The sequence below is a fragment of the Cryptomeria japonica genome, chromosome 4, assembly GCF_030272615.1.
Source record: "Cryptomeria japonica chromosome 4, Sugi_1.0, whole genome shotgun sequence".
Taxonomy (NCBI): Eukaryota; Viridiplantae; Streptophyta; class Pinopsida; order Cupressales; family Cupressaceae; genus Cryptomeria; species Cryptomeria japonica.
The window spans coordinates 185,531,041-185,603,129 of record NC_081408.1 but is presented as its reverse complement, the minus strand read 5'-3'; the positions used below and the strand labels follow the sequence as shown (position 1 = coordinate 185,603,129).

Genomic DNA, 72,089 nt, shown 5'->3' with positions numbered 1-72,089 from the left:
TTCACAATCCAAGATGCCCAAAGAGCATCAATGAGATCTATGGGCAAATTGGTCAAGGTAGATCAAATTTACACACCCGGGTACAAACACAACATGGGTTCACTCTCACACATGACAAGTCATTAAATATGGAACTCCACCACTTTGTCAGGGGTGTCCAAGAGGCCTACCAAGCATTTCCAAACCACAAAAACTTTTCAAATCAACCGACCAAGTATACTTCCTTTGTTAGGCCTCCATTTTCCTTGTAGCCCTATTTTTGAGGTTTTTGAGATACAAATCCAAAAGTTGACACAAGACCTAGGAAATAAATTGTAGTTTCAAAAACCCATTTGGAAGTACTATCTAAATGCCAAAGGAAGATGTCTAATACTGAAACAAAGAGGTCTTTCCTTTACAAGGTCAAATAGGCCTAATTGGGCAATTAGGTCAGATTTGTGAAGGAAGTACTCTAAGGGTTAGTGGTGGGATGATGCCACTACTTGGGATGGTGTTGGCATGATCCAAATACACCATGTACATATTTTTAGGTCTTGATTCATCCCTTATGTCTGATTGTCACGAAGAATTTCAACATGAAACAGGGTTGCCACATGGAGATGTCAACCCTCAATCATTGGGAAGAGGATAGGACACCTGTTCCTCTATAAAATGACTTCAAAAACACTAAATATACATGATAGAATCTCATTCCACCAATATTTAGATTTTGGCCTTAGTGGACATGAGAGGAAAGCAAAATTGAATTCAAACCCCTAGAGAGAAGAGGGTTTCAGGACAATTTTCACAAAATGGACTCTAACTTGCAAACTATTGTACTTCAACACTCCAAACCAAAATAAAAATGAGTTTGATTCACTCCTCAATTCAGATTCATCAATTATACCACTCACCCAATCCGTACAGGGCCATACATGAATAGGAAAGCGGACTATTTGCAGGAAAACGATGTTCTTTATTGATTGAAAAGCCAAACTTAAATCTCACCCTTCATCAGTGACCTAATAGGGATTATGAAGGCCTTCCCAATCAGTTAAAACTGAATTTTAAACTATTTAGCCATTGGCGAAGTTGTTTGGGTTACAAGGCAAAATGTTGTCAAGACAACTTCTTGACAACATTTGCAATTTTGACAATTTTTGTCCCTTTTGCATCATGAGTGCAATTTACTTTCAAAACACACACCTATGGTCCCAATGAGACAAAATTATTCTAAAATCATGAGAACCATCCTAAAATCTAAGATTTGGATCCCTTTGACCATGGTTGACCAAGTGGCTTATAAATGCCAAATCTTGGAACCAGGTCTCACAAATGGATCAATATGATAAACAGGACTCCTACAAAGATTTAGCCATTACAATACCCCTTAGGAGTCACAAAATGGTTAAAAATTCATGAATTTGCATTGGGTGCTCCTACACCAACAACCTTCCACATCAAGACATCAGGCAACACAACCCATCACCAAGTTTGATGGTAAATTTATCCAACTGGGCACATTGGCTGATGAATCAAAAGAGAAAGCTATCCTTAGCTAGCTATACAAAGATGAAGAAGAAGTCGGGGATGATACCATAGAAGTGGTCATACCAACAAAATAGTATGGAAATGGGTTCCAGATCATGCAATGAATGGGATACCTCGGAAAAGGACCTATTGGCAAGCCCCAAGAAGGCATTATAGAACCCTTGCAACTTCCTTCACAATTTGTGAAAGACAAAACAAGGCTTGGGTATGAACAACATGTTCCACCTAGGTAGAAGCAAAATCACCAGAAAAAACCTTAGTGGAGAGCAAAGAAAAAATATAATGAAGACTCATGGCTAGAAGCACTACACCAAGTAGCAGAAACAACAAAGAAGGAGCAAAAGCATCAAGAAAAAAAAATGCCAAGAAGAACTTGCCATTCAAAAGGAGGAAGCTTCTTATAAGAAAGTACATCATGTACAAGAACCTGATCAAACCAAGGTTGAGCCGCAACCTAAAGAAATTGTTACTCATAGAAAAGAAATGGTGTACAAACAAATGTAAAGAGTACAAACCAGCACCAATCCTAAATCAGAAAAAGTTGCTAAATTAGTGTCAATCATCAGTGGTCTTTTCTCACCATACAATATACCTATCAGATACAATGAGGTAACCTGGGACAATAATTCAGAAATTGATTCCAATGAATATGAGTGGGGTAGTTGTTCTGATGTGACTGAACATATTGAACTGGATACCATCCACGCATACACACCCATTTCTTAGGAGGGATGAAGCTCAAAATCTTGACCGCTGGAATTCGGACCATGACATATCTATGAGGCTAGTGAGAATGAGCAGCGACAATATGAACGAGGCAATATAGAAGATAATACAATCAGAGACCTCAAAAATATCATAGACCTCACTAATATCCCAAACGACTATAACGATGACTCTATCATGACACTTACAACAGCTAATCTTAACCCACCAAATGACTCCTTATCGCTCATATATCCTGATCTCATAGACTGGGAAGAACCCAAACATCATGATATATCATTATTCCCAAATGATGAATCAATTGCCCAAAACTTGTCCTCGGTCAACTCAAAATCATGCTCCACTAATGAACAAAGTAATGATATCTACAATCAGAGGAGTGCCAAGTCTCTCAGTCGCAAAAATGAAATAAACAAAGGATCTAATGGTGAAAACCAGTCAATGCCAGTATTAGATCACAAAAAAGTCAAAATAAAGGACGCATCTGAAGGTGAAAACCTTTTTGAGGCACCTAAAGATGGGAGACTTGACACTCTTCCTGAACATTATCAAGAAAGGTCACCAATATTGATTGAGCCAACTCAATCAATAAACATTGGCACTGAAGCGGCAGTCAAAACCATACATCTGGCAAAATCACTCACAAAAGAAGAACAACCAGATTTAATCAAATTCTTCAAGGAAACAAAAATCAATTTTGCTTGGTCTTGTGCCGACATGCTAGGGATAGATCCAAATCTAATCATGCATCACTTATCCATTGCTCTTGGAGCTAAACTGTTCAAGCAGAAACTAAGAAAGATGAATCCACATGTGGCATTGTTGGTCAAAGAAGAACTAAAGAAGTTATTAGATGTCAGATTCATCCAACCTATAGACTATGCTGAATGGATTTCAAACATTGTACCAATTTCCAAACTAGATAAAAGCATTAGAATATGCACAGACTCTTGGATGTCAACAAAGCATGTCTGAAGGATGACTTTCCTTTGCCAATCATTAACATTATTATGGATCTAACAACAAGCCACACAATGTTATCATTAATGGAGGGATTCTCTGGCTATAATCAAATTAGGATAGCCCCAAAGGATCAAGATAAAACTGTGTTCACCTGTCCATGGGTAACACATTGTTGCAACGTCATGCCTTTTGGCTTGAAAAATGTTGGGGCAACTTATCAAAGAGCCATGACAACAATCTTCCATGACATGATGCATACTTTCATGGAGGATTATGTGGATGATTTGCTAGCTAAATCATTCACCCAAGAATAACACTTGGGCATACTAGATAAAATCTTTCAATGATTGGAGCAATTCAAGGTCAGACTGAACTCTAAGAAGTGTGTCTTCGGGGTCACATCCGACAAACTATTAGGCTACATTGTATCATAAAAGGGTGTCGAAGTAGATCCAGCAAAGGTAAAGGCTATCATGAAAATGCCACCTCCTAAGAATATTAGACAACTCAAATATTTGCAAGGATGAGTGCAATCCATCAGACAATTCATCACTCAACTGGTACATAAATGTCTCCCATTCATTCATCTACTTCATAAAAATATACCTTTTAGGTGGGAAGGCAAGTGTGCAGAATCATTTCACCAGCTCAAACAAAATCTTGATGAATCTGCTAGTTTTGGTACCTCTGATAGCAACCAAGCCACTCATTTTCTATATATCGACAATAGAAGTATCATTGGGGGCACTGCTAGCACAAGAAGATCCAGCAGGCAAAGAAAGGGCAATCTATTACATCAGCAGGACTTTGAATGGATATGAACTAAATTACACATTCATTGAAAAGGCTTGCTTAGCAAAGGTGTTTGCTTCTCAAAAGTTCTGCCACTATATGCTAGCCCACACAATCAAGCTGGTAGCAAAAATTAATCCTCTCAAATATCTACTCAGCAAGGCAACTCTCATAGGATGATTATTTAAATGGGTCATGATCCTAAGTGAGTTTGATATCCAGTACACATAACGTTGGGCTCTCAAAGGATAGGTAATTGTAAATCAACTGGCAGAAGAACCACTACCAGACCAACAACCACTACAGGTGGAATTTATGAACATGGATGTACCCACTATCACACCCAAGCAATGGACCCTATACTTTGATGGATCCTATACACAACATAGATCGGGTGTTGGAATCTTTTTCATCACTCCAAAGGGGCACACAATTCCATGATCGTATAGAATAATGTTTCCATGCACCAACAACATTTCTGAATATGAAGCCCTGGTAACAGGAATCAAGGTAGTTGTGGAATGGAGAATTATAGAATTGAGAGTCTATGGGGATTCTCAATTAGTTATCAACCAGATCAACGATGACTATCAAACAAAGGATGATAAGCTAATGCCTTACAAGAGAATGGTGGATGATTTCAAAAAATTATTTGTGCACATCACCTTTGATCAAATCCCAAGATTGGACAACAGAGCTCTCGATGCAATGGCCACTATCACTTCATTGCTGCAAATTCCACATAAACAGAGTTGTTAGGAGTTCTTGGTAGAGCAATTGTTTTCCCTAGCCTATGATAATTCTACATCCCAAGTCATCTATACCCCAACTGGTTTCGATTCCCCTCTATACGGGACAATCTATGATTATCTCAAAAACAACACTCTCCCTTCCAACCTATCTCGCAACCAAAAACCCAGCTTCATCCGGCAAGCCGCCTGCTATACCTTAACCGTTGACACACTTTACCGCTAAGGTTTAGATTGTACTCTTCTTCAATGCCTTGATCATAATGAATCTGACTCTGCCTTACACGAGATTCATGAAGGTATATGTGGTATGCATTCAAGTGGTCCTACTCTCACCAAGAAACTTCTGAGAATGGGATATTACTGGCAGACAATGAAAAGTAAGTCCTATCAATTTGCTAAGAAATGTCCTAAATGTCAAATTCATGACAGCCTTATCCATGCACCAGCATAGGAGATGCAACCATTCACCACATCTTGGTCTTTCTGTCAATGGGGACTTGATTTGGTAGGGAAAATTCAACCTTCCTCTTCAAATGGTCATAAGTTCATTATCACCACCATGAAGTATTTCACCAAGTGGATTGAAGCAATCCCAATGACCACTGTAACTAGAAAATAGATCTCATCATTCATCCTCAACTATCTCATTTGCAGATATGGCATTCCCAGTTCCATCATCACAGATAACGAACATCCTTTCAAGAATCAAGATGAGCGAGAGCTATGTGAATGATTCAAAATCCAACATCGCTTCTCCACACCATACTACCCATAGGGGAATGGCCAAGAGAAAGCATCAAATAAAACAATCCTAGAAATCCTTAAGAAAATAGTAAATGATGTTGGCAAGGATTGGCATGTACAACTCAATTTGGCACTTTGGGCCTACAGAACAAGTATATGGACACCTAATGGGGCTATGCCATATTCATTAGTGTATGGTTCAAAATAAATTCTACCTCTTGAGGTTGAAATCCCATCTCTCTGAGTATCTTTGAAGGGCCTCATACCAGATGAGGATTATCGAGTAAACAGGTTGTAGGAACTAGAACTTCTTGATGAAAAATGATAACATGCCTATGACCATCTCAAGGTATATCAGCAATGAATGTGTAGAAGCTATAATCACAAGGTCATCCCAAGGGCTTTCAAAATTGGTGATCTTGTCCTAAAGGAAAATCCCAGAAATCAGCAAGATCGAGAAAAGAAGGGGAAATTTGAACCTAACTGGTTGGGACCCTTTGTCATCATATCAGCCTATAGATCAGGAGCATATCAGTTGTCAACTTCAAAAGGGGACATTCTCGACAAACCAACCAACAATATCCATCTGAATAATTTCTACACTTGAGTCGTCCAATGCACAGATCAAGAAAAAAAAGTTTTAAAAAGCAAGAAAAATACAAAAAAAAATCAAAAACAAATCAAAAAGTAGAATAAAAACAAGTGGTGAAAACCTGGAAATAGAAGCTATTTGTGAGAGAGAAGCTCCTCTATCTATCAGTACTCATATCTTTGATCCATCTAGTCTCAGCTAATAGCTATCGCTAAACACTTGTACATGCAACATTATCGTAGACATACTTCGTGTAGTCACTGTCCTTGATTATCTAAAACAGTTATTTGTATCATATCCCACCATGGCTTGGTAATAAACATATATATCCACATCAATGAATATCCATAACTAGGGGCAACATTCATCTCACTTTAACATTCAGACAACAAACAAGGATCAGAACATACTAGGGAACCAATGTCAAAACTGCTCATCAAGCTAGAAAACAAGATCATTATCCAAATGCAACTTCAACACACACACGATGGATGATTTTTCTGAATTATGATTTGATTACATTTAGCATGAAGTTTTGACTATTTGTATCTAGATTTATGAATCATTCGATCTCCTGAGCTACTCAAGGATGCACTGAGCTAGAGAAGCGACAAAGGAATCTAACATTTTCTTTGGTTTTATGTCTGTGAGGTGATCATTCATATGGTATGAATTTGTCTTGAGACATGATTGGAAACATATCATTGAAGACATTTTCCAGTTTGCACATAAAATGGTTAACTCTTATCTATTTTATGCAAGCAACACTCAGATCGTCTTGGTTCAATTATACCTTGACACTTGTGCTGCCTTGCAATATCAGAAATCCATGTAAGTTTTACTCAGGTCATTATGGTTCAATTATACCATGATTCTTGTATTAAACTTTCAACATATGAAAAGCTCAATGATGACAAAAAGAGCACAAACAAGTGACTAAACAAGAATGACAATGACAAGAGTACACTGATCATTTAGTTGCATATCATTTTACTATTCCATTTTAGTTGCATATCATTTTACTATGGCATTTTAGTTGCATATCATTCTTAACAATTGCATTTTAGTTGCATATCATTTTACTATTGCATTTTAGTTGCATATCATTTTAACTTGCATTAGTCTCTCGTATCATTATCATACATCTCAGTTTCAAAATACATCTCACATCATTATCATTATTATACATCTCATTTTCAAGATACATCTCGCATCATTAACATTATCATACATCTCATTTTCAAGATATATCTCACAAATCATAGCATTCAAATAACATTACATCTCATATCAAAGTAATCACAACAATACGTAATCACATTATTACCCATTCCATCATAAATCATGCATTCACATAATAATCAAAATTAAAAAATCACGAGCATTATTATCTAAACATCTAATCATCCTCATAGTATCATCATATCAAAACATAATGCACATCATAAATACATCATCATCAATAAGCACTTCACATGTGGATCAAAGAAATCTGTACCATATATATATATATATCTCAAAAATGGTTGAAATGTACAAGGGATATCATGTATGTCAAAATACAACAAAAGTGATCAAAAGCAACAGAGACAAGTCTCTCAGGTATGACTATCTCCTAAGGCAGACAGTCCAATAGTAGATGTCCCAGCTCCTGGATATCCACTAGATGGATCACGTCAGACAGGCCCCGTAACACCTCTTCTCTCTGTCCTTGTATGACTATGGCCAGATTGATTGGACACTATTGTAGCATAGCTAGGAGCTATTTGATCTCGACAGACCACCTCCTCATATAAACGCCTATAATACTCAGCCTCTTTGGTCAAGTATTTTATCTCTCTCAATGTGTCCCTAATTGGGGCACTAGTCGTGGCTCTCTCTAACCTGTCTAACGCTCTATCTTTGTATCTCGCTTTGTAATAACCTATGCAATTTGTCACTGATGCGCTAGCACCTGTACCTACAGCTCCTGCACTGAGACTTGTAGCACTCTAATATGAGAATCATGTTGATGGATTAGAACATTGGATCTCCTCCTATGGAAAGGTTGCCTATCATCCTCTATCCCTCCCACGACAGCTAGAACTGCACCTACCCTACCACCCCCACTAGCACCAAGAATGAGACTTCCTCTAGCTCCTCCACCCCCTCTACCTCTATCTCCACCTCTAGATCCTCCTCCACCTCGACCTCCTCCTCCTCCATGACATCTACCTCCTTCGCCCCCATCTCCTCCACCACCACCTCCACCTCCCTCTCCTACCTCCACTCCCTCATCCTCCTCTCTTCATCTGGCTCTCCCTCGCCTCTGTGGCTACTCCTCCTCATCATCATCAATGGCAAGTAACATCTCTGCTAGATCAAATATGTGTGCCACTACACGTGCCACGAAGTAGGTGGAGAACTCCTTCGTCATCCCAGCATCCACTACCCCAGCCCCATAATCCCAGATTTGTCCCACCAGGGACATGTACTCATCTATAGTTTCTCCGCTAGGTTCCCACTCTGGCACATTCTGTCATCGACAAGCATACAAATAGACTCCCTATGGCATCCCCTGTTGTCTACCATACTTTTGATGAGTGCGACTATGCAAGAATCTCTCAATAATAAAGGTCGTCCACCCAATCAGGTACCTCAACACATATACATAGGGCATCTCTAGCCCGTCATTTGCCCACACCTCACAATCCATATGACCATATCAATATCATCTAGTGCCCTTTGCTAATGGTCTAGTTTTCCCAGCTTACATTGGAGAACTACACCTGTGTACCCATAAACATAAGCCCAACCAACTGGCCTATCCCTGTCTGCAAGTGGTCTTGATATTGATATATGCTCCCAGGTTCACATCTGTAACAATGTCACCCTAGCTAATAAACTAGTATATCCCATATATACTACCTGGTGAAGCTCTTTGTATAGATGAGCCAATATACAAGACCCCCATGCAAACTTGCGTCCCTGCATCACCATTTCCTCTAGAACTAATCCCCATCCAACAACTAGTCCCTTCGACCTACGATCGGGACACAAAAACCACCAATGAAACCTACTAATACTAATAATAGCAGAGAGCCTCTATTCTACCCTCCTTGGTCTACTCATAAGGTAACAGAGCCCCAACCACAGGAATCCACAAAATTTGATAACAATCCTCTAGTGTGACTATCATATGACCATTTAGCGTCCTAAAATTGTGACACTTGCAATTTCGACTGCATTTGGGTCTTCACGATGGCGATGCAACACGGAACCTGAATGGAGACCTCGAAACCTATTTATGACACCAAAAACTGCATTTTTCAAGCACCCTGGCCTGATCCTCCTTGCACCCCGCTGTCCCTGGAGGTGGGACCATGGCGCCCAGCGCCCTGGTCCTTGGCCCTATTTTGGGTCTAGTCTCTTTTGGGGCTTCGGGTCTTTAAGTTTGCAAATTGGAAAATAATATTTCCTGGTCGGCCTAAGGTCGGGAAAATCAGTCTTTCAACCCTAATTGACAAGTATAAAAACTACATTTCCTCTCCCATTTTAAAAAGGACAGAAAAAAGGCGGAAACGATATTCAAACATTCAAGCATTCAAGCATTCAAGCATTCCTTCAACCAATTGATCATTCTAAGTCTCCATTCAAGGCTAAGTGTTACATTCAAGACAAGGATTCAACCATTGAAGAGGAGATCACCTATCACATACAACATACAACATACAACAACATCTACACCTTCGCATGTAAGAATACAAACATTCTTACAACAAGGTACTAGTACTTGTTTTACAATCATTTACATTTACAGCAATTTCTCATTTCTTGGTTAATTCCAAAACCGGGGTTTGACCTAAAGGCAAACCCCTCATCCCTAACCCCCCAATCATCCTCTCTTTTCTGTGTGTAGGTTGTAGGTATGCGGCTGTAATTGAAGATCTGGAATCCTTGTGCAGAGATGAACAGATCCCCCTTCGTTTCGCGGATTTTTCGGAGGACCGTGTGCACGCCGGGCGCCATCGTCCCATCAACTTTCGTTCAAATTTGCAGAACAGCACCGTCTCGACATTTTACTGCTAATTCCAGGTCCGTAGCTTCATCCCATATCCCTATCTCTGTTTATAAGCAAATCTTTCCTACTTTACATGCATTCCTAGTTCAATCTTTCTATCTACATTCTTTACAAAAGAGGGTATCCTTGATGTCTTGACCCTTGAAACTCATATAGAATCCAATCTTGCATTGTGTGGGATTGGATCTTGTGGGTTTCAACCCCTCTTTTGAATGTAAAGTCTCCCCTAAGTGAAAACCATCAACCCTAGTGACTCTCCCTTCTCTCTCCTCGGAGTTGGGGAGGGGAGAACGGCTAGGGTTCGATTTTTCCGCTTTACAGACCAGTCGCCAAGTGAAAGGTGTCCGTATCACTATGTCACCTCTCGGCCAAAGATGTCAAAAACCCCCAGTCAATGATATATCGAGGCATGTCTAACAAAGATGATAACCCACATCTCTCAATCATATCTCTGTCAGCCTATGAAAAACGTGGGATAAGTTTCCATAGCCTCAAAAATCACTCTCGAGACTGGAGCACGCCAAGCTCTGCCTGCAAATCAACAAGTATCCATCATCAGTTTTCAATTCCATCTAATCTATTAGCAATCAAAGCAACTCAACTTGAAAAAGTGAAGCATCTCAAGAACACATCAGAAATGTATTCACATCATGTCAGTGAATCAATTAGTGCATCAAATCAAGATCCATATCGAAAATCAAGGACCCATATCTAAAAAGAGGACTCATATCAAAAATCAGGACTCATATCGAAAATCAAGGACCCATATCGAAATCAGAATCAGACTCATATCAAAATCAGAATCAGGACCCATATCAAAAATCAAGAACCCATATCAAAAATTTAGATCCATATCAAAAATCAAGGACCCATATCGAAAAAGAGGAACCACATCGAAAAACAAGATCCATATTAAAAATCAAGATCCATATCAAAAATCAAGGACCCATATCAAAAAACAGGACTCATATTGAAATCGAAAACAAACTCATATCAAAATTAAAATCAGGACCCATATCAAAAATCAAAGACCCATATCGAAATCAGAATCAGACCCATATCGAAATCAAGACTCAAATCAACTCGGTAACTCATATCGAAAGTAATTCATATTGAAAGTAACAAGATCCATATCAAACACAAACTCATATCATAATACAACAGCATATCAGAATTAGATATCATCACAAAACATGACTCACATTGGATCATGAACCATATCAAAGAAATCAACAGACCCATATCAACATCTACACAACCTATCTAATCTGTTTGACTTATGACACATTCTTCACAACGCTTTTTTTTAACAACTTTGGACCCTACATGCTAAACCAGGGCCCTGAAGTGCTAAGCTGCCAGCTATGCGCTAACCTTTTCCATCAATGTGTTGTAAAACACACCCTACATGCTAAGACATCCTACGCGCTAACTAACACACCATTTGCATTACCCTATTTACCCAATGTGCTAAGCTATCCCATGTGCTAACTGACCTACCCATTGCGCTTTTATGTGTACCCTATGTGCTAAAACCATCCTACACGCTAAACTACCCCCGGACCGTGCTACAATTTAAACCTCAAACGCTAAACCTACCTAGGGTTTTCTACGCGCTAACCTTCCTATCGTATGCGCTAGACAACCTACCCAATGCGCTAAACTGGCAAAATCCAATCAAAAATTAAAAAACATGACCAAAATAAATAAAATTAATCAAAACGAAGATGGATTTTGGCCACTTACTGGTGGGCCATAGGCAGTGGGTCTTCGATGTCGCCTGACGTGCTCAAATTAGTGCGAGCAGTATGGAATCGACATCATCGTCAAAGCTCCAAATGTCACAATCATAAAGAGACAAGTGTGCAAATGATTTTTCAAAGTCACTTTTTACCTTTTAATAGGGTGAAATCAAAAAGGTTAACAGTGGGGCATGTATTGTACTCCTACTTTTCATTTTTAACCTTATCACCATCATTTTTGGGAGATGAATCAATAATGTGCATTCAATGCAGTCAATATTCTCATATTGCAATTAATTCAAAAAAAGCGCTCATCAACTTGACAAATTTTCACTAAATCCTTGATTCATCTCCCGAGGGGGCATCATCAATATCATTCATCAAATCTACATCTAGGACATCATATCAACACTTTAACACACAATATCATATCGGTCAAACTTTGGTAGCATATCCAGCAAATTTTCTTTGAATCAACATGTGCACACACGTCACTTCAAAGAGGGACAAAATGTAAACGTGTAAATTTGACCACTTTCCTAAATAAATATTTAATATTTATTTAGGCCCCATTCCCCCTATTAACTAAATTCTATTTAATTAATTTCTTCATTTTCATATATTTGATTAAATGAATTACTCAATTTATTTAATTAAATTCACTTTAAACCTTTTCTAGCCTTTAATTAAATGAATCACTTTATTTAATTAATTCCCTTTTCTCCCCTATTAATTAAATTTACATTTAATTAAACTGATCCTTGCAAACAAATAAATCTAATTTATTTATTAAATTCCCCACTTGTATTTATGCAAGTTGCATCTATTTTTGTTTAAATAAAGTAATTTTATTTTAATTAAAATCCTTTCCCCCCCACTTGCATTTTCCTACATCTCCCACTTTCCTCCTAAACCCCTTCTAGATTCTTCTAATCACTTCCAATTTAGCCTAATTCATCTCCTAATTATTGTCACATTCCTAAGCAAAGAGAATTCACTTCTCAAAGCCTCCAAAGTATTCAATAACCATTAAAGGTTTTGTATCTTCAAATGGTTAACCTCTAAAAGTCTTCCAAACCATTAAAGGCTCTTACATAACCATTTATGGTTAACTCAACCTTCTTGCATGGTTAGAGACTTTCTCTCTAACTTAACCCTTAGCTAACCCAAGGGTCTCATCAAGAATTCATGGCTTTAACCTTGGTTATGCTATTAACCCTTGCACAAGAGTTTACCCCTTGGGTAAAAGATTTATCCATTGGATAACCCTAACCTAACCTTAACCCTTACCTCCTAGGGTAACCTTCATGTCTTCTCAGGCATTTAATGCTTCTTGCATCTCCTCTCAAGCAACCCTTTGTTGACAATTGTCACCATTTAATTGGTGAGAATTGTAAACATGGATTGATTAACTTTCAATCCTATCCCTTGTTGAGATTATTCAATCTTAATCATCCATTGCCCTATTTTCCCTATAAATAGAGCTCTCATTCTTCATTTTTAATCATTCAATTTTCATGCATCTACATTATAGCCTAATTTACTAAGCATTTTGGCCTCTCTTTGTTAGAACATAATCATAGCATTTAGGAATATTTTAATATCTTAAGATATTCATGTTAGGATAGTATATCATGCTAGGATAATTTGCTAATCTTTTATGATATCATCATCTTCATACTAGCTTAATCATCATAGTTTTAACATCATATATATATTAGAATACATTCATGCATATAAATCAAATATCACTCGTTCTTGGAGTTGTCATTCCTAAGTCACTTGCTCGATGATCTGAGAGCAAAACATTGACTTTAGGGATTCTGTGAGATAGAGAACAATGGGACACCCCTTGGGAAGTTGAACTAATTGGATTAGTTCATATACTTGCACCAAGAGTCTCATTGGTGTGTGGGTCTTTTGGATTCAATTTATTCATTTTCGTCACCACATTTTCCTGCATACAATGGGTTTTGGGGTTTAGGTTTTATCCGACCTTATCATTAAGGTTGATGATTTGTATTTATAGGTGAATTATTCATTTAATTGAGTACGGTTTTTGGGATTGATGGTTATGTCTGCAAAGGTTTATGTATAAATTCATATCTTTCAGGAAGAGATCAAAAGGTTTTGGTGTTTCAAGGAAGACATTTGTGCTTAACCAGAGCTGTATCAAGCACTAGGAGATGCTACTTTCATAGTTCATTCTTTCCAGATTGTAGTCTGATGTTTTGTAAGCTAGTGAGACTTATTTTTGTGATGAGAAGTGAGCTCTAGACACTTGGCCTGATTACAAGTGCAATCCCCATTGTAATTATTTCACATACTACTATAGAAGTATTATCTGATTGTGGGTAGGGTTTCCCATCGTGATTTTTCCCTTTACCGGGTTTTCCACGTAAAAAATATTGGTTTTGTGTGTACCGTTCTTTCATCTTTTATCTTTCATTGTGTTGGTTTCTTTGTGCTCCGGTTTAAAGGTTTTACTATGCAATAGTTCTGATTTTTGTCAGTAAATTGATTCAACACCCCCCCCCCTCCCTCTTAGCTTACTCCTGGTATCAGATCTATCTAACAATACCCAACCACAAGTTTGATGCATTAACATCAAAGATTTTTCCACACCCAATAATATAATGTATCTCGACCCAAGAAGTAGTGGTCTTTTTCACCCCAAGAGTACTGGCCAACAATGTTGAATGGTTCAGTTAAGTCCTATGTACTTCAAGTACCTCTGCGACTATGCTTTAGTTCATCCTGTGAAATACTAACTAGCCCTTCTATGCTCATATCTATTAGCTTGAGGGTCCCGATACACTATCACGTGATATCTAAGCTCAGTGTTCAACATTGCAAACTTTGAAGAAACTGCACTTCCAACAAACACTTTGATTCTACCTAAGATTGTAGAGTTAACCAGATAGCTATGCCACTTAAGATTTCAAACATTCCCTCTTCCCACAACATTACCCATTCTGAAGCAACACTCAGAAGTGAAGGCAGCAATAGATAATACCTGACTAAACTCAATTCAACTCAGCCATTGTGCTTAACCAGTGTCATTCTTCAATCAATAACCCCCTAGAAGAACTGTGACTCCTCTATGGTATACCTTCAAACCACAAATTAATGAATCCCAATCTCTGCAATTAATTTTGAATAATCTCCCAGATTTGGTCTTTCACAAACGTGGGAAATGTTACTAATGAGGATAACGTTCCCAAAATCCAAATAGTTCCAGATTTCTCCAGGAACACAAATTTCAATAAAGACCATTCCCAATATGTCTTTTCCAGCCACTTAAGCTCTTATTTATTACTTCACTTAGGCATGATTCCCAATGCATGAGAAATGTGGGATAAATAACTCATTTTTAAAAAAATCACTTCCCACTTAAGTGAAATTAAATGTACCTTTAGTTATAAAGTGACTTTATGACTTAATATTGTACTTTATAATATTTAAGTCACTTTATTAAATTAAACCCCCTTTTTCCTCTAAAAAATGACCTTTCCAAAAATATAAAAATATTTTGACACTAAAGGTCACTGTTCCATGTGCCCAAGATTTAAAAAAATTCACCCCAGTTCCAACAAGCTACAACACTAATGTTGAAATTTCATAATAAATTAAAATATAACCAACCTTAGTAAAATAATTAAAATAAATAATTAATGCACCAAATTTGTGAAAAAATAGTTAAAACACATCGGAATCAAATTCTGATCGCATCGGAGTGATCCTGATGATGAATAATAACAAATGAGCTCGATCGGGCGACTTACTAAAAATGGATGGTGTGTGCGGGAAAATGAGGGCGACAAAAATTGTAGAAGTCTGATTCAAAAGGCCACACACACCAATGAGACTCTTGGTGCAAGTTATAGGAACTATATTGAATAGCTCAACTTCCCAAAAAATGTCCCATTGTTCTTTATCTCATAGGATCCCTAAATTCAATGCATTTTCTCTTAGATCATTGAGCAGAGTGACTTAGGAATGACAACTCCAAGAATGAGTGATGATTGATTATTATGCATGAATGCATTCCTAGATATGTATGCTATTGAATCTATGATGATTAAGCTAGCATAAAGATGATGATAAGATTAACTAATTATCCTAGCAATGATATACTAGTCTAACATGGATATTCTATTATATTAGAATGCTTCTAAATGCTATTATGATGATTTAACAAAGAGAGGCTAAAATGCTTAGTAATTAGACTATAAGTTAGATGCACAAAGACTTGGATTCTATTAGCAAAATTACTATAAGTTTGATACGAAAAGATTTCTATATGCAAATGAGAGAATGAGAGCTCTATTTATAGGAAAAATAAGGCAATGGATGGTCAAGATTGGATAATCTTAACAAGGGCCAGGATTGAAAGCTAATCAATCCATGTTCACAATTCTCACCAATGAAATGGTGACAATTGTAAACAAGAGGTTGATTGAGAGGAAATGAAGAAGTATTAAATCCTTGAGAAGGCATGAAGGTTATCTTAGGAGGTAAGGGTTAAGGTTAAGTTAGGGTTATCCATTGGATAAAGCTTTTACCCAAGAGGTAAACTCTTGTGCAAGGGTTAAAGAAATAACCAAGGTTAAAGCCATGAATTCTTGATGAGACCCTTGGGTTAGATGAGGGTTGAGTTAGAGAGAAAGTCTCTAATCATGCAAGAAGGTTGATTTAACCATTAATGGCTATGTAAGAGCCTTAAATGGTTTGGAAGACTTTGAGGGTTAACTTGTTGAGGACATAAAGCCTTTAATGGTTTTTCAAAGACTTTGGAGGCTTTGAGAAGTGACTTCTCTTTGCTTAGGATTGTGACAACATTTAGGAGATGGATTAGGCTAAATTGGAATTAATTAAAAGAATCTAGAAGGGGGTTAAGGAAGCAAGTGGGAGATGTAGGAAAATGCAAGTGGAGGAAAAAGGATTTTAATTAAAATAAAATTACTTTTTTTCAATCAAATACATGCAGCTTGCATAAATACAAGTGGGAGATTTAATAAATAAATTAGAATGATTTTTTTTTTTTTTTTTGATAGGTAATAGGCCAAGGGCCGGAAATTTTTATTGATTTAAAGAATTTTACATCTCGGTTTGGTGTGGGCATTGGTAGGAAAGAACCGAGGCAAGAAAACCTCCAGTCTAGCCCAAAGAAGATTGAGTTCCTAGAAAATACAGATTCTTTTGATGGTATTTCCACCTTACATTGCTTGGAAAATTTTCCATTAAAATATGAATGTAAAGATAATACAAATGCTACATAATTTATGAAAGTTCTAGAAGCTTAAAATTCACCTACTCATTTAGATCCTGGGGTGTGACTTAAAAGGTACTTTCAATCCATCCTGGTATCCTTCCCCTGCAAAACAAACCAACCATGCACACAGAAATCTGCAAAAACATCTTAAATAACCATGTCAGCTTGTTAGTCTGAGATTAAGCAACACAATGGTGAATAGAGGAAAATGGACCACCATAGCATGGCAGATGTCAACAAAAAAATCTCCAGTCAAGTCATATAATTCCAGAGATTTATCCCAGGGCTAGGAGAATTATACAATTTAGGTTGTGATTCATAGACCATTCGTACACAAATGGCAAATACATAACATATAACTTCATATATATATAATTCTTGTATTTCATCGATCATAGGACACCCCATTGTATACAATTTTTAGTCTTAATCCACCGGAATATTATTTCTACATAAAACATCAGTTTGATTAATTATAAAGGTTTGGATGCTATAGTTGCCTAAACAAAATTGAAAATGTAGCAAACACAACAAAAATAAGTACCAAACGAAGCATGTCATGCCCATATTAATTAGCAGACCCTACCATACCAAAATCCCATACTAAGTCTTGGTACTAGAGATTAATAGGTTAGAGAGACCCCTGTATCAACAATACTAAATCCTAGACCGCACCCAGGAAAGGAGTTGTCTATCAAAATAGCAGCAGGGTGGTGGAAATCGAACATCACCACATCTCACAAAATTATGGGTCTTCAAGGGTTGGTGTAGTGAGTTAATCCTCTTTTCCTTGGGAGTCTGAGCTAACAGGCTCCCCATCCAACTCAATACCCTACAGGTTTAGGTAATCCTCAAATCAGGAGTCTTTGCTTGGAGCGTGAAGGTGAAAAACGCAGAAGAGGAACTCAAGGCTCCTGCGGATTTCCTCAGTTCTGGCATTGAAGGTGGTTGGGTCTTCAATAACCAGAATATTCTTCTTGGGCACTGAATTGTTGTCGATGATCAAGATGTCATAATTCTTTGGCCTGGGGATGGTTAGTTCATCACTAATATTGACAAGAACACTCTCCAGCTCCCCCAGAATGGTTGCTTTGAAGACATCCCTGCATAGGGTAGTTGTGACCTCTCTATCCTTCTCAAAATACATTATCACAGCTAGGAACATGGTTGCTATATCCTGGTTGGCCCTAGTACGGTCTTCATTATTGAGATATTCCTGCCCTGGAACTCTTTCAACTGCGTAAATCACCACCTCATGAGGGAGACAGATGATCCTTCTCAACCTATCCTTCATGATCACTCTGCAGAAGGCCATCTGTCTTTTAACACTTATCAATCTCACTGGGGTATCCATGGCTGGAAATCACTTCTGATAAGCCTGAGAAAGATGGGAAGGCCAGTCTGAGAGCTCTTGTTAAATAAGGGGAGAATTGATGTCTTAGCAAACCTGAGGATAGGGAGTAATGATTACATGACACTTAGATCATTTTACTTAAGATTTTGGGTGATATGCCAGCACAAATTAAGATTTGAAATAATTGATATGACAGATCTACCTTGTTGTTCACATATTCATGTAATCATTAAAGATCAAGGTAGTTATTCTATACTAGTACTTATGCCTGCCCCTTAATCGTATGATTTGTGTGTTAGGCATTCTTGAATAAAGGAGAGGGGGACATCAAGTAAATCTCCTAGATATGGTCAAACCTTAGGATGAGGCTATCTATTAAGAGTTAATGAGGATGATGTTCCAAACCCCTTCATAGTTTAAGAAGAAAATTTGTTTAAAGGTTGTATTTCTTGCTAAAATTCGAGTATGATTGAAACCTCATGAGGTAGTCAGGGTGTCCTGGCATGATTTTGATGATGGAGAACCCATCCGCACCTTTATTTGCTAGTTGATCCGCTCTCGAGTTGCCTTCTCTATAAATATAGTTAAAGGTGATTTCATCCAAGGATTGAATATCACTCATGATATTTGAAAGGATAGCATTGAGTTTCCAATTAGGCATGTTTCCTTTTCTGAGGGCATTAATAATGATAGTTGAGTCCCCTTCTATGTTGATTTTTCCTATTTTCAGAATTTTGCATAATTTTATACCTTCATGAAGGGCTCTAAGCTCAGCTTCATTATTGGAGATTATACCCATTGGTGAGGCTAAGGCTGAAATTTCTTCCCCTTTTGAATTGTGTATACAACATCCAATTCCCAAAATACTAGGATTCCCTCTCGAAGCCCCATCAAAGTTGAGCTTAAACCAGCCATCTTTAGGGGGGACCACTTACACTCTCTTTGTTTTTGTAGGTTGATGGCTGGCCCATCTCCAACATATGGGGGAATTTTCAAACCAATCCATTTTAGTCTCATTTCCCCATCTCATTCAGTCATCACCAAATATTTCTGACCCTTTATAGATTGATAGTTGATTAATTCAATTATGGTTGCCTCAACCTTGTTTATAAGTTGAGGCCAGTCCATCTTGCAATCTTTAAAGATTCTCCTATTCCTTTCTTTAAAAATCTCCCAAATTAAAAATGAAGGAGTTGTAACCCATAAACCCTTATATAAGCATCTTTTGTTTTTGATCGGCCATGCTTGGAACATGGCTAGGACTGAGTTTGGGATGGGGGCGTACCAATTCATCTACATTTTAAGCCATCCCCAACAATTGTGGGAGTATTCACAGGTCAATAATATATGGTTGGTAGTTTCCTCCATCTTCTCACAGAGAGGGCATCTGCAAGGTCCCTCGAAACCCATTCTCCTGAATGTGGGAGCTATTAGGATTCTATCCTAAAGAGCCAGCCAGGCAAATAACCTGGCTTTGGGAAGACATATTTTATCCCAGCATAGTTTTAGTGGTATGTATGTATCTATGGATTGTTCTTTTTTGATGAGATCATTGTATCCTTCTCTTGTGCTATATTTACCCTTCTTAGATCCATCCCATGCTAAACCATCCTCCTTTTGATTAAACGATATTTTTCTTGAAGCCAATGAGCCTTCTAGTACTCTTAACTCATTAGGTAGGAGATCTAAGTTTCCTAAGGATTTCCACTTCCAGCTTTTAATGCCATCGACCAAGATTTCCTCTATATAGTCTAAAACCTTATCTCCCTATCGGCTCTCCAGGATTGATATGGCAGTATTGAATTTATGCTCTCTACTAAATGCGGGGTAGCCTCCCCAAGAATCCCTCCAAAATAATGTTTTCTCACCATTCCCTAGATTCCATGTAAGCTTATTAGATATGATTTCCTTTCAGTTCATCATGAAATTACAAATCCTTGATCCCTTAGGGGAGAAGAGATTCTAAAGATGTTGATTGGATCTGAATTTTGGAGGTATTTGTTATAAAGTAATTTCGCCCACTTTAAATGGGGGTTATTATACATTCTCCACACTAGCTTTGCCCCTAGAGCTTTGCTCAGAAGAATTATGTCTTTTAACCCCAACCCCCCTTTTTCTTTTGGTTTACAGAATTTATCCCATGCTACAAGGGGCACTCTGAATTTTTCACTGGCTCCTTGCTAGAAGAAGGTTCTTAGATGTTTGTTTAGTTCCTTCTTTTTTGATGTAGGAAGGTCAATACATGAGAGTTGGTATATGGGCATGGCAAATAAAACTGATTTTATCATAGTTGCCTTGCTCGCTGAGGAAATCCATCTTCCTTTCCAAGTATCTATTCTTTTTTATAATTTTTGTTAGAATTTGGTCCCATAAATTCGAGGATCTACGTCTTTTATCCAAGGGTATACCTAGGTATTTGCATGGTAGGTTTCCTTTATTAAAGTTAAGGATGTTGCTTATGTTATTTGCTAGTTTTTCTTCTATGTTGAAGAAGAATATATTTGATTTCAGGGTATTGATTTCTTGGCCAGAAGCCATTGAGTAGGTGTCTAGGGTTTGCTTGATAGACTTGGATTCTCTCAAATCACTATGTCCAAAGAGCAGAGTATCATCTACAAATTGTTGGTGCGTGGTGGCTTCTATCCCACTAGTAAGTTTTATGCCATGTATAGATGACTGCTCCTTGACCCTATTAAACAATCTTCCCAAGGATTCAACCATTAAAATGAAGAGAAAGGGAGATATAGGGTCCCCTTGCTTAAGCCCTCTAGAGATGGCAAAAAAACCCACAGGAGATCCATTTACAAGAATTGACATTCTCAATGAGAAAATGCATTCAAAAATAAGGTTGATCCATTGTTTTCCAAAGCCAAAGGCTTCAAGACATTTGCATAAGAAGTGCCAATCAACCTTGTTGTAGGCTTTTTTGATGTCTAGCTTAATTAGCATACATGATTCTCTATTAGTCTGTACCGAGTGAATTGCTTCTTGGGAAATGATGATACCATCATAGATTGAGCAGCCTAGCATGAACCCGGTCTGTTCCTCACTGATCAGCCGGGGAAGAAACTTGTGTAATCTATTTGCAATTGGTTTTGTTAGTAGTTTGTATAATGTGTTACAGAGGGCTATTGGTCTAAAGTCTTCAAAGCACTCAACTTTGTCTTTTTTTGGTATTAGGGCGATAAATGTATTGTTTAACTCCTTTAGTATTTTACCAGAGTTTCTTATCCCTTCTAATGCATCAGTGATCTCATCACCCATAAAGTTTCAGTATTGTTGGTAGAAGGAAGTTGGGAAACCATCAGGCCCTGGGGCTTTGTCTGGGTTCATCTAGAAAAGTGTTTTCTCAATCTCTTCCTTAGTGAATTTTGCATTTAGAAATTGATTCTGCTCTTTGTTTATTAGCTTTGGGATACAGTTGAGGACCTCATTCCTAGAGGCTAATCTTGATCCGTCCAGGTTGTTAAAGATTATGTTAAAGTAATCAATTGCTTCTTTGACAATGATCTTAGGATTGTTGCTCAAATTACCAGATTTAGTCTTAATGTTGGTGATTTTATTTATTATTCTTTTCTTCTTGTTACTATTGTGGAAGAATTTGGTGTTTCTATCCCATGATGCTAGCCAATGTTCCCTTAACTTTTGTTTCCAAAAAATTTCTTCTCTGGCCAAAATTTCTTCATATTTTGTTAATAGGGATCTTTCTTTAAAGTAGAGGTAATTGTCCATGCCCTTCCTAATAACCTCTTCATTTATTTCCTTTAAAGCTTCTTCTATTTCTATTTTTTTGCTGAAGATATTACCAAAATTGTTCTTATTCCATGCTATTAACTTTTGTTTTATTATTTTTAATTTGGCAACTACCTGGAAGGATTTGGAACCTGTTGCTTCGGCTTTCTTCCACCATTTTTCTATTAACTCTAAGATTTTCTCATCTCTAAGCCACATTATCTCAAACATAAATGGGGTTTGAGTAGTAGGGATGACTTCTAAGATGTTGAGCTAGACAGGGAAGTGGTTTGATCCAGATAATGGCAGGATATTTGCTACAAAGGAATTCAGAATGTTGGCCAAATTTCCCCGTAAGAAAAATCTATCCAATTTTTTTGCAATATTGCAGAATCCTTTTCTCTTATTATTCCAAGTAAAGGAGTTTATTTCAATTTTGATTTCCATTAGATTTCTATTTATTATCCATTCTCTAAAATCTATGGTAGCCTAGGATACTTTTTTCATACCCCCCCATTTCTCTAGAGGATTTGCTATGGCATTAAAATCCCCTCCTATGATACTAAACTGATCTAGCACCGACGTAAGGAATTGCTCAATCTCAGCCCAGGTTTTCTTTTTGTCCTTGTTCTGAATGGGCCCATAAACATTTATCAGGAGGAATTTTAAATTGCTCTTATTACTATTGACCCAACCACATAACCAGTTGGTAGACTTATATATTGACTCATAGGAGACTTCCCTAGGGTCCTAGATTACTGCTAAGCCTCTAGACGCCCCCACAGCTGGGAGCCCCACTACTTCTCTTATCCCTAATTTTCTATTAAAAGTTACTAAATCATCCTTATTTAGTTTTGTTTCTTGTAATAAAATTAATTCTGGGCTAAATTTTGTTATGCAGTGTTTTATAATTCGCTGCTTGTTAGGGGCATTTAGGCCCCTAACATTTCACATAAAGAGCCTCATTTCTCCTTAGGAAGGATCTTCCCCCTCCCTGCATTAAAAAGATTTGTTAATTTGGTTTGGCATTCTGCCTTTCCTGCCAAATTGAGTAACTTCGATAGGGGTTTCCTACCCCTTCTTTTAATTTCTTTGGCGCAATCAGGGGAACCAATGTCTTCTACGGTTTTGGCTAATCCAAGGTTGCCTTTTTCTAGTTCCTTTTTTGATTCCATGATCCCCATAACCTTTTGAACTGCATCCAACATAATATCTTTCTTCAAGAGCCCTAGCATAAGAAGCCTTTTTTGATAAACTAGTTCCTCTTCATGATCAGCAATTTCATCTATGAAAGTATCCATCAGATCGTTAACTATTTTTTTGCCCACATGATCTAAGATAATCCTATTTTCTACTTCATTTCTCTTTAAGTGTTCCTCCTCAGTTTCCTTGGTTTCCATATTAAGGGGGTCACTAAGTTGTGATATCGGGCAGGCTTTATTGTTCAAAATAGAAGGCAGATAGTCCATGCCATCTGCCTTACCTATAACCCCTCCATTAAATACCTTTTTTGAATTCTCCCTGGGAGAACCTTGTGTGCACCAATCCATGAGGGTAATCTCTTCGATGAGAGGGACAGGGGTATCCATATCCATAAGTGAGGGTGTCTCAAATATGCCACCATCATCGTAGGCAATTTCACCTTCCTCTAATCCCTAAGTTAGGGTTTCCTTTTCCTTCCTAGCTATTATTTTCCTACTTATGGCAGATTTATATGTGGTAGCCCCCATCAAAGTATTTATGGTGAAGCCTCCTCCTTCAGGATTGAGAGTTAAGACTATCTCATCCATAGGGGGTAAAGATGGAACTCTTTTTCTTGGTTTCGGGTTGGGAAAAGTGAGATTTGGAAGGATAACTTCATTTGAGATCACTTTGCCTTTAAATAATTTTGGTTTAATCCAATACAAAGAGTGATTTGTTATAATTTAATAGGCTCAATGTTAACAGTTTTGATTGGTAGTTTGACCATCATCCTAATGGTAGCAGAATCTCTAAAATTTTATTCCAAACCTTCAAAAACCCCAAGAGAGTCACCTATCCTAACAAGGCAGTGATTGTGAATAAGCTCTACTGGGAGGTTAGGTAGCTCAACCCACCTTGGGACAGAATTATCTTTGAAAATCTTAGGGGAGAAATTCGGTTACCATTTAAAAAAGGAGAAGCAGTATCCTTTAAAAAAACTAGGTTAAAAATTTAGTAATTTATCCCTTAATACTGATGATTTGCAATGAATAAACATATAATTGTCTTCTACGGTTGTGATACTTACCTACCCCTTGGTTGTGGAGATCAACCACTGGATAATATCCTGGGTGGAGACATTGAAACCGCACCATTTACCAAAGAGACCTCATCTTTTGTAATCCTCCCAGATATCATTTGTGACCTTGTTACTTATGATAATTGTGTTCTACCCAGAACTGATATGAGAATTGACTTGTTTCTCGCTATAATGAATTTGAGATTTGCTTTCTGAGTAAAAAGCCTGAGGAAGGGCCTTTGGCGGTTTAGGAAAAGACTCCCCTTGAGACCTTTTTTCCCAAGTTTTACCCTGTTTCCCTCGTGGCTATAGAATTTTCAGTAAATCATGATAGTCCTTGCAGAGGCCACCAATTGCCCTTCCTTGCTGGATGGTCCTTGAGGTTTTCCAATGCCAATCTAGGGTTCCTTTGTTTCCCCATCCGTTCAGTATCTTCTATAGCAGATGCAGAGATATCCTTATTTATTATAAATTTAAATTTATTTTGGTTGATTGGGGGGCCACTTGGAGCCCTAGTTGCATCCATGCAAGTTTTATTCAGAGTAATCAGGATCGAATTTACTCCCGTAGCGCAGGATTGCATAGATTAAAGGGATTCAAATCTATTTGTTGAACCCACTTTGTTTTTGTGGGCATTCTAAGAAAATGAATTAGCTTTCCTAGGGGATGCCCTCTTTGTCCTCTAGATATTTTTAGGGCGAAGGGCGAGCTTCACAGCTAGATGTGATTTTTTTATCACAGGAAACTGTTTACCACTTGTCGTGGCTTGGACGAAATTTTGCAGAGCCATAAATTGAGTAATTTATATCCTAGACCATCTTGGCAAAAGAGAAATCAAATAAATTAGATTTATTTATTTGCAAGGATTAATTTAATTAAATGTAAATTTAATTAAAAAGGGGGAAAGGGGAATTAATTAAATAAAGTGATTTATTTAATTAAAGGTTAGAAAAGGCTTAGGTGAATTTAATTGAAGAAATTGATTAATTCATTTAATTAAATAGATGAATGTGAAGAGTTTAATTAAATAGAGGAATGAGGTTAAAATGAATATTTAAATATTCACTTAGGAAAGTGGTTAGATTTATGTCTATATTTTTCCCCTCTTTGAAGTGACATGTGTGCACATGTTGATTCAAAGAAAAATTGTCAGATATGTTGTCAAAATTATCGATATGATGTTGTCACCAAAATTATCAATATGATGCCCCAAATATGAAGAATTGACGTGATATGAAAATTTGATATGAGACTGATATGAAATTGATGTCGAGATTCGATATGATGCCCCCTCAGGAGATCATTCGTGCACTAAAGGCATGAATGATCTCTTGAAAGAAGAAGAATGTTATTTGAAAGATAGAAGAGTGGATAGTTGATGACATGCATGGGTTTGATAAGATTGATCAGATTGATTGGATTGAGATTAAGTCTGGTTTCAGAAATGACATCTTATGTATAAGACAAAGATGATTGAAACGTCTGGTTTCAGGAGTGGCACTGCTTGTATAAGACAAAGATGATCAAAGCATATGGTTTCAAGAACGATATATCATGTATAAGACTTGATCAAAACGTCTGGTTTCAGGAAAGATACATCCTGTATAAGACTTGATCAAAACATCTGGTTTCAGGAAAGATACATCATGTATAAGATTTGATAGAATGGATTAGATGAAATGGTTTGATAGAATTGATAAGATTGGGATCAAGTCTGGTTTCAGGAATGACACCTCCTATATAAAATAAAGATGATCAAAGCGTCTGGTTTTAGGAACAATATATCCTACATATGACATGATCAAAACCTCTAGTTTTAGGAAAGATACATCTTTTATAAGACATGATAGATGATAGTTGGAAGAATGATGAAGATATGAAAGTGAAGAAAGATTCCATGCTGATGTGATACATATGCACTATGTTTTGATATGAGATTGATACTTAGTTAATAATGCTCTTGATTTTGATGATGATGTGAATGTATGATTCATGATGAGATGAGTGAGAGTGGGATGATGCATTGGATTGATTACTTTGATTTATGAGATGTATCTTGAAAATGAGATGTATGATAATGATAATAATGTGATACTAATGCAAGATGAAAATGATATGCAACCTAATGCAAGATTAAAATGATGTGCAACTAAATTATCACTTTAATTCTATCATTGTCATTCCTGTTTGTTCTCTATTTTGTTTGTCATCATTGATTTGTTGATATGTTGAAAGTTGATACAAGCATAATGGTATAATTGACCCATAATGACCTGAGTAAAACTTACATGGATGTTTTGATATTGCAAGATGATGCAAGCGTCAAGGTATAATTGAACCAAGATGACCTGAGTGTTGCTTGCATAAAATAGACAAGAGTTAACCATTTGTATGTGCAAAGTGGAAAATATCTTCAATGATATGTTTCCAATCATGTCTCGAGATAAATTTGCACCATACGAATGATTCCCTCACAGGCAGAAAACCAAAAACAATATCAGATTCCTTTGTTGCTTTCTCTAGCTCAATCCATCCTCGAGTAGCTCAGGAGATCTAATGATTCAAAATTTTAAGATACAAAATAGTCAAAACTTCATGATATATGCAAACAAATCATAATTCATAAAAGCATCCATCATGTATGTGTTAAAGTTTTCAGTTGGATAATGGTCTTGTTTTCTATCCTGATGAGCAGTTGTTGACATTAGTTTTCTTAGCATGTTGTTATCCTTGTTGTTTGTTGTCGTAATGCTTGAAGTGAGAGGAATGTTGCCCCTAGTCATAGATATGCATCTATGTGGATATACACGTTGATCACTAAGCCATGGTGGCATATGATATGGAGAAATATTTTTTTTTATAATCAAGGACAATGACTATGCTAAGTATGTCTGAGATAATGTTCCGTGAATAAATGTTGGGCAATGGACATTAGCTAAGATTTGGATGGATGAAAAGATATGAGTACTGATAGATAGAGGAGTCATTCTCTCACAAATAGTGCTTGTTGCCAGGTTTTCACTAGTTTTTATTGCACTTTTTTTATTTATTTTTTTATTTTTTAGTATATTTCTAATTTTTTTATTCTATTTTTTTGTATGTTTCTGCTTTTCCATGCATTGGATAACTCAAGTGTAGAATTTCTTCAAATGGATGTTGTTGGTTGGTTCGTCGAGCATGTCCCCTTTTAAAGTTGTTAACTGATATGCCCCTGATCCATAGGCCTCTATGATGACAAAGGGACCCAACCAATTAGGTTCAAACTTCCCCTTCTTTTCTCGATCCTATTGATTTCTAGGATTTTCTTTTAGTACAAGATCAGCGACATTGAAAGCTCTAGGGATGACTCTGTGATTATAGCTTTTGTACATTTGCTGCTGGTATGCCTTGAGATGGTCATAGGCATGTTGTCATTTTTCATCAAGAAGCTCTAGTTCATGCAACCTGTTTACCCAATATTCCTCATCTGGTATGAGGCCCTTCAAAGATACTCTGAGAGAGGGTATTTCTACCTCAAGAGGCAGAATTGCCTCTGATCCATACACCAATGAATATGGCATAGCCCCTGTAGGTGTCCGAATACTAGTCCTATATGCCCAAAGTGTCAGATTGAGTTGTACATGCCAATCCTTGCCCGCATCATTTACTGTTTTCTTGAGGATTTTCAAGATTGTTTTATTTGATGCTTCCGCTTGACCGTTCCCTTGTGGGTAGTAAGGTGTGGAGAAATGGTGTTGGATTTTGAATCTTTCACATATCTCTCATACATCTTGATTTTTGAAAGGACGCCCATTTCCTGTGATAATGGAACTGGGAATGCCATATCTGCAAATGAGATAATTGAGAATAAATGAGGTGATCTATTTTCCAGTTACTGTGGTCATCAGGACTCCTTCAATCCACTTTGTGAAATACATTGTTGTAGTGATAATGAACTTATGTCCATTTGAAGAAAGATGAATTTTCCCTACTAAATCAAGTCCCCACTGACAGAAAGGCCAAGATGCGGTGAACGGTTGTAGCTCCTGTGTTGGTGCATGGATAAGATTACCATGAATTTGGCACTTAGGACATTTCTTTGCAAATTGATAAGACTCTTTCTCCATTGTCGACCAGTAATATCCCATTCTCAGAAGTTTCTTGGTGAGAGTAGGACCACTTGAATGTGTACCATAGATACCCTCATGAAGCTTGTGTAAGGTAGAGTCAAATTCGTTACTATCAAAGCATCAAAAAAGAGTACCATCTAGACCTCGATAGTAAAGGGTGTCAGTGGTTAAGGTATAATGGGTGGTTTGTCGCATGAAGTTGCATTTTTGGTTATGAGATAGGTCGAGTGGAAGGGTATTGTTCTTAAGGTAATCATAGATTGTCCTATATAAAGGGGAGTCTGAACCGGTTAAGGCATAGATGACTTGGGATGTGGAATTGTCATAGGCTGGGGAAAACAATTGCTCTACCAGGAACTCGTAATGACTTTCTTTCTCTGGAATTTATAGCAGTGAAGTGATAGTGGCCATTGCATCGGGTGCTTTGTTGTCCAACATTGGTATTTGTTCAAAGGTGATGTGTAAAAAGTATTGTTTGAAATCATCCACCATTATTTTATAGGGCATTAGCTTATCATCCTTTGTTTGATACTCATCATTGATCTGATTGAGGACTAATTGAGAATCCCCATAGACTCTCAATCCTGTGATTCTCCATTCCACAACCATTTTGATTCCAGATACCAGGGCTTCATATTCAATGATGTTGTCGGTGCATGGAAACATCAGTCTATAATTTTGGGGTATTGAGTGCCCTTCCAGAGTGACGAACAATATGTCAACACCTAATCCATGTTGGGTATAGGAACCGTCAAAGTATAGGGTCCATTGTTTGGGTGTGACAGTGAGGACATCCATGTCCAGAAATTCCACCTGCATTGGATATTGATCTGGTAGCGGTGCTTCAACTAGTTGATCTGCAATTACATGTCCTTTGATAGCCCGACGTTCTATGTACTAGATATCAAACTCACTGGGAATCATGACCCACTTAGCCAATCATCCTGTAAGAGATGCTTTGCTAAGTAAATACTTGAGAGGATCAATTTTCACTACTAGCTTGATTGTGTGAGCTAGCATGTAGTGATGGAACTTTTGAGAGGGAAACACCATAGCTAAGAAAGCTTTCTCAATGAATGTATAATTTAGCTCATATCCGTTTGATGTAATATATAGCTCGTTCCTTACCTTTTGGATCCTCTTGTGCTAGCAGTGCCCCCAACGATACTTTGGTTGTTGATATGTAGAGAATAAGTGGCTTCCCTGCTATTGGTGGTACCAAAACTGGCGGATTCATTAGATATTGTTTGAGCTGGTGAAATGACTCCACACAGTTGTCTTCCCATCTGAAAGGTATATTCTTATGGAGCAGAGGATTGAAAGGTAGACATTTATCTACTAGTTGAGCTATGAATCTTCTGATAGACTGCAGTCATCCCTACAAAGATCTGAGTTGGCCAATGTTCCTGGGAGGTGGCATCTCCATGATGGCCTATACCTTCACTAGATCTACTTCAATGTCTTTTTCTAACACAATGTATCCTAATAGTTTGTCTGATGTGACCTCGAAGACACTTCTTAGGGTTTAGTCTAACCTTGAACTATTCCAATATTTGAAAGATTTTATCTAATATTCCCAGATATTCTACCCTGGTGAATGATTTAGCTAGTAAATCATCCACATAGTCTTCCATGAAGGTATGCATCATATCATGGAAGATTGTCATCATGGCTCTTTGATAAGTTGCCCCAGCATTTTTCAAGCCGAAAGTCATGACATTCCAACAATACGTTCCCCATGGACAAGTGAACGTAGTTTTATCTTGATCCTCTAGAGAAATCTTTATTTGATTATAGCCAGAGAAACCATCCATTAATGATAATATTGTGTGGTCTGTTGTTAGATCTACAATTATGTCAATGCTTGGCAAAGGAAGTCATCCTTCAGACATGCTTTGTTGACATCTCTAAAATATGTGCATATTCTGATGCTTCTGTTAGGCTTTGAAACTAGTAAAATAATTGAAATCAATTCAGCATAGTCTAATAACTTCTTTAGTTTATCTTTGACCAACTTATGAATCTAACGTCTAATAACTTCTTTAGTTTATCTTTGACCAACAATGCTACATGCGGCTTCATTTTTATTAATTTTTGTTTGACTGGATTAGCTCCTGGAGCAATGGATAAATGATGCATGATCAGGTTTGGATCTATTTCGGGCATATCAGCATACGACCAAGAAAAATTGATTTTCTTTTCCTTGAAGAATTTGATAAAATCTGGTTGTTCCTCTTTTGTCAGTGATTTTGCTAGGTGTATGGTTTTGATTGTTTCTTCAGTATCGATATTTATTGATTGAGTTGCATCAATCAATATGGGTGAGCTTTCTTGATAATGTTTAGGAAGAGTGTCAAGTCTGCCATCTTTAGGTGCCTCAAAAGGTTTTCACTGGTAAATGCACCCTTTATTTTTACTTTTATGTGATCTAATACTGCCATTGATTGGTTTTCAGCATTAGATCCTTTGTTTCTTTCATTTTTGTGACTGAGAGACTTGGCACTCCCCTAATTGTAGATATCGTTATTTTGTTCACTGGTAGAGCATGTTTTTGGGTTGACTGAACATAGATACTGGACAATGGATTCATCATTTGGGAAAATTTGTATATCATGGTGTTTAGGTTCTTCCTAGTCTATGAGATCAGGATATACGAGTGGTAAGGAGTCGTTTGGTGGGTTGAGATCGGTTGCGGTGAGTGTCATGATATAGGCATCATTGTAGTTGTTTGGGATACTGGTTAGGTTTATGATATTGTCAAGGTCTTCGATGGTATCATCTTCGATGTAGCCTTATTCCTATTGTTGTTTCTTGTTCTCATTAGCCTCGTAGATATGTCGTAGTCTGAATTTGAGTGGTTGAAATTCTATGCCTTGTCCCTCCTGAGAAAGGGATGTGTATGAATGGATGGTATCTACTTCAATGTCCTCAGTATTATCTGAACAACTACCCCATTCATATTCATTAGAATCAGTTTCTGAATTACTATCCCAGAGTATCTCGCTCCTTCTAACAGGTATGTTGAATGGTAAGAAAATATCTCTAACAATTGATACCAGTCTTGTATTTTTTTTTTTGATTCGGAGTTGGAGCCTACTTGTACCCTTTTCATTTGTTCATACATTGTTTCCCTTCGGTGAAGAGTAATTTCTTCGGGTGGTGGCTCTACCTTGGTTTGATCAGGTTCTTGCACATGATGCACTTTTTTATAAGAGGCTTCTTCCCTTTGAATGGCCAATTCCTCTTGTTGTTTCTCTTTTTCCTAATGTTCTTGCTCTTTCCTTTTCGTTTCTGTTGCTTGGTTAGTGCCTCTTGCCATGAGTTTTCATTATACTTCTTCTTTCTCCACTGAGGTTTCTAATATTTATTTTTCTTTTGCCTAGGTGGTACATGTTGTCCATATCCCAGCTTTGTTTTGTCTCATGAAAATTGTGAAGGAAGTTGCAAAGGTTTTGTGATGCCTTCCTGACACTTGCCTATAGGTCCTTTGTCATTGTATCCCATTTGTTGCATGATCCATAATCATTTTCCATATTGTTGTGTCGGTATGGCCACCTCTATGGTAGCGGCTTTGACTTCTTCTTCATCCGTGTATAGCCAACTAAGGATGTCTTTCTCTTCTGATTCATTTGCTAGTGTGCCCAATTAGATAAATTTTCTATCAAATTTGGTGATGGGTTGTGTTACTTGATGTGTCGATGTAGAAGGTTGTCCATAAGATTTTGGCGAAGTGGGTAATTTTGATAGACACAGGGGTTCAAAATAATACTCCCCCATGCCTTGATCTTTGATTTTCATCTTTTATTTAAAGTCTATGGATAAAGACTTGAGTTCTTCTTGATGATGATTAGGTATCGAGGAAGCTTGGGCTTCCCTGTTGTGTGGAACCAGGTTGTCTTGAGCTTCCCCCATAGCATTGCAATGCTGAAAAGGTTTATTATCTACAAATATGGAAATTTCTTGTCCATTGTATGGAAATTTGATACACTGATTGTATGTCGAAGGCACTACTTCCATTTCATGTATCCAAGGACGATCCAATAGAATATTGTATGTTAAGTCTATGTCTAAGACTTGGCACATAGTGTCCTTTTGTATTGGTCCTGCTTGAATAGGTAGTATCATTGTTCCTTTGGATGACCTTTCTTCATCATCGTAGGCCTTGATGGTGATCTTCTTGTTTGGGTCAATAGACTGCTCAGAGAAGCCCAATGTACGGATAAGCTTTAAAGTGCAGATATTGAGACCAGCTCCTCCATCTATTAACACTCTTTTAACTCAATGTTTATAGACTAAGACTTCAACATGGAGCAAAGTGTTATGTGTATGATTCAAGGATACAACATCTTGTCATGGTCACCATTTGTTTTGTGACCATCAACTATTAAATCGCCTCTATGAACCATGTCCTGAACGATGTTCTTAAGCCTCATGCAATCATTTGTGTGATGTCCTTTGTTGCGATGAAAATCATAGAAATGTGTGTCATTCCACCAAGTTGGTTTCACCTAGGGTTCAAAGTTGTTCACGGCTGGTAATGTGATAATATTATTCGCCAAGAGTTCTCGAAACGCTGATTCTAAGGTTTTCCCTAATGGTGTGTAGATGCGTCTATATGGGAAAGCATTGGTGTTTCCTCTCTAGTTTTCATTATTCCCTTGGTTGGTGTTGTTGCCTTGGTTAATCTTATGAGTGTTGTTTCCTTGGTTATTGTTGTTGGTGTTTGATGTTGAAGTTCCTTGATTGGTATTTTGTAAATAAGTGTCAGTACCTTGATTAACACTTTTATGATTTTTGTTGGATGGCTAGTTACCTAATAAAGCTAACACCGATTGTTTGGATTTCACATTATTAGCATCAACTATCCCATCATTAACAACATTTTTGTTCCTTGTCCAAAATATGGATTTGTCTAAAGTGTTGTTGTTGTTTTGATTTTTAAAGGGGTTAGTGTTTGATGAGTTAACTCCTTCCTTAAAGAACTTCAATTTTCCTTTCTTGATGCAGGCTTCCTCCACTTGGATTCTATTTTCTATCAACTTGGCAAAAGATGGTATGCATTGGAGTTTGAGTTGATAACTCATCTCACTATTTATATTATCGATAAATATCTCCATCTTTTCCTTTTCGGGAACGTCTCGAGGATATCTCGAAACCATGTGTCTCCACCGTTGAAGAAACACCATGAATGTTTCATTGTTCTTTTGTTTGGTGTTACACACATCCAACATGGTGATTGCATGTTGAATGTTATAAGAGTATTAATGATTAATTTTTTTACCAACTCATCAAATGATCTAATGGGAGGTGTAAGTTTAGACAACCATTCCATGGTTTTCCCTCCCAAACTTCTTGGGAATAATCTCATTAAGTGTCATCGTGAGAAAACTCTACGCTTATGGTACAAAATTCTCGAAAATGATCACGGGGATCACGTTTACTATCGTACTTGTCATACTTTGGTATATCTGAATTTGGGGGAAAAGGTACCATGTTCAATCTCCTGTCAAAAGGGTAAGGATAGATCTCGTCCAAGGAGTATCGTATTGTAGTTCCTTGTTGCATGTCCTGCATTTGTCTTTACAACATTTTGATTTGTTGTGTAAGAGAAACCATGGGTGCATTTGTACTTTGAGGGAGAGCTTCCTCTTTTTCATTAAGATTGTCCCAATTGCAAGCATGGTTGTGTTCATGGGTGTTGTCTTGTCTGTGTATGTTTTCTGAGTCATGTGTTTCTTCTTCTCTTTGTTGGTCTTGATAGGCATAATTTCTAGACCTTGTTCTTAAAATTATTTCGTCTATATTCCTTAAGTTTTCGGTATCGAAATCTTCAGGAAGTTTAACTCCTTTTCTAATTAGCATGAGTAGATATTTTTCCTTGTCTGATTCAACAAGTCTTTCCATGAGCCTTTGGAACGATGGGTTTTCTTGACACTCTTGGAGAAGTTCCTCGGTGATCTTTGTTTCGCCCATATTGGCATACTCATCAATAGGGTTGGATAATCTACGACCCATACTTGATTCTCGTTGTGATTCTCTTTGTTTGTTTCTTTGAGATCGAGTGACAATGGGAACATAGTAAATTTATACCGTGATGAATTCTTTGTCTTCTATGGGAGTTCTGGGTGGTGTTGGTGGTTCAGGTTGAGCTTCGTTATATGTGATACAAAACTATGGGAATAAAGCAAGATTGATCCTTCCTCCATGATTTAGGTGTTGGTTGAATGCCTCTTTCTAAATGTAAGCCCTACCTCTCAAAGATTCTTTGTCAAACCCGTTTGTTTTACCTTGGATATACAATCGCATGTGATGCAAGAATGTGCAATGTGATGCAAAGAGTTGACGATTGATATGGAGAAAATTATTCCTTCTCGCAAGTGCCTTAGAACTAGGTTGTCTCTTCTTCAACTTAGTTTTGTGGTGAAGACTTGTTCTTCTCAAAATATGAGGAGTGGTCATACACGAATGATCAAAGGTTGCCATTGATGTTGGATTTGGATACTTCGTTTGAATACTCAAGTTCACTTTATCAAGTAGAGGTTTAGTTAGATTCGCCTCCACAATAAAGTGTGTCAAATGATATGGATAAAGTCTCTTGATATGGAAACTTGATTTGATAATTTAAGAATTAAACTAGGTATTTGTATTTGATAAAATTCGATGGATGCTAAAACTTTTGATCATTGTTTCTGATACTTCCTAATTTTGTTGGATGATTTGAAAAACTTGTTCTAAAAGCATTTTGTTGAGTTGGAAATTTTCTCACTGATGATCGAATTCAAAATTTGACTGTTGAGTTTGCTAAAGGACCTAAAAGGGTGTTCAAGACTGTTGATAAAAATTTCTCAAGGTGCATGATTTGCTCTCTATTTTTTGTAGTTTTGATCATGTACTAAGACAGAGACTGAATGCACTAAAGAATGTTCAAGATGCGCTACAGAAATTTCTCTATACATTATGTTGCCTCTCCTACGCGCTAGTTTAGACTGTTTAAAAAATGATTGCTCTAGATGGGTTATGCGCTAATATGTCTCGATTATGCGTTGTTGTTTGGACTGAAAGTGCTATGATATATCTCGAATGCACTATGTTGATGTCTAAATGCGCTAGACTGATGCTAGAAAGTGCTACTGTAAATTTCACCAGTATGATACTAGTTATGCACTAAATTGATTGATGAAAGCGCTAAGGTTTGGTTCAAATGCGCTACAGAATGATTACTATGCACTAGGATGTTGCTCCTATGCACTAACTGTCCCGATTTATTTGTTTCTATTGTTTTGAATTTTACCACTTGTGATTTTGATGGATGATTTTTTGAAAAATAACTTGAAAACACGGCACATAGGAGAGATAACAATTTTGCCTATGCTAAACAAGTAGTGTATGTTCTGTGAGGATGTGTTCAAATCCCTGATGTTTTCACTAGTTTAGATAACAAATAAGACAAATCAAGCAGACTCTTTATTCAAGGGTCATCAACAACATCATAGCCCACTAATCTCAATACTCTATCAGGTCAAACAGTCCTGTCACCCCCTAGAGGGCACTCGTTTTTTTGCCTTTTGCCAAAAATTAACTCAAAGTGAATTGCTTCACAATTGAGTAGCTATCTTGGGAGATATATGGTGAGTGATCTTGGGGGAAGATTCTTCCCCACCCTTGCAATGATGTTGAAAATGTCTGGTAACTGACTCAGCTCAAGTTTCTAGTTCTAAGGTTTTTAATTAGGCTTTCGTTCAGTCTTCAGTGATAAACTCCCTCGAGAGGCTTCCCAACCTTTAGAAAAAGGGATTTACGTATCTTAAAGATAATGGGGGAAAGCTAATCGCTAAGCAAAACTGTTAAATGGGACTCTTGTCAGCCTCCACATTTGATTATAGTGGGTTGGAACACTTGGCGATAAAGTCGTTTCCCACTTAGGTCATTCCCCTCTCACCATCCATTAATGGTGCTCTAAGAGCAACTCGGGAGGGCGGACCTGATAAAGGATTTAAAATGCTTGAAGTAAAGAAACCTTTTAAGAGTGGTTTGGCTTTTTGGTCACCCAATTAAGGGGAGAGCATATACCTTCCACTTTCGAGACAAAGCAAACAAGTGTTGTTTTTAACCTTCAAAGCAATGGTTTTCTTTTTATTTGGAGATGTTGCTCCAACAAGCATGGTGTTCTTTTTAACTCTTCATAGCAAATGTTTTCTATCTAAGAAAGTGAAATCCTGGTCAACAAAAATAAATCGTGATGTTGGTCAACAAAAAGAAAAATTGTGAAATGAAATACTCCTTTGCTTTGGACAAAATAAAGTGAGGTTCTTTATATCCTTTGAAAAATGAAAATGAATTATTTTTATGCACCAAAGGAAAATGTGATTTTTTTTACCTTTTGCAAATTGAAAAGAAAATTTGTTGTTCTTTTTAAACCCAAATGAAGTGTTTTTGTCTAACTTGCAATAATAAAAAGTTTGTTTTGTTCTTCTTTTTATCTGACAATGGAATTCTTTTTAAAACCCAAATGAAGATGTAGTAAATTTTAAACCCAAAAGAAAAGATGAGATTCTTTTTAAACTTAAAGGAAAGTGAATTCTTTTTATCCAACTAAAAAAAGCTAGAAAGAATTAAAATTCCTTCTTTAACTTCTTCTAAACCTACAAAAAATTGTCAATGACCTGCAAGAAGAAAGTTAGTGAAAAATAGAATCTATGGTGGGCTTACACAAGCCTAATTTTTCTCACTTCGGTTACAGTTTTGCCTTTTCTCTGTTAGAGTCATGCGCTGGACTACTGCACAGATGCTCTACAAAAAGTTACCTATGCACTACACTGGTTACCGAATACACTACACTGGTTACCAAATGTGCTACACCATTGCTCCAATATGCAAAAAAGAAACCAGACTGTTATGCACTAACAAAGAGTTTAAATGTGCCAGGGAATGGGTCTGATGTGCTAAACAGTACACCAAGGTCGCTATTGTTTTCTTTGAATGCGCTAACGAAAGGTCCCAGTGCGCTAAAACAAAATTCCCACATGCTTGAAATCTTGCTCCTACATCAAAAATGATATGATTAATGGGGTTGAGCCCCACGATGGGCGCTAGAAATGTGTACGAGAAAATGAGGGCGACAGAAATTGTAAAAGTCTGATTCAAAAGGCCACACACACCAATGAGACTCTTGGTGCAAGTTATAGGAACTATATTGAATATCTCAACTTCCCAAAGGGTGTCCCATTGTGATGCAGGAGCATCCCCCGTTCACAGCAATCTTGCATCAACCAAAAACATTTTCTTTTTTGTTTTGTTTTTTGTTTGCAGTTTTAGTTTTCCTTTCTGTGTGTCCCAGTTTTGGCTCACTGGTTCCTATGGAGTTGGATTCTACTTAAACACTTGATCACCCTACTTTCTTTCTAACCACATCTCATTTGGATCACTTTCCAACAAGATATCGCTACCAGTTTCCTTGATAGTTTCTTGTTACCGATTGTTCCTTTGTTACCAATTGCCTGAGACCTATTCTAGTGATCTACGGGAACCCATTCTGAAGCTTGCAAAGCCTTGGACATTGATCTCGATGTTTCTTGGCATGTGACCGACAATACGCATTTCATCCTTTGGATTTTCCAAAGGAATCTCTTGGCGGAGACTGACCTTGATCATGTTGCATTGTTCTTTAGGTTTTGATCCTTTTGGGCCGACCAGATCCTTTGGATATATATATATATATATATATATATATATATATATATATATATATATATATATATATATATATATATATATATATATATATATATATATATATATATATATTTGTAACCATGCTTTAGAATGTAATCAATCAAAGAATCAAGGAACATCAAATAGATAGATTATGCCTAGAAGATATATCTTTTGACTCAAGGTCTCGGTGTGACCTGTTCTACCAATCCTATGTGCCGGTATGTTGTAACCTGGTTGGATGTAATTAACTTTCATGCAATAAAATTATCTGTTATGCATTGCCTCCATCATATATGTGTATTTTCATTATGTTTACTCTTGTTGACTAGTTTGGACTGATCTCCTCGAGGTCGTTCCACACTAGTGACTGCACCAAGTGGTATCAAAGCAAAGTTCGTTCCAAAGGTTGTGTGTCCTAAACCTTTCTGTAGGGTGGTGGATTGTGGATCCGACCTACAAATGCAAAGGACTAGCATGGATCAATGGTGCGAAGAGGAACTAGGAATGGTGGAGCGTGTGGGAATGCAGACCCTACTGTAATGGAGATGTTGCGAGGAATAACAGCCCAATTAGAAGCTATGGAGACAGCCCAAAGAAGAGGCTAACATGTTGAGAATGTGAATGAAGATGAAGGAGAAGAAGCCTCGACAGAACAAGCGAACCTACCAGCAGTTGATCCAGAGGAGGAAAGGTTTTTAAGGGTTTTGAGTAGGGCAAACACTAAACCTCATTTTACCCCACCAAAATATGGTGGGAAGTTAGATTCAGATGAACTGATGGATTTGATCTCAAAGATGGAGAAGTATTTTCATTTTGAAAACACTACAAAAGAGAGGAAGGTGAAGTATGCCTATACTCGGTTGAAGGGTCATGCATCTCTTTGGTGGGAGCACTTGCAAGTTGATAGGCAAAGAAGAGGTAAATAAAAGATTAAGACATGGGATAGGATGATTGCTACGTTAAAATCAAAGTTTGTCCTAAAAAATTATCAGGTAGATTTGTTTTGAAAGTTGCAGAATCTGAGACAGAAGGAATCTAGTGTGAAGGAGTACACTGAAGCATTTTAAAAGTTGAACATCAGATCTGAACAGGTTGATGATGAAATTAAACAAATTGCAAGATATTTGAACGGATTGCGAATGTCTATACAAGATGAACTCAATATGATCATATTAGATAGTGTTGAAGAGGCTTACCAGTATGCAGTAAAGGCTTAAGAGAAATTGAATAAAAGGCATGAGCAGAGACAGAGAGGTAGAGGTGGAAGGTTTACCAGAGGGATATTTCAAGGAGGAAGAGGATAAAGTAGAGGAAGAGGAACCAGTACAGATCAGAACAAGGACAAGGAAGTGAGCAAGGAAGGCAATTCATACCAGAAGGATGATAGAAATTTCTACCGGAGGAGAGAATCAGATGGTTAGCAAAATGAGAGCTTTGGAAGACAAGACAAAAGGACATTCAGAGGAACTAGTTTTAAATGTGGAGGAGAAGGACACCGTGCATTTGAATGTAAGAATTCAGAGGCTATCGAAAGAGCAGCAGTGATGGAGGAGAACCCCACCGGATCAAGCAATAAACTGGAAGATGGAGAACTGTTGATGGCAAGGAGATCTTTTGTTATATCGGGGGGGACAAAGAACCCTTACAGAGGAGGAACCTGTTCAAGACCAGATATAAGGTATCTGGTAAGTGTTGTAAAGTTGTTATTGATAGTGGTAGTTCAGATAATATTGTTTTAGAAGAGATGGTGAATAAGTTCTGTAGACACCCAAAATTGTCATGTCCAATTAAATAAATATTTTATTTATTTAATTATCTAAGCCTAATTCTTCTATTAATTAAATAAATCCTTATTTATTTAATTAATTCATTTATCCTCTTCTAGCCTTATTTCTCATTTAAATAAATACATTTATTTATTTAAATTATCCTTTTCCTAAATTAAATAAATATCTTATTTATTTAATTATCCTACTTCTTCTATTAATTAAATAAATCTTTATTTATTTATATAATTCATTAGCCTTTTCTACCTATGACACATGTCATTCATCTCTTAATTCATACACTACCTACCCCTCTCATTATTTTATTATTTCTTTTACCTACCCTCTAATCATGGCCGACCTCCTTTTACACCTCTCAATCTTATCCCTCCATTTCATATAGTGTCTTCTATATAAGGAGATGCTTCCTTCATTATCAAACCCTAATGAGCTAACTACTTGATCAATTGACTACACTACGATCCTACTTGCAACCACATTCCGTTCTTTGTTGAGATCTTGTGCATATAAAATCTGAGATCAAATATATCAAGCAAGATCAATGGAGATAGGAAGAATGGGGATCAAAACCCTATTGGACATGTGATGGTATAATCTTTGTGATTTCATGTGATTTGCGTTGTCTTAGGTAATCTTCATATGTTATGGTGGATCTTTGTTGATTATTAGGCTAGGGTTTTGTGGTTGAATTCATTTAGCCTTTCAATATTGTTATTATTGTTATCCATTTTCACCATATACATTTTGGCACGTCCGGTGGGACTCTTGTCCCTTTTTGCATTTAACATCTTGTTGCAGATTTTGTATTTTGAAGTTGCAGATCTGACGTTTTTGACAATATTTTTGACATTTCCGCGTCTGCGCACTTTCGGATCGCGTTTTTGATTTTCTGGCACGTCTGCGACATCTTGGATCGCGTCTATGTTATTGGCATCCTTTTATTTTTGCAGGTTCCAGGAAAGCGCGTATGGGTTTTAAAGTCGTGTCTGAGTTGTTTTTAGACGCGTCTGTGTCCTGGAAGCATGTCTGTGTTATTTGGGCGCATCTGTGCTTCACAGAACAGCGTCTGTTTCATAGAGGCGCGTCTGTGTAGAGGGTAACTGTGTCTGTGTTCACCAGTTTTGAATTTCGCATTTTTTCATTGATTCATTTTTTCAGATTTTGCATTTAGGGTTTCAGATCTGGTTTATTTTGAGCTAACATTTTCAGATCTAGCTAACAAAATTGGTGCAGCTTGTCTTGAAGGCTAAATCGTTTGGTTGAAGGCCCCTATTTTCACAAAGTCTTTTGGGTTTAAAATTTACCTCACTTGTGTGCTTGCAGGAAGGGGTGATTATTTCAAACAAATCCAAACTACTAACAACTCTTTGTTGCAGGACCTTGGCAAGGGTTTTTGGATTTTTATTGTGTGCCTTATTTTCATAGACTAGCAAACACTTCAATTGGTGCACTAAAATTGAATCATTTTCTTTTGTGTCTTGAGTAATAGGCTCTTTTTGTTTAATCTTTAGAGGTCCTGTCTTCCTGTGTGGTCATTAGGATTACTAGTGAGAAGAGAATAACCCAAGTGGTAGCGAGGAAAACCCACCTCTTCCAAACCACTATAAACAAATGTATTCATGGTGAAAACTATGAATAGCGTGTGCTGATTAGTTCATACCGACACTATGTCTCCCCATAAACCCATTTGATCAAATTTATTTGATCATTTGTAGGGCGTAACCCCTACCGGCTGGGAGCCTTCTGTATTTACAGAGCTGAAAGTGCCACATGTATGGCCACACGAGCGGATGCCCTTACTAGCACCTTTTTGTTTTAGAAGCCCAAATCCTTCTAGTTGTTGGGGCAGGAGGTCGTCCCTCTGGTAGCGGCCCACACACATATGGTTCTTAGTAGAGATACAAAGTTCGCCACGGGGATTTTTCGTGGGGACTGATGCTTGGCTGACCCGAGAAGTGAGTGCCGAGGGTGGAGCCAGTGAGGTCAAGCATCTAAGTATCCGCTCTGAATAGCGTAACCTTGGGGGTAAAACCCCATGTGGGATCAACAACTATTGTCTTGGCCAGCCATAAGAATTGTGCTTGACTTATTTTAAACATTCAAAACATTCAAGACCAAACAGCAAAAACATTGTGTCTTTTGTGTCTTCAAGTGTATGCCAAACATTTTTACATCAAACAACACACTTTATTGGAGTCATTTTTGAGTCTAAACACTTGCAAACATTGAGTCCTCATCAACATTGTGTCCTCTTGTCACGAAAAACAGTCAAACAGTCAGATTTTGGTCACAACAAAACAACTTCACAGATTGAAAAAATTGCACAAAATTTGCAGAAATGCGTCTATGTCTGGCATAATAGCGTCTGTGTTGTCTAGCCGCGTCTGTGAAGGGCAGAATTGCGTCTGTGCTCCAATAGCAAACATTACATTTCACAAAAAATCGCAGAGGCGCGTCTGTGTCGGGAAGCCGCGTCTGTGAAGTATACAGGCGCGTCTGTGTCCAGAAAAAAAAAATTGTTACAGTCCAGCAAGCAAACACAATCAGTTTCGGAATTCTTGAGCTTCCTAGGTCATTTTTCCAGGGTTTCATTTAGCATTCAACCTATCCTTGGGTCTCACAAAGTCCATCATTTCTTTACATCTCTCATTACATGCACAATTGTCTAAACTTGAGTCAAAAGGTCACTTGCTTGTCCTCACTATACTTTATCAACACACTACATACAACAACACTTTGCTAAGTGGTCGCTCATCAAGGTTTCTTACCTTTGGGTCTCGTTTGGTCTTACTTAGAGTCAAGGTCAACTTACCTCATCAAGAGAAACTATCCTCTCTTTGGAAGTCACACCTACTCTACTACATACATGCTTGGTCTTACACTTTGGACATTGCAAGTACACTTCAAATTCATTTACATTCCATTCAACTCTTATTCTTCCATACTCTTTCCATTTTTTCATCTAGTCTCACACATCTTGGTCAATACCTAGTTCATGGTTGAAACCCGTCTTCAAAAATCTAGGAGAGAAACTAAAGAGGCTCAAGAGTCCGCAAACATGAGTTCTTATGAGTATGACAATGATATATTTTTCAATTCTGATCATACTACATTACCTGACATGGATGCCTATAGAAACATTCCAAATGTTGAGAACATGGACAATATAAACAACAATGCTACACAAAATGACAATGTGGACAACTTTTCAGTACATTCAGCAGATGTGGAAGAATCCATTATGAATCCCCATTTCAATCGATTGGTTGAGGAAATAATGAGGAGGGATAGACAATACTTCTTACACATGATGGCACAAGGGAAGCCAAGATACCTCATGATTTTGACATGTCTCAAATAATGGAACATAGACCTTTGCAACAACCTCACTCCAATATGGATCAAAGGAGACCTAATAGTGGAGGAAATAGAGGACTACATATGGTACCTGAATCACCATCAGCTTTGCTTCAAAAACTAGAGGTCCCACATACACATGGTCAAGCATATGATACTCACTTTTGTAGACCATTATGGAAGTCTTATGTAGACAAATATGCTCAATCACATACTAATGCTAAGGATCAACCACCAAAACAATTGGATGTTCAAAGGCATGCTCAAAATTTGGACACAAGGAAACCCCGTGTCAAATTTAGGGGCAACACATTAGAACATGACATGCCTGTAGAGTATGGTATACATGGACAAAATAGATATGGAATTCCTCAACATGAATCTATACCAAGTGGTCCATATACGCAGCATCATTACAGACCTCCTCCATATGAACATGTGTATGATCAATATCATCCATATATGCAACATGCTCCTCCTCCAATTGGTGCCTCAAGCATGGGGTATGGTCCAAGAAGTCGATCTCCACCTAAGAGCAATTTGGAGCAACAAATCAGGGACTTACAAAAGAAAATGGAGGACATAAATACACCAAAGCCAACATACACAATGAGAGACATATGTCCTTATCCATTTGACAAGAGTATTTCAATGCCTCCTTTTCCTACACACTTTGTGATGCCTAAATTTGACAAGTATAGAGGAAAAGGGGATCCTAAGGCACACATAAGACAATTTTTCACAGCTTGCATTGAGGTAGCAGCAGAAGAGACATATTTGATGAGATTATTCCCACAAAGCCTAGGTGATCAAGCTATGGAATGGTTCTCCCAACTTCCACCTAGAATTAAGTCATGGGGTGACTTAGCAGAGGCTTTTATTCAACATTTCTCCTACAATATAGAGACAGACATATTAGTCACTACTTTGTGCAACACCAAGCAAAAAGAGGGAGAGCCTTTTGCATCATTTTTACAAAGATGGAGAAATCTAGCCAGCAGATGCTCTTGTGAAATTCCACAAAAACAAATGGTAGAAATTTTCACCCAAAATGTTAACAAAGAGATTGGTTATGACTTAAGGAAAACTTGTTTGTCCACCTTCAAGGATGTCATTGAAAAAGGCTTAGCGACAGAAAAGGTCCTAATTGAACAAGGAGTCATTAAAATATTCAAGGAAAACAAAGATGACTTTAAAGGAAAAGACAAGCCAAGATTTTGGAATAAAAACAAGAACACAGTCAATGATGGTGTTGTTGATGCCAACACAGTGCGACCCAAATTCATTTTTTCTAGATCAAGTTCTACAAACAATCAAGTGAATACTCAAACAACTTCTAGATCACGAAGGAAGTATACCCCGTTGGGAGAACCACTTGAGTCAGTTTTCAAGAAGTTAGTGGCAAACAAGGTGATCACAATTCCAGATTTCCCGCCATATGAACCAAAGGTCAAACCAAATTGGTGGAATGATGATGAGTATTGTGAATTTCATAAGAGCAAGGGTCATAAGACAGGAAATTGTCATCGATTGAAGAACATCATACAAGATCTCATTGATAGAGGTGATATTGAGATTGAGGGACATTCATCCAATCAAGAACATGAGATGTTTAAGGAACCATTCCCAAAACATGACAAGGGAAAAGCTAAAGCCACAGATGACCAAACCAACTATACCAGAGCATCCTATAACTATGATTCAACTATCAATCACATATCGATGGACAATTACGTCTCTACTATTATCATCAAGGACAAAAACCCTGAGAATCCTACTCAGAGACCCAAGATTGTCCTAAAAGGTGTTGGATCTTCTTCGGAACCTACCTCTGAATGTCATGTTACAACCCACCGAGGTAAAATCACTTTGCAAGGTGCTCCAACCAAGAACACTGCTTCCTCATCAACCAAACCTAAGTATGACCTTGTAGAACAATTAGGGAAGACACCCGCGCTCATCTCCATTCTTGAGCTCCTACGCATATCCCCTGCACATAAAGCTATTCTTGACAAAATCTTGAGAGAAACTGTCATTCCTACTGATTTGAACGTGGACCAGTTTCAAGCCATGGTGGGATACCTTTCCATTCCACACTCCCCTACATTCACAGAAGCCGATGACACCTCCGTAAGTTAGCCACATAATGCACCATTACACATTGAAGCCTTTATACACAAACATAGAATCAAACGAGTCCTGATAGATGGAGGAGCAGGTCTAAACATTTGTACATTGAGCACAATTAAACAATTGGGATATTCTGATAAAGCTGTGAATTCTATAAACAAAATCACCATCAAGGCATATGACGATGAAGAGCGTTCATCCAAGGGCACAGTCACCTTACCTCTCAGAGTTGGGCTAGTTACAAAGGATGTGGTTTGTCAAGTACTTGATCTAGATCACACATACAACATATTGCTAGGATGTCCTTGGATTCATGAAATGAGAGCAGTCCCATCTACATATCATCGATGTATCAAGTTTCCACACAATGGAGTTGAAGTGACAGTCAAAGCTGACCCAAATCCATTCATATATTGCAACAATTTGTGACCTAGATCAGAAATAACAATTCCAGTCAATCGAGAAGCTATTCCTTCATAAGCATATGTGGATCCAGAATCCTTGAAACCTTCTACATCAAAGCAAGCAGAGCTCAAAGAAAAGTTCAAGTTTAAAGACATGGGATGTGGTGAGTATATCTTTCATGTTGATCAACTCCCACTATCTCCTAAGGTATTCAGTCGACAGGAACAACCTACAAACAATTTGCAATGCCAAGGAATTGGGTGTGAACCACCTAGTGTTGTGGCTACTAAGTCTGAATGCAAATCTCCTCTAGTGGTGCAAGCAACTCTTGATATCAATAGTCCTAAGAGTGGTTCCAACAAAGAATCTACTGAGCATATCACCAGTCTTTTTGAGAGCTCACATAGCCTTATCATTTCATCCACTCCTTCCATTTCCACTCCACTTCCAGACTTGGATCAACAAGAATTACAAAAGCCCTAACTCATTGGGGATCAAAAATCAAGCTTTCAAAAGAAAAATCTAAAAGTCAAAATTAAAGAAAAGTCCTTAAGTCCAAATCAAAATCAAAAGTTATTGGACTCTGCAAAAATCAAAGTCAAGGATAAAAATCCTATAAACCAAAAAGAACAAGAGATGATCTCCCCTAAAACCAAAATAACTGGGGGCAAAGTTCTAAAACTTCAAGCCAAAAAGCATACTTGTTGATCCTAAGTCTCCATCATGTCATCCTACTTTCACTTCTTTTCACAATCATAAGACTTCATCACTTATCTACTTGTTCCACACATCCTTTCCCTTCTGGTGATACATCACGGACCTTTAATGGAGCTTCCTTGAAGGACTTTGTTATCAGGGATGCCCAAACTTCTTTAGGTGACACGCATACGGGCCTGTGTAGTCCACACACTAGTAATTCTATCTCAGTTCCTTTATCGAGGAAGACATTCAATCAAGCTACACATCATTCAGTCAAGGAACAATGCAGCTACAATCACAAAGTCAAGCCTCGCACATTTGAGGTAGGTGACTTGGTTCTCAAAGAAAATCCCAAAAATCAGCAAGACAGAGAGAAGAAGGGCAAGTTCAAACCAAATTGGCTTGGTCCTTACATCATTACAACAACATATGGATCTGGGGCATATCAGCTCTCAACTATAGAAGGTGAACCTTTGGAGGATCCTATCAACAGCATGCACCTTCGCAGGTTCTACACATAGCTCTTCAGAGTATCCTAATTCATAAATACAAAAAAAAATTATAAAACAAAAAAATCGTTACTTGGTGAAAACCTGGCAAACAGGCGCCTTTTGACACAAAAAAAATCAAAAAAATCAAAAAAGTAAAGAGAAATAATTTCGTCCAATGGTGAAAACCACTTCGGTGGCACCCTGGGCAAGTACCATGGTGAAAACTGGGTCACCAACACCATGTGTAGAGACATTGCTCCTCCCTCCTTCAGCATTCTCTTTCATCACTTCACTTTGCACACACTCACAACCTATTCGTTCATAATAAACTTACCCATTCCCATCATGGCTTGTTATTGATCTCCCCAAGATTGGTTAGCCATTCATAATAAACCTCCCTTTTCACCTCCCTTTCCATCCATAATAAATCAGATCCTATTTGTGGCTAAGGCAAATCCTGCGTCTAGTAATGGGTGTGGAACTAAGAACATCACATGTTTCGAGGAGTACAGTTTCTTCTAGCTTCCTTCAGCCTATCCGCGCACAATCTACAATAAAGCAACATTTGCATCACAAATCCACAATAAAGTTTCATCTTCTCTGCAATAAAGTATCAGTTTCATGGATTCAGTCAGTTTCAGATGAGACACAACAGCAACAATGGGCTTCAACAAATCAAATCTTTCAACAGACTCAGACAACATTATGGTTCAGTGCTATCTATCCTTTCTGTGAAAGTAAAAATTGTGACCACAATCAAATAAGACTTATACAGGTGACAAGAGACACTAAACTTGAGGACTACAGTGGATGTTGGTGTCGAGTCTTGGTTTTCCTTTGATTTTATCTTTTGGTGACATGTCTTTTAGCTTTTCTAGAATGTCTTTGACTAGAGATTCTATCTCCAGGATGTCTTTGACTAGAAAGGCGAGGATGGGGTATCGTCACCTATTTTTCTTTGATGTCTGTGGATTGTCTCTTAGTAATGCTATGACTTGTCCAAGGATATGAGGACACTATGAGTCTAGTATGAACTGGGGCATTCCTTGTTTGTGACTGTCTTATCTCCATGCAAACAGGTACAATGACTTTCTGGGTCAAACATATGCCTTGATTGTCATAACCTATTTTGCCATAATAAAGCTCAATGATGATAACGCACAAGAAGCTCTTTCACTTTCATATCTTCTATCTTCCATCCCCCTTTCTTGATTGACCTCCATAGTCCTTCTTGAGTCCGCGTAGCCTGCTATCACATGACTGAGTATAATGACACACCAAAAACATTTGCATTTCATGTAGTTGCACCTGCATTACCACATATAAGCATTTCATACATACATATAGATATCACAACTGCATCACATCCTGCACACAACACATATTAGCACATTTTACATTTTCATCATGTAAATAATTATTTGTATTATCATATTCATTTGCATTTCAGACATTCACATTTGCATTGGCATAACATATAAAACATAAAAGAACAAAAAAATATATATATTGCATTGTATCATATACATATTTGCATCCATATCATAAGCATCACATAGAAACATACATCACATAGGTACGCATGCATATAGTTGCCGCAAAGATGAATCATCTCATATATATATATATAAAATGTCATGATACAATGATGCCAAAATCATATGGCTACAATCACCCGTAGGTGTCTACATCATCATACAAAATGGTACAAAACTGATACAAAGGAACCCACTAATAACTCCTGCCAACACTGTTGGTAGTGCTAATCCTATCCATGTCATGGTATCCCATGCCACGTGTCCCACCCTCATCTCCAGTCTTGGATCTTAGAACGCTCGTCTAAGGGCATCCCTGTCTCCGTCTCGATCGTACGGAATCAGCTCCCCATCAATCGGTATCTGCATAATCCTATATACATCCTCCAAGGTGACTGTCATCTCACCCATCGGCAGATGAAACGTACATGTCTCAGAGTGCCATCTCTCAGCCAGCGCAGTCAGCAAACCCATGTTTGCCCAAAACTTAGGCACATACAGTACATGTCTCAAACCCATCTCCTCGATGGCAGCTCTGTCCTCGAGCGACAACTCAGGTCGCAACCTCTGCGTCGACGAGAATCTCTCCCATGACTCTAACATCGGCAAATACTCCTGCAGTCAAACAACTCAATCATGTCAGTTATAGTGGCATTCACTGTTTATCACAAAATGCTACTCACTATCTAAATGCATATGGCTATCTACCCTAGTGACACTCACTGTTCATCATAAAGTGTTGCTATCTATCCTAGTGACACTCACTGTTCATCACAAAGTGTTGTTGATTATCCTAGTGGTACTCCCTGTTCATCACAAAGTACTACGTGTGTGACACTCACTGTTCATCACAAAGTGTTGCTCACATTTGCACTCCCTGTTCATCACAAAGTGTTGCTCATATTTCAGTACTCTGTGTTCATCACAAAGTACTCTATCTTGGTACTCACTGTTCATCACAAAGTGCCTTGATCTATCCTAGTCTTCCTAGAGGACCTGCTTGAGTGTATCCTCTCAGTAGCTTATCCAATCGACAGCGTATGTTCATCACAGAACTGTCGATTTGACCTAGAAGATGCAAATTCATACTTTTCAAATGCAAACGTGTTTTCCTGACATAAACGCGCATTTATTACATTACCTAGTATGCATTAATGACAAAATTAAATGCGTCAAAGTACAAGGAGGTTTTGTGGTACTTATTGGATCTCCTGCCTCTGCTGGCCTCTGGAATCGGCGAACGCAGTCGAATCTGTGAGCCATTGCCATTGCTGCTGACTGTTGCTGCTCTATCTCACTCTGCACTCTGATCTCATGGATGTGTAGATGACAATGAGGATGTATTTTGCCCCGTGGTTTATCTTATAGATTACCCTAGCCCCAGCCCTCATTTCCCGAGTCAGTCTTCGTTATCTCGTGACTTTGTCACTTTATCCAGTCAGTTCATTCTAGCCTTTCTTTCTTATCGAGAGATTGTCTGCAATCTTTTCAGACATTTTCATCCAATCTCTCGAGGGGGCATATCATCCCCATCTTGGGGCAACTCTGTATCAGTTCATCTTATCTTCTTTGAAACAACGCGACAAGCCGCATTGTCTCAAAGAGGGGCAAAATGTAGACACCCAAAATTGTCATGTCTAATTAAATAAATATTTTATTTATTTAATTATCTAAGCCTAATTCTTCTATTAATTAAATAAATCCTTATTTATTTAATTAATTCATTTATCCTCTTCTAGCCTTATTTCTCATTTAAATAAATATATTTATTTATTTAAATTATCCTTTTCCTAAATTAAATAAATATCTTATTTATTTAATTATCCTACTTCTTCTATTAATTAAATAAATCTTTATTTATTTAATTAATTCATTAGCCTTTTCTACCTATGACACATGTCATTCATCTCTTAATTCATACACTACCTACCCCTCTCATTATTTTATTATTTCTTTTACCTACCCTCTAATCATAGCCAACCTCCTTTTACACCTCTCAATCTTATCCCTCCATTTCATATAGTGTCTTCTATATAAGGAGATGCTTCCTTCATTATCAAACCCTAATGAGCTAACTACTTGATCAATTGACTACACTACGATCCTACTTGCAACCACATTCTGTTCTTTGTTGAGCTCTTGTGCATATAAAATCTGAGAGCAAATATATCAAGCAAGATCAATGGAGATAGGAAGAATGGGGATCAAAACCCTATTGGACATGTGATGGTATAATCTTTGTGATTTCATGTGATTTGCGTTGTCTTAGGTAATCTTCATATGTTATGGTGGATCTTTGTTGATTGTTAGGCTAGGGTTTTGTGGTTGAATTCATTTAGCCTTTCAATATTGTTATTATTGTTATCCATTTTCACCATATACAAGTTCAAACTGAAGAAATTGAAACACCTTAAGCCTTACCAGATAGCATGGATTCAGGATGAACATAAGTTATTAGTGAGTGAACAATGTTTAGTAAAATTAAAAATTGGGAATTATCATGATGAAATTTTGTGTGATATTATGCCTATGGACATTTGTCATCTTTTGTTGGAAAGACCCTGGCAATTTGATAGACAGGCAATCCATGATGGAAGGAATAATACATACACTATTGTGGCCAATGGGATGAAGAAAACATTGTTGCCCTTGGAGGAACCTTTGAAGACTGAAGTCTATACAAATACCAAAATCTATCTAGTAGATGGAAGGAAGTTCATGGATGGATTGAGATATGAGAATGTGTGTTTTGCCTTAATTCCTAAAAAGACCGAGAGAACGAAATCGAAAGGAGAAAACTCGACAGAGATAAGAGATTTGCTGGCAGAGTATGGGGACATCATTTCAGATAATGTACCTGGTGGATTGCCACCTGTTAGACGTATTAGTCATTGCATGGACTTGGTTCCCAGAGCCAATTTGCCTAACAAAGATGCACACTAGTTAACACTGGCAGAGAATGAAGAATTGAATAGACAAATGTAAGAGCTATTGGAGAAAGGTTTGATCAGGGAAAGTCTGAGCCCTTGTGCAGTACCAGCGGTATTAGCACCTAAAAAGAATGAAGGATGTGTACCAACTCAAGAGAAATAAACAAGATCACAATGAAATACTAGTTTCCCTTGCCTAGGATGGATGACATAATGGATTGTTTAAGTGGAGAAAAGTACTTTACAAAGATAGATATGAAGAGTGGATATCATCAGATCTGGATCAGAGAAGGTGATGAATGGAAGACAACATTTAAGAAAAATGAAGGATTATATAAATGGTTGGTGATGCCTTTTGGACTGACTAATGCACTGAGTACTTTCATGAGGCTGATGAATAAGGTTTTGAAGAAATTCTTGGGTAAGTTTGTTATTGTGTACTTGGATGACATTCTGATTTTCAGTAAGACAAAAGAGGAGCATTTGTTGCAATTAAGACAAATTTTGCAAAGGTAGAGAGAAGAGAAGTTACTGATCAATATCAAGAAGTGCACTTTCATGAAGGATGAGCTAGTCTATTTGGGCTTTGTGATATTTGAGGATGGTTTGAAGATGGACCCTGAGAAAGTGAAAGCCATAGTTGAGTAGCCTACACTAGAAAGCATTGGAGAGGTAAGATCATTTCATGGATTTGCTAGTTTTTACCGGAAGTTTATCAAAAATTTCAGTTCAGTTTGTAATCCTACGACTGAGACCATGAGGGGAGATAGGAAGGAATCCAAGTGGACCATCAGAGCAAACAAATTTTTTGAGTTGTTGAAACAAAAAGTGATTGAACAACCTATGTTGGCTTTACTAGATTTCAATAAGGTATTTCAAGTGTATTGTGATGCAAGTGGAACAACAATAGGGGCAGTTTTGAGTCAAGAAGGGTGAGCAATAGCCTATTTCAGTGAGAAATTAAATGATGCCCGGAAGAGATATTCAAGCCTTGAAGAAATGGAGACGTTACTTGTTGCCTAAGGAGTTTGTGTTGTATACAAATCATCAAGCTTTGCAAGCCTATTTCAGTGAGAAATTGAATGATGCCCGGAAGAATTTTATGCCATAATTCAAGCCTTGAAGAAATGGAGACATTACTTGTTGCCTAAGGAGTTTGTGTTGTATACAAATCATCAAACTTTGCAATATTCGAATAGTCAGAGTAAGTTGAATCAGAAACATATGAGATGGGTAGAGTTCTTGCAGAGTTACACCTTTGTGTTGAAACATGGAAGTGGGAAATCTAACAAAGTTGATGCATTAAGTAGGAGAAGGAATTTGCTGACAGAGATGAGAGTGACAGTATTAGGTTTTGAAGATTTGAAGACCTTGTATGATGAAGACCCGAATTTTGCAGAACCTTGGAAAGCATATAGAGAACCGGTTATGGTTGATAGGAGCAAATGGTTGGATTACTTCATTTGGGATGGGTTGTTATTTAAGGGAGTTCAGTTGTGCATACCTAAATGTTCCATGAGAGAGAACCTAATAAAAGATAAGCATAGTGGAGGTTTAGCTAGACATTTTGGCATTGATAAAATAGTTGCATTGGTGAGTGAGCAGTACTTTTGGCCCCAGATTCATAAGGATGTTAAGAGATATGTGCAGAGTTGTAGATTTTGTCAAGTTTCAAAAGTTAGTAGTCAGAATGTGGGATTGTATAAACCTTTGACATTACCGGTAAGACCTTGGGAGGATATAAGTATGGATTTTGTACTTGGATTACCTAAGACACCGAGAGGGAATGATTCTATATTTGTGGTAATGGATAGATTTTCAAAGATGGATCATTTCATACCTTGTAAGAAGACATCAGATGCATTGCATATAGCAGACCTATTTTTCAAGGAAGTGGTAAGATTGCATGGGTTACCTAAGAGCATAGTTTCAAACAAAGACACTAAGTTTGTTGGCTATTTTTGGAGAACACTTTGGAAGAAGATGAAGATAGATTTGAAGTTCAGATCTACTTTTCATCCATAGACTGATGGACAGACAAAAGTAGTTAACCAGAGTTTGAGAAACTTGTTGAGATGTTTAGTAGGAGATAAAACTGGAAGTTGGGATTTGATCCTTGCACAAGCAGAATTTACCTACAACAATTCAATGAATAGAAGTACCGGAAAAACACCTTTTGAGATTGTTACCGGAGTGCATCCTAAAGGAATAGCAGAATCGAGAGACATTAGAAGTGAAGACCGGAAGAGTTCAAAAGTAGAAGAATTTGCAGATCACATGGCAGCATTGCACATTCAAGTTAAACAACATTTGGAAGAAATGAATAGAAAATACAAGGAGAAGGCATATGAGAAGAGGATATATAAGGAATTTGAAGTTGGCGATGAGCTGATGGTCTATTTGAGAAAAGAGAGATTCTCGGTTGGTACTTATAATAAGTTGCAGATGAAGAAGTTTGGACCCAGTAAGATCTTAAGAAAGTTCAGTTCTGAAAATGCATATGAGGTGGAGCTACCGGATAGTCTGAGTATTTCACCTATATTCAACATTAAAAATCTTCATGAGTACCATGAACCAGAATTCAGTGAGAAAAATATTGCAGATTTGGAAAAACAATTGCCCCAAAAGGAACCAGATCAGATTGAAGAGATTTTGGATAGTAGGATTGGGCATAATACCCGAAGCAGTCAGTACAAACAATATCTTGTGAAGTGGAAGAACAGACCAGTGGAAGATTCATCTTGTATTTTTCAGGTAGAGGTAGACCGCCTTGGTTTTTCCTCTGACCCTAGCAAAGTGAGAGGCTCACTTTTTTTTTATCAACATCGAATATCTGATGCAGGAGCATCCCCGGTTAATAGCAATCTTGCATCAACCAAAAACATTTTCTTTTCTGTTTTGTTTTCTGTTTGCAGTTTCAGTTTTGTTTTTTGTTTGTAGTTTCAGTTTTCCTTTTTGTGTGTCCCGGTTTTGGCTCACTGGTTCCTGTGGAGTTAGATTTTACTTGAAGACTTGATCACCCTACTTGCTTTCTAACCACATCTCATTTGGATCACTTTCCAGCAAGATATCGCTATCGGTTTCCTTGATAGTTTCTTGATACCGGTTGTTCCTTTGTTACCAGTTGTTCCTTTGTTACGGATTGTTCCTTTGTTACCGATTGCTTGAGACCTATTCTAGTGATCTACTGGAACCCATTCTGAAGCTTGTGGAGATTTGGACGTTGATCTCAATGTTGCTTGGTGTGTGGTTGACCTTCTGCATTTCATCCTTTGGATTTTTCGGAGGAATCTCTTGGCGGAGGCCGACCTTGTTCATGTTGCATTATTCTTCGGATTTTGATCCTTTTGGACTGACCAGATCCTTTGGATCAATATATATATTTGTAATCATGCTTTAGAATGTAATCAATCAAAGAATCAAGGAACATCAAATAGATAGACTGTGCCTAGAAGATAGATCTTTCGATTCAAGGTCCTGGTGTGACCTATTCTACCAAGCTTGTGTGTCGGTATGTTGTAACCCGGTTGTTACCAGTTGGATGTAATTAACTTTCATGCAATAAAATTATCTGTTATGCATTGCCTCCATCATATCTGTGTATTTCCGTTGTGTTTACTCTTGCTGATCGGTTTGGACTGATCTCCTTGAGGTCCCTCCACACTGGTGACTGCACCACATTGTTCTTTATTTCACATGATCCCTAAAGTCAACGTCTTTGCTCTCAAGTCATTGAGAAAAGTGACTTAGGAATGACAACTCCAAGAACGAGTGATGTTTGATTATTATGCATGAATGCATTCCTAGATATGTATGTTATTGAATCTTTGATGATTAAGCTAGCATAAAGATGATGATAAGATTAACTAATTATCCTAGCAATGATATACTAGTCTAACATGCATATTCTGTGATATTAGAATGCTTCTAAATGCTATTATGATGATTTAACAAAGAGAGGCTAAAATGCTTAGTAATTAGACTATAAGTTAGACGCACAAAGACTTGGATTCTATTAGCAAAATGACTATAAGTTTGATACACAGATATTTCTATATGCAAATGAGAGAATGAAAGCTCTATTTATAGGAAAAATAGGGCAATAGATGGTCAAGATTGGATAATCTTAACAAGGGCCAGGATTGAAAGTTAATCAATCCATGTTCACAATTCTCACCAATGAAATGGTGACAATTGTTAACAAGAGGTTTCTTGAGAGGAGGAGAAAGAAGCATTAAATGCTTGAGAAGACATGAAGGTTACCTTAGGAGGTAAGGGTTAAGGTTAAGTTAGGGTTATCCATTGGATAAATCTTTTACCCAAGAGGTAAACTCTTGTGCAAGGGTTAAAGAAATAACCAAGTTAAAGTCATGAATACTTGATGAGACCCTTGAGTTAGATGAGGGTTGAGTGAGAGAGAAAATATCTAATCATGCAAGAAGGTTGAGTTAACCATTAATGGTTATTTAAGAGCCTTAAATGGTTTGGAAGACTTTGAGGATTAATTTGTTGAGGACATAAAGCCTTTAATGGTTTTCAAAAACTTTGAAGGCTTTGAGAAGTGACTTCTCTTTGCTTAGGATTGTGACAATATTTAGGACATGGATTAGGCTAAATTGGAATTGATTAGAAGAATCTAGAAGGGGGTTAAGGAAGCAAGTGGGAGATGTAGGAAAATGCAAGTGGAGGAAAAAGGATTTTAATTAAAATAAAATTACTTTATTTCAATCAAATAGATGCAACTTGCATAAATACAAGTGGAATATTTGATAAATAAATTAGATTTATTTATTTGCAAAGATTAATTTAATTAAATGTAAATTTAATTAAAAATGGAGAAAGGTGAATTAATTAAATAAAGTGATTTATTTAATTAAAGGTTAGAAAAGGCTTAGGTGAATTTAATTGAATAAATTGAGTAATTCAGTTGATTAAATAGATGAATGTGAATAATTTAATTAAATAAAGGAATGAGGTTAAAATGAATATTTAAATATTCACTTAGGAAAGTGGTCAGATTTATACGTCTATAGATGGCTTCTCCAAGATTCTTGGAGACCAATCCAGAGGCCAAAAATCGCTTTGGAAAGTGGCGTACACCTCCAATAAACCAACTGAGCTCATCAGAAACATCAGATTACCCATCTAAACAAGATGACATGAACCCAGAGTATCAGCGTCTAAAGCTTGCTAGAGAACCTAAAAAATTGGGGACATTAGAGTCCATTAATAAAAACTAAAAGCATTTAATTAAATCAAGATGTTTTTTATTTGTTCATTATGTTGAAGGTGTATTAAAGTCACATATGAATGCAAAAACATCCATCAATAAAAACTAGAAGCATTTAATTTGACATGTTTGTGACACTTAAATGCATGAAAACAAAAAATCATTTTATTATTATTTTTAAAAATTTAATATTACTTTTATTATAAAATTAGTGTGTTGATATTCTCAATAAATATATATAGAAAAAATATTTCTATATTGTTTTAAATATGTAATACACTATAATAGTAGTATAATAATATATTAAAAATAGGATGAAAGTGCCCCTACATAAAATCCATTTTTTTTCAAATTAAGAATAATAATATATAATAACCATTTGATATTATTATTATATATATTGAAATAGTGAAAAAAACAATTGTCTATGAAGCTAGGAGGATGCACTTTTGTTTGCATTTATTAAAACATTCTCTAGCTGCATAGACATTGCCATAAAAAAAATATGATATCAGGCATGCTAGTTATAGTTAAAATTGTGATGGACACCAGTTAAGTGAGGACATAAACTTTAAATAATTAAAAAATTAACCAAAATAATTTTAAAAATTTCCCTGTGGTGAGGAGTAGCATATTGCTTGCTTCTCCTGCAAACTGTGCATTTGATCTTTCCTTTTTCAATGTTTAAAAATATGTAGAAGATCCAGAGAGAAACATTTTAAGAGCCTGATGCCCTAAGTACAAGCCATCATTGAACACTTGGATGCAAAAGATCAAGAATCAGCCCAAAGCAGCAACTTTGAGGCACCCTGTTCTCTTCCTGAGAGAAATGTTGCATCAAATTTCTGTTTGTTTACTTTCCTCTTATGAACATTCTGTTGTGGTTATTTTGCAATCGGCTCCCTTTATGGGAGGGTAGTGATGACTTCATCATAACTTTTGTTTTTAATTTTGCTGTTTGCTTTCTTTTGATTTCTTTTGATGTACTTCTCTTTCTGTTTTGAATAAAAAATTTAACCTTTTATTGTCATTGTGATCAATACTCTTTCTGTTTTGAATAAAAATTTTACCCTTTTATTGTCATTGTGATCAATACTCTCTGTAAACTTTCTTCATCCATATAAAAAATTAATCTGATTTTGTTCAGCTCTACCAGGATTTGATTCACTCTACCGCCGTCTTGTTGCATTTTGTAACTTCTTCAAAATATCTGAATCTGAATTTTGTCAAATAAAAATAAATAAACAAAGGGAAATGATAAAAATCTCAAGTGCGAACTCGCAATGTATACTTTTAAGTTTTTTCCAGTAGTCAAATCTGAAGAAGAATTGCTTGTCCACAACAATTTCTGTATTTTATCAGTGTACAAAGTCCATGATGCAACTTAATTTAATTTCACAGAGGATTTGGAGTGCGATACTTACAGATAATACGATCAATATTTTTCAGCTAACTGAAATGCCTAAAGAACACATCACTCTTCAATACCAAATGTCCACTTCTATTCAAATGCTCCAGAAGTTCCTTAAAAGATCCTTGTGTCTAGGTTTCTTTATCGAATTAGGCCATGGATTCCCCAATAGATGTAGCTGTATAGACGTCACCTAATTTGGTGTATTGAGAACCCGAATTTTGAGGACAAAATATAATTCCCAATGTATGATGTATCATCTTTCAGTTTCACGGCCAACAAATTTTATTCCATTTAGCAACCACATCCGTTGCAGGAACCTCGTGCTTATATAATCATCCAAGAGTACTCTTTATGGTTCCTAAGTTCTAACGACCCCAAACTTTATCTGTGTGATGCCTCAATTTCCTCCAGAGTTTTTCCCTTAGTTTCAGGCACAAACAATACTACAAAGGTTAAGGTAAGAGCACTGAACAGGGCATACAGCATGAATGTTCCTGCAAGGAACGTAGCTCAATTTTAGCTTTGCAATCCTATACCAATGATCCCAGAAACACTAAAATAGAAATCCATCCTAGGTTCCCAAACTGGAGTTTATGATCTGTCCATATACTTACCTGTTTTGCTCCATTCTAAAAGTAAATTTATTGTCATTGTCACGGCCCAGGAAAGAGACCAGTTGGCCACCGTTGCCACACTACCAGCAATGCCCTTGACATTAATAGGAAGTATCTGCAGTAGTAGAGTAGAACAAAGTAATTTATAGTTGAGCGTATATAAGTCTGACAATCAGAACAAGATGAATGGAATCTTTCATTGATGGGATGTCTAGTATTTAGGGAAATTGAATCTAGAAGGTCAAGACTGATATAAGGTTAAAGTATCAGAACACTATAGAGGCCCAATTTCTAGATTACCATGTATACCCACAAGCTTTTATATTGATTAGCATGCATCAAGTGCATTCCTTGTGAAATAGAAGTCATGATAACTTCACTACTGGACCATGTCCACTTTCTCAAAATTTGAAGATTTGTTTCTTTCATGCCAAATATTTTACTGGGTGAACATCAGTTTTCTGAATTTAAAAATATGCCTTAAAATAGTGTCTTTTGCTAGAATATTTCTCAGGTGTAAGTGGGAGAAGACACATTACCTCGGACATAATAATCCATGGGATGGCCCCCATACCAATTGAGTAGGAAACAACGCAAGCCTGTTGTGAAAGAGCACCAATCAGTCAAATTGATTACTAGGCATCAACTATAATGAAATGTGATCATTTGCAATGAAATCAGAAAGGCTAATAGATAAATTTGACTCCCATGCTTACCAATAAACCAATTACAGCCAAAATACTGGAAAAGTAAGAAGCTGCTAACACGTTGCTCTGCAAGATTCCATGAAGCATGAGATCAAACTTCAAAGTGAGGACTTATTCAATTTTCTGTCTTCATATAATAATAAAATATGTAAATAGTTGCTTAACAATAGAATTTTTTTTCCCGTTTGTCCAAAGAAAATTCACAAATTAAAGCATGTACACCTCATTTATCTGCTACAAAAGAAATGTTATGGTAGTTGAAAAGAACACCTTTAAGTAGAATGCAATCCCTATGAGGAAAAGGCTGGCTGCCATTCCTGCAGATGAGATCTGGCAAAGTGAAGGAAATATTATGTAATTCTCTTAGAATGCTTGAGTTGAATCTGTGGTGATCTTCTGATCTCTTAACAGAGCATTCATAGAAGCAGCTTATTTACTTACCATGAGGAGAACACATCTACCAGCCTTGTCCATTAGCCATGCAATGAATAGAATCATTGGAATCTATATGACATCATTATACAAGATCAATGTTATAAGTTGTGTTAAAAAAAGAAATAAAGGCTTTATTCCAAATCTTTTATCAAGCAATTAGCTGAACTACTTCTAGCTTAGGACTTTACAATCACCTGCACTGCAGCCAGTCCAAGAGATGCAACCTCAGCATTTGAGATTCCTGTTGGATTTATTAGAATTAGTTATCTTTTTCTTTCTGGATTATACAATTATTTCCCAAGTAGATTTCGCATCTCTTACAAGACAGACATTTTCAACTTAAAAAATCTCACATATGCAACTGCCATTTTTTTTCCTTGTATTTTTGGTTTAGTGCTTCCCTATTATAATTTAATGTACTTTTGAATCCCATGATCCTACTCGTTTCCATCTGTATAAATTAACATAATTTATTTTCTTCTTTTCTGCCAGATCTTTTGTACTTTGTAAAATGTGCAATGCAGAGGTTCTAACAAGGTTGTGCATGGACCACTATTGGTTGGTAGAAACATTAAATCTGAATAAAACAACTCACCAGCCGATTTGAAAATGGAAGTACTGTAGAACATAATTCCACTTATTCCTGTCAACTGCTGCAATACAAGCAGGCCAATGCCAATCTGACAATAAACATTCTGAAACAATAAGATTCTTACATAATATGTTTCATGAAGAAAATATCTGAAGTGCATTGCTAGTACACATTAATCAGCCAGGTTCTGAAAATGCCACGATAAGGACACACAAACAAAGAAAGTCTGAAAGAGGATTTAAAGATGCTGAAATGCATGAATAAATTTGCAAATCTACTGTACTAAATGAAATTCTAGAGAAGATTCAAGTATAGTAGAGATTACTAGCAAAGTTGGCAGTAGAATTTGCAATGACAATGTAAAGCATTTACCGAATGTTTAGCATAAGAGAGCTTGAAGACAGTCGAGTAAAGGACTTTGGTGGCTCATGGATTTTCTGGTCTTTGGAACAAATGATATGGTTTAGAAGCTAGTGTGGTTAAAAATTGAAAAGCACGCATATGTGAGGAATGTGAGCATGGACATCTAATGAAATACACTTTCATTGGAGGATATGTTTTATTTGATTGCTTGGAAAACTTCCGTTGTGAAAACAATTTTCACTATTGCAATTCTAAAGACCTTAGTACTAATGAATTCATACATGCCAAACAATCTTCTTCTTTGAGACACGTGTGATTATACTCATCAACCCTTGATCAAAGAAAATCTTTATGTGCAGTACAAGATTTCTAGGAGTCGGATCAATCGTCAGGTGCCTAAAACATAATGGAAAGCATGAAGCATTGACAAAAATATATCCAAGGAAATAATCAAAGTCATTCTTGCTATAAAACTAGGGTCAATTTTTCATCAAAAAAGGATAAGGCTTACTCGTAAAATAAGAATATTTCATACTAATCTAGTCTAGGAAATGCTTAAGATGTCTATCTTGTTTATCTTGAAGTTTAAGAGATAACAGATGGGAAGCTCGGGTGGTCTGATAAACTGTGTTGCCTACTAATTATAATGATTTGTGGGTGCTATAACCTAAGCAGGTTATAAATCTATATGTACATTGGTTAGTGTACAAGGTTCTGGATAGAATATAGAATTATAATATGAACTGAAATAAACTTCTCGTGGAGAATACAGGTTAGAAACTAGTTTGAGAGCAAGGTTTAGAAAAAAATACATAGAGATATGGTTCCTCTGACTTCCATTTTGTTGACATCTGACAAAGCATCAGGCTTAAATCATCACAACATTACACACAACTCCATCATAATTCCAACATCTTAAACAGATGCATAAAGAGATTTCGTATAATTTCCCGTGTAATTAGAGATGTGCAAAACATAAAGCTCACATTGTTGTTTTTGGCATTCAAATTGGAACATAAGAATACTTACAGTAAGAGGGAATGCATATCTCCTCTGGCATAACTCTGACAATTTGATATTTGGTTCTCGCCTGTTTAGCTCCATTGAACTCTAAAGCACAGTAAAATTTCACATTAATTGTAGTAAAGGCTCCTTCCTGAAAACAATTGCCGATTCCCAATTGCAGGCTTTGCCCCAGTAAATGAATAGCTTACTTAAGGAGATTAAAGGCTAAGAAGATATTTACAAAGATGATTTGGTAAATCAAAAACTGTACAACATGTTTCTTTGTACTTAGATCACTCAATGCAAAGCCAAAAAGATTGGTAAGAATTTTTTTGTTCTGTTTTATTTTGATAGAACAACAGGGACATGTCATAAAGAAAATAAAAGGAAGATCAAATTATAGGTGAAAGAATTACCCTAATTTCAGTTGCCTCAAGGGAAACATCAGAGTCAAACCCACGAAGGCTTTGTAAGGAAGCTTCAAAGTCTAAATCTTTACCGATCTTAGCCTGTATGTTCATAAGCACAGATTAACCAAGATAAGTTTTAGCAATGGTGAAAAGCATCAATCTATTATCTCATCGTAATAAGAGTTTAGGGTTTGTAAGGATCTTTCGAGTCTAGATCTTTGCAAATATTATCCTGTATGCCCATAAACACAGATTAACCAGGATAAGTTTTTAGCAATGGTGAAAAGCATCAATTTATTTAGCACCACATTAATATATAGAATCTAATTTCATTGAATCTTACCAGCCATCTTGGAGCTTCTGGAATTAAAAAAAGCCCAAGAACCAATAAACTACAGGGAACTGCACCTGCATAGCCATAAAATACTGGAAAGATGAGCATTATTTAGCAACCACACAATGAAATTTTGATAAATTGATTTGAATTATACCTTATCCTCTCTTTCATATAATTTCCACCAATATACCTGCAATTGCAAGATGCCTCCAGGAAATGAACATTCCCAATAGATATGCCACGAATATACCAATTGTTATGGAGAGCTGTTTCACAAGTAGTCTCTTAGTTTGTTACAACTTCGACTTTGCAAATGAAAATAAATGACCACATTTTACATTTAAGGACAGTTTAAAGGTTGAGTTTTCAGCAAATGCTGGTGATGAGCAAGTCCTTACCATGTTGACTGTACCAAGACCTCCACGCAAGTGCTTAGGAGCTATCTCAGCAATATACACAGGCACCTGAAAAGATCATAACATACAACGCAGAAAATTATATGAATGTCTAGGCCATTTTTCTTCCTGATTACTCCAAAGAGTAATCCCTATTATTAGTCATCAAATTTTTTTATTGGCTATTGTTCATGTGAAGAAAAGCAGTGCAATATGGGAGAATAAAATAATCTGACCAATACAGACAAATGTCTGGCATAAGGAATTTATATCGTTTTGAGTTCTTGACAAGGTATCTAATATTTTGATCTCAAAAGTTGACAAGGAATTCAGTTTTTAATGCATCTAGAAAGACCACCTCTCAATCTATGTTTTCTATGTAGGAAAGCTTTTTAAGTATACACCGAACACTGCTGTGGCAGATGATAATTTTCCATTTGTTGTCAGAAATCATTCAGTGACTTTTTAATTAGAATGATTTTGGCAAACGTGTGTCTCTATGTGAATAATAAGAATTAAAACTGGAAATTATAAATTATAAATCTGGCAAGGGAGAGGAAAACACTTAATAACAGGAACTTGAATTTATTGTAAAGGGTTGTGATAAATCAATGAACTTACAGTGAATGATATGATCCCTACTCCCAAGCCCGTCAATGACCTACCTATATACAGAAATGAAGAATCCTGCATCCGGAAAGAAATAAGGAAATTAGAATACTTAAGTATATTCTTTTCATGTGCAAGTTACAGAAGTTCTGATACTGAACTTACAAACATGCATGTCATAATTCTAGGACCATTTTTTGTAGGCCATGTTTATATGATGCAGGGTTCGTTAATGGAAGAACTACAACTTGCCTTTGCCAAACAAATGGCTATCCACCCTAGAATATTGGGTATTGAGGCTACTACCAGTGCCTGTGTATGTAAAGAGAAATCTCTTAAGAAGATCAGAACTCGTACAAGGGACATCTTACATCAATTAAGATTGAAAGGAATAAATTAATTCATATATATCAACTTATATTTCCCTTCAACAATACAAACTCCTAAGAACATACCCCTTTTCTTCCAATATAATCAGCAAGTAGCCCACTGACCATGGCCCCAATCATTGCCCCAACATTGGACAGTGATCCAAATAAAGAAAACTGTGTGAAAGTTAGCAGCCAATTCATCAACAATGGCAAGCTTGACATCTGCAATTCTAGTAGAGAGAGGCACATACAATGCTCCAAGAGTAATGCAACATACCTCAGAAATGGTCAGATTGAGATCATTCATTATACTACTCTCAGTCGGTGATGAATAGCCAGTCTGCAACAAGATGACTAATATCACTTTTCTTTGTTTTTCCCCTTCCAAATATATAACAACAATAATAAATAACAGTAAGTCATTTGTGAAATTTGTGCCAACTTTTGCATACAAGTTTTCCAACAATTACATTGGAAATAATTTCAGTCATTGGAAATTTTCTATCTATTTCTTTTAAATATTTCATATTGTAGCATCATATAACAGTTTACATGAAAAATATTTTACTATACTCTATCCTAGTAATGCTTTGAACTTGTAAGCTAGATGTTATTCTCATTGTACACTTTGCTTGTTGCAGCTCAAAAAATAGAGGTACATTTCATCTGTCATATGTCAAGCTTGTTTTCAGACGCAAGGGAAACAAGTATCTTATTTAAGAACTAGGAAGTTCCCTCACATCCAGTTTTAGAAATGGGCACTAGAGTTACCTAGCTATTTTTGTCAGAGAGATCTTCAAAAAATGTCACTTATAGAGGACAAGGATAAGGTTGATGGATTTTATCATATTACTCATTAATACCATCTTGTGGCCTTAAATTGGAAAAAGAAACAAATTGAATGTTTGGTCATACTTGGAGATCCATAAAGCCTCTTTCATGCTTCTAGAGTAGGACATTGTATCTATTGCCTACCGGGGCACTCTTTGACAAGAAATCCACAGAACTTAAAATGTGAAAGCACCTCATCATCAATTCCTTCCCTGACAGAATACATATATAGATTAGTCTCAAATGATAAAAGAGATTTATTTGGTATGACCCAAAAGTGGAGAAAACTGAAATATTATAATTTAGCAGTAGCTCTTTGTACAGCTGAGACATAAAGGACTTGATTAAAGCACAATATTGGATTGTTGAAATCTAAATCTGCACGTGATGCATTGTTCAGCAAGTGTAGCTTAAGCAACACTTCAAAGTGAGGAGCCCAATTCAGTTTGTGTTCCAATAGATGTAATATTCTCTGTTCGAGGATAATGTGAAGAAACATATATTAGTTCTACCATTCAGACTAAAGTTGTTTTTGCTCTGTTTTGCCATAAGGTAGCTGTCTTCAGGTGTCAAGCACTGAAATGATCTCCTAGGCTTACTGGATTGATTAATTCACATTTCACTCTTCCTTCACTGCCCTACAATGGTCTCTTTTGGCAAGTTGTCAAGTGCCCTTCATCCCCCACTGACATTGCTAGCAAAAAGGACTTGTCAGGCCTAAGCCAATTTTAGTTGACAGGTGCTCCTCTCTATACTTGTTCCAAGTCTCATGATTTGGCTGATATTGCCATTTTTCTATTTTTTCCATTGAATATTTGACCTTATATGGTAAGAGAATCGACAGTACATTCTAACTAGTAGCAGCAAAGATTATGTTAGCTGAGACCATTACCTAAAGAATGTAATCACTCTTGATGACCATACAAACATTAACAACTCTTTACTTTTCCTATGCAATGTAACTAAAACACTCTTCTTTTTTCCATCATTGTTGACAGTACTCTTAAGTTGTATTCACCTAATCTGATCATTTGTAGACACTAACATTATTATTTTGCTTTAAATCTCAAATCATACTCCTCCATTTGGACATCATCTTCAGCACTCACATAAATGATAAAGCACTTCCATGGCATTGGCCAGTATTGAACTTTAGAGTTCCATCTCCATAAAATAAATCTTTAATAGGTTCAGGGAAATCATATATCGGGTGGAGATGATAATTGTAGGTCTAATTAGTCCATATGTATTTTACTAAATACTAAACCAGTCTCTACTTGCTTTCATACTCATTTTTAATTTAATAATTTTCATGGTTACTTCAGGACCCGGACTAGGCTAAAAATCCCTTAGCTCCCTCTCTTACATTATATTACTTCCTAAATGTACCCACTCTGTAGATTGTCCTTCCTTCATTTGAGGGCATGAATAGCAATCATTTAATGAAATTTTGGGACAACTCTTTAAGATATTTTTTGTTTTCTAGGATCGAAACTGAAGGACAAATCAAAAAATAACTGTCACCAAAACTGAAGACTGCTGCCACTCAATACTTCAGTTTTGTACACTGCTTTTAGTTAGGAGCCAGGAGAAGAAGTAAAAGTTGAAACTAGCTTTACTACCATTTAAGTACTGTACCTGAATCAATCAATAATTAATTGATCTACAAAATTCACTCCTCTCTCATAAAGAGAAGAATATGCATTTAAGGATGATTAACTTAAAACCAATACTAAGCGGGTGCTGCCCATGATTAGTGGGAAGGCGAAGCTACTGAAATTGCCAATACAAACGTCTGCTAAATGGTCTTTAAGCAATGCCATGCCACACAGGACAAGTCAAGGCGGGGTAATGTAAATTTTCAGAGAATAGGAACTCCTTGTACCTAGCTCCTATGCCCAATTGAGCTACTTGGTGCAAGTTCCAGAGGAATGCCCCTAGCAGGCTACTACATACCTTATAAAGATGCCCCTAGTAGGCGCCCAACAGAATAAAACCCATCATCATACAGGAAGAATGTGAGGAATTAAGCCTCTTACAGATGTCTCATATTCCATATCCAGACAACGTTGAGTGCAAGTCACAAACAAATTTTGGCAGAATGAAAACCCTAGCTCATGGCTTTCCCAGTGCAAATGGGGTTTAAGCTTGATGATGCATTCATGAGGTTGAGAACTGACCTACAGGCTATAAATAAGGATAAAATAAAATGCTACTTGGCCTCTAAACCCAATCCCAAAAAAAGATATTCTAGCCTTCATGGTGCATTTCGCTGTGGGTGCCTTAATAAGATCAAGATAGAAAACAAAACAAAACGAAACGATGAATTATATTATGAAAGGAAGCAAACTTCATCTGATCCCATATTACAGAGAAGCAAACTTAATTATATCACAAACAATTCATTCTCTGCAAAATGATTGGTTACATTCAAAAGAAGCAAACTTACAGCAAACCCAAGTTGCAGAAAATCCATTCTCCTCAAAATGACTGGTTACATTCAAGAGAAGCAAACTTACTGTGAACCCATATTGCAGAAAAGCAAACATAATTATATCCCAATTTAATCCATTCTCTTCAAAATGACTGGCTATATTCAAGAGAAGCAAACTTAATTATATCCCAATCAAACCATTCTCCTCAAAATGACTGGTTACATTCAAGAGAAGCAAACTTACTGTGAACCCATATTGCAGAGGACCCAAAGCCACAATCAGTGTACAAAGTACAGCATTAATAGAACTTTCTCTAGACGTAGCCTCTAGAACTTGCCTCCTGCTGCCACCTCTCTCAAATTTAATCCTGGAATTGCTATACCAACTATTTGTTTGATAAAACAATGGTCTCTTCACATCTTCTTCATTCTCCAAATCCCCATCAAAGCTCATTCTCGTCACATTTTCAGCATTTTCCAAATTCCTCCAATTAAAACTCATTTTAGCTCAAATCACAGCACAAACTGTAAAAAGCTCACTAAAATTCTAAATAGATCAACACAATATATTAGAAAAGCAGGGTCTATTTAACGTGCCGGATGGCCAACGTCTATCTAGGATTCTTCATGAAGCAATAGATTACGTGTTTAACAAACTTTAACAATCAATTTAGTAATTAATCCATTTCAACATTTGTGTCAAATGAAAATGTGGCGTCCGGTTATTGGAGGAACAACGTAGCATATTTATAGGTATCTAGAATGCGGGTGCGAACAAATGGATTTCAGAATTTACCTCAGAATCATAATAGATAATAGATAAAAATAATAATAATAATTGCTGAATTGTAACATCAAACATGTGGAAAGAATAGAAAAAACTATCATTGGTTTCGAATTTAGAGTTATAATATATAAATAAATACTTTCATATATATATTATATGATTTGAGAATTATAACATATGGATAAAGCTATCCAAATGCTTTCATATATATATTATACTTCTTCTATCGTGACTAATAGTATACAATATGTATATTATATATTCAATTTTAAAATTATTTGAATGTTTGAAAGTCACCACCAAGAATGCAAAAACAAAAAAAATATTAATTTAAATTGTATCAATAAGATTGCAATTTTTAGTATTTGTTGTTTTTGCAATTTTTGGTGCCTTTCAAACACTCAAAATAATTTTAAAATTGAATTATGAAAAACATATTGTATACTATTAAAGAATACATAATGTATATTATATATTGAATTATAAAGTTATATGTTTAAATTAAAGAATTGTTGCATAATTTATATTTAATTAATAAGGATTAAAATTTGTTGAAAATACAATTTATATTGTTACCAACGAATAAGGTTTATTTTGTGTTTTTGAATAACGTTTAAATTTTAAAAACTAAAAAAATATTATATTTATATATAAATGAATTCATTTAAGAATAGTTTAAGATTTTTTTTTGAAATAATGAAGATTACATTGAAGATAAATTTAAGTTGTAGTAAATAAAATAATTTTTAATTAAATAAAATTATATATATATTGCTTTAAAAAAATTTAAAATATATTTATATCATTACAATTCTATTTTTAATTGAATATTTTGTACATCTCCAAATTTTGAAATAGCTTTCACTTCAAACTAACAATAACAATATGTTATATTAGATTGATTTTTTTTTCAAAATAGAATGGACAATGCATACTAAATGTACTATTTAGTTTCCCTTACTAATATATAACTAACATGTTTCATTTTGATTTTCTTTTAATATCAAAAATGTTTTTAATCATAATATAATAATTTTAATTATATTATTGCATATATATAGAATTAAAAATATTAATAATATTTATAATATTAAAATTATTTATTCATTGTTTATCTAATATTTAATTTAATTATATACTATATGGAAAATATATATTTATCAAAGATATACATTTATATTATCAAATTTTATGAGGATAAAAAATAAAGCTTTAAAAGATTTAAAGATTTAGATAAAAAAAATTAAATTATTTGAAAGAAAATTTAAAAAATTGATGTAGAAAGTGGATCCCCGAAATCATAATAATCTTGAATCTTAACTATTTAAAAAAAAAAAATTTAAAAATTGAATGAAAAAATTCATAAACATGATTGGTAGAAAAGCAATTGAATAATCACAAGTTAATGAAAATTGCTTGCAACCAATTGCAATAGTACTAGCCTAAACAATTGCAATAGTACTAGCCTAAACAATTGCAATAGTTATTGTGTGTGAACACAACTCCATTGATGGTGAAGCATAGTGTCTTCATTGTCAGGCTAAGATATATCTCTACACATTGCTATTTTTCAAAAGTACTACTAAAAATACAGTAGTTCACAAGTGAATATGCTATTGACTATATACTCATTGTAATATCATTGTACAAAGTCTTTCTTTTAATATTACTTTTATTGTATGTTACTTAGTGTCATATGTATGTCTCCTTAATTTGAACATTATGTTGAACTATGTGAACATGACTTATGTGCTTTTTGAAGCAAATATATATGACAATGCAAAGGTATAATTTTAGGTGCTTGTTGGACTATCATTACACAAATATTTTAAAGCAACAACTATATGAAAAAACTTAGTTGCTATTTACTACATATTCATTGTAATATCATTGCACAAAAGGATCCTTACAATATTAATTTTATTGAATATTATATAGTGTGATATTTGTGTCTCCTTAATTTGAATGTTATGATGAGCTATATGCTTTTCAAAGAAAAAATATATGATAAATAGATATATGTAGATTTATGAGTTTACATTTGCGAATTCATGTCATAAAATACAAGACTTGCCTCTTTAAATATTACATATTTCACTTATATTATTTATGTCATGTTTTTCCCTATACAAAAATAATAACCAAATGATCAAACAACTCATCTTAGACAGATTCTTACCAACATATGGAATGCACAGCCAGAACAGGATGTTTGGCAATTGTTGAAGTCACGCACAAGCAAGGAGCTTACAACCATTCAGAATGAACAATTTAACAAATCAATACACCTATTTCCTACAAATGACTTGGTAAGGAGCCATAACAAAAAGATGTTACGAAAATTGAATCGTCCAGTTGCAATTAGCGATGCGACAAATGTTCGAAGTCAACCAAATGTTGAATCTAAGGATGGACAACTAGAAAAACAAGTTCTATTATGTAAAGGCAAACAAATAATGCTAACAACAAACATATGGACCAAAGAAGGCCTCGTAAATGGAGCTCTAGGTGAATTACTCGACACTGTGTATCAATATGGGTCCAAACCTCTAGATATTCCAACATATGTTATAACAAGAATTGATAACTACACTGGGCCACCATAGAATCCGACAGATCCAAAAGTTGTACCAATAACTCCAATATCACTAGGAAACAGAAGACAAGTCCCGCTTAAAATGGCATGGGCTATAACAGTACACAAATCCTAAGACTTAACACTCCAGAAGGAAACAATTGATATAGGAGCAATTGAAAGTCAACGCTTGACATTTACAGCAATATCTAGAGTTAAATCATTAAACAGTCTTCGTATAGAACCTGGATAGTCCTCCGAGAGATACTCTAAAATGCAAAACAATCCATATACAATCATCAAGAAGCAAGAAGAAGCAAGACTACAACAACGATCTCTCTAAGATTAAAAAAAAAAAGTTATATGTCACAACTATTGGATATTGGTTATATTGTTACGTATTTCAATAATGATATTTGTTCAAAATTTGGGACGTTTAAATCTTTACAAATTTATATAGTACTAAAAAAGGTTATCCAAAAGCTCGCATTTGATTTCACAAAAACAATCGCATAATTACTAGAAATGTTAAATAATTTGGTTAAATAAAAATTATTTCACTAAGATTATGACTACCATCAATAATGCATGATGTAAATTACTTCATGTCAATTGAATCTGAAATTTATTTTTCAACTTGTGAATAGGTACTGATAATTATCACTAATAAATGCAGTTTTCACACTCTAATTTTATACCCTACAACATAATGATTAAAGTATATTTTACTATCGGCTAATAATTGCACCTTTGTTTTGGTGCAAGCGTTAGTAATAATAATTGCATAATTGTAACATGTGGAAAGAATAGAAAAAGTTATAATTGATTTTGAATTTAGAATTATAATTTATAAAAACAAATACTTTCATATATATATTATATGATTTGAGAATTATAACATATGCATAACAGTGAAAAAAGCTATCCAAATGCTTATATATATATATATATATATATATATATATATATATATATATATATATATATATATATATATATATATATATATATATATATATATATATATATAATGTTTCATTAATAAATTCAAAAAAAAAATATAAATGTGTTTATATATATTATATGATATATTGATAAAATTTTGACTCACAAGCAAAGACATATCCCATAAAACTAGAGAGTATATATAAATATCATAGATTTTGAATTTAGAAATATAATATAGAAATAAATGCTTTCATACATATTATATGATTTGAAAATAATAACAGAAAAAGCTCTATCAAAGATGCTTTCATATATTATATAATTTCAGAATTGAAATATTAGAGTTGAAAAAG

The 72,089-nt window shown here is 36.2% G+C and overlaps 1 protein-coding gene across 4 annotated transcripts; it reads right to left on the bottom strand.

Annotated features, from left to right (window-relative positions):
* Positions 1–58,164: 58,164 nt before the first annotated feature.
* LOC131028086 (sugar transporter ERD6-like 6) lies at positions 58,165–68,011 on the bottom strand. Of its 4 annotated transcripts, XM_057958300.2 has the most exons (19): positions 67,671–67,741; positions 67,512–67,582; positions 64,439–64,501; positions 64,246–64,335; positions 64,043–64,102; positions 63,803–63,868; positions 63,185–63,250; positions 62,977–63,052; positions 62,793–62,857; positions 62,456–62,548; positions 62,064–62,144; positions 60,675–60,759; positions 60,274–60,320; positions 60,086–60,148; positions 59,915–59,974; positions 59,654–59,710; positions 59,477–59,536; positions 58,938–59,052; positions 58,165–58,817 (listed from the first exon to the last, which is right to left on the bottom strand). In XM_057958300.2, the coding sequence occupies exons 2-19, from the start codon at positions 67,539–67,541 to the stop codon at positions 58,705–58,707; spliced, it is 1,290 nt and encodes a 429-aa protein (XP_057814283.2). In that variant the 5' UTR covers positions 67,542–67,582; positions 67,671–67,741; the 3' UTR covers positions 58,165–58,704. The 4 variants fall into 4 exon arrangements, with proteins under 4 accessions (XP_057814283.2, XP_057814281.2, XP_057814284.2 ...); XM_057958298.2 differs by lacking the exon at positions 67,512–67,582 and having other exon boundaries at positions 67,671–68,010; XM_057958301.2 differs by lacking the exon at positions 67,671–67,741 and having other exon boundaries at positions 67,442–67,571.
* Positions 68,012–72,089: the final 4,078 nt, after the last annotated feature.

Excerpts from the sequence above, each read along its gene's own strand:
- LOC131028086 (XM_057958298.2), bottom strand. The coding sequence starts at position 67,928 with ATGAGTTTTAATTGGAGGAATTTGGAAAATGCTGAAAATGTGACGAGA. Across the intron at positions 63,251-63,802 it reads TAGGGATCATATCATTCACT|GTGCCTGTGTATATTGCTGA; the intron begins GTAAGTTCATTG and ends TGATCTTTTCAG. Across the intron at positions 59,711-59,914 it reads GGATTGCATTCTACTTAAAG|AGCAACGTGTTAGCAGCTTC; the intron begins GTGTTCTTTTCA and ends GGAATCTTGCAG.